This window comes from Carassius gibelio, chromosome A21, assembly GCF_023724105.1.
Source record: "Carassius gibelio isolate Cgi1373 ecotype wild population from Czech Republic chromosome A21, carGib1.2-hapl.c, whole genome shotgun sequence".
NCBI classification, from domain to species: domain Eukaryota; kingdom Metazoa; phylum Chordata; class Actinopteri; order Cypriniformes; family Cyprinidae; genus Carassius; species Carassius gibelio.
Genome location: NC_068391.1, coordinates 22,115,850 through 22,187,938, shown reverse-complemented (window position 1 = coordinate 22,187,938; position 72,089 = coordinate 22,115,850). Strand labels below are relative to the sequence as shown.

General features: G+C 35.3%; 4 protein-coding genes and 1 non-coding gene across 21 annotated transcripts in view; 1 reads left to right on the top strand and 4 right to left on the bottom strand.

Moving 5' to 3' along the window:
* LOC127941425 (drebrin) overlaps nt 1-19,958 on the bottom strand; it is a 76,303-nt gene extending 56,345 nt beyond the window's left edge. For all 8 annotated transcript variants that reach the window (XM_052536439.1, XM_052536442.1, XM_052536444.1 and 5 more), the window contains exon 1: nt 19,824-19,958. In XM_052536439.1, coding sequence (XP_052392399.1) covers nt 19,824-19,906 — 83 coding nt within the window. In that variant the 5' untranslated portion in view covers nt 19,907-19,958. The remainder of the gene's footprint in view (nt 1-19,823) is intronic.
* Nucleotides 19,959-25,422: 5,464 nt separating this feature from the next.
* LOC127941420 (AT-rich interactive domain-containing protein 5B-like) lies at nt 25,423-37,069 on the bottom strand. Its single transcript, XM_052536428.1, has 10 exons — nt 36,782-37,069; nt 34,373-34,633; nt 32,387-32,561; nt 31,012-31,242; nt 30,151-30,266; nt 29,147-29,294; nt 28,934-28,986; nt 28,707-28,804; nt 28,474-28,615; nt 25,423-27,249 (listed from the first exon to the last, which is right to left on the bottom strand). Exons 1-10 carry the CDS (start codon nt 36,800-36,802, stop codon nt 25,915-25,917), a joined length of 2,580 nt encoding a protein of 859 aa, XP_052392388.1. The 5' UTR covers nt 36,803-37,069; the 3' UTR covers nt 25,423-25,914.
* A 5,422-nt stretch (nt 37,070-42,491) lies between these two features.
* On the bottom strand, nt 42,492-60,565 carry LOC127941421 (BRCA1-A complex subunit RAP80). 5 transcript variants are annotated; one of them, XM_052536429.1, is made up of 19 exons: nt 60,417-60,565; nt 59,348-59,459; nt 58,876-58,951; nt 58,649-58,773; nt 58,084-58,275; nt 52,865-53,260; nt 50,543-50,609; nt 49,751-49,830; nt 48,902-49,285; nt 48,420-48,668; nt 45,830-45,891; nt 44,160-44,275; nt 44,004-44,062; nt 43,680-43,869; nt 43,447-43,510; nt 43,268-43,355; nt 43,135-43,183; nt 43,000-43,045; nt 42,492-42,903 (listed from the first exon to the last, which is right to left on the bottom strand). In XM_052536429.1, the coding sequence occupies exons 2-19, from the start codon at nt 59,456-59,458 to the stop codon at nt 42,735-42,737; spliced, it is 2,523 nt and encodes an 840-aa protein (XP_052392389.1). In that variant the 5' UTR covers nt 59,459; nt 60,417-60,565; the 3' UTR covers nt 42,492-42,734. The 5 variants fall into 5 exon arrangements, 4 of the variants coding, with proteins under 4 accessions (XP_052392389.1, XP_052392392.1, XP_052392390.1 ...); XM_052536432.1 differs by having other exon boundaries at nt 52,919-53,260; XM_052536430.1 differs by lacking the exon at nt 60,417-60,565 and having other exon boundaries at nt 59,348-59,469.
* LOC127942390 (small Cajal body-specific RNA 14) lies at nt 50,102-50,231 on the bottom strand. Its single transcript, XR_008149313.1, has one exon. It is a non-coding gene; the product is annotated as a small Cajal body-specific RNA 14 (non-coding RNA).
* On the top strand, nt 59,440-65,767 carry LOC127941432 (zinc finger protein 346). 6 transcript variants are annotated; one of them, XM_052536459.1, is made up of 8 exons: nt 59,440-59,587; nt 60,557-60,685; nt 61,059-61,162; nt 61,974-62,063; nt 62,163-62,310; nt 62,740-62,955; nt 64,163-64,262; nt 64,351-65,767. In XM_052536459.1, the coding sequence occupies exons 2-8, from the start codon at nt 60,565-60,567 to the stop codon at nt 64,484-64,486; spliced, it is 915 nt and encodes a 304-aa protein (XP_052392419.1). In that variant the 5' UTR covers nt 59,440-59,587; nt 60,557-60,564; the 3' UTR covers nt 64,487-65,767. The 6 variants fall into 6 exon arrangements, with proteins under 6 accessions (XP_052392419.1, XP_052392418.1, XP_052392420.1 ...); XM_052536458.1 differs by lacking the exon at nt 59,440-59,587 and adding an exon at nt 59,714-59,743; XM_052536460.1 differs by lacking the exon at nt 59,440-59,587 and adding an exon at nt 60,114-60,256.
* The last annotated feature ends 6,322 nt before the right edge of the window (nt 65,768-72,089 follow it).

Below are 72,089 nucleotides of genomic sequence, written 5' to 3'. Positions count from 1 at the left end.
AACATGGTGATGACATGAGGATGCGCAAATGAAGACAAAACTTCCTTATTAGGTTGAACTATCCCTTTAAGTCTTTATGACATTTTGTTCAAACTGTACTTTTGTCATTCACAGTCTAATTTTCATTCACGTCATGTATAGTCATTTGAAGTGTCTTACACTGCACCATATAGTGTCTACACTGACTAGGTCTGTTACGTTGCTTTCATGTGTTTGCATAACCCTTGGAAAACTGTCTGACCATGAACCCCCCAAAAAAAACAAACATGACATTGAGATACAGATGAGGTTAGGTTGAATTATGCAAGGATATTAGACAGTCTGAAACAACTAAAACTCAAATAAGCTATGGCACTGCCTTCAAGCTGAGTATTAGTGGGGATAGTCCATGAGTGACATTTCTTCTTGGCTTTACTCCTGTCTGGACTGACAGTAAAATGTATATTAAAAAAAAAAAAAAAAAAAAACATAGCTGTGAGCAAGTGCTGTGCCTGGGAAAGCACAGAAAGAAAGTGAAAAGTAAAATAAATGTGCCATATGTGTGAATGGAAACAGAAAGGGAGACAGGCTGAGTTGGTGAATGAGAGAGGTGGGAAAACTCTTTGTACAGTATGTCTGCCAACAAAGCTTTTTGGAAAACCCTCTCCTTATGTGTGCTGCCCTAACATTAATTTCAATTTCAATTCCTCAGAGCCAGATCAAAGTGATTTGTTTATTTTGAAGATCCATTGATTTGTACTTGATATTTATTTTCTCCAAAAAGGCTTAAATTCTTTTCAGGAATATATGTTTTCAGGATATATTTTAATATGATGTTTCTATTGCCACTTATATGTCATGTATTCAAATATTTGTATTCATAATACATGTATGTATTTGTAATTACACCTTTGTAATGATATAATGATGAAGCTGCAATTTTGTATATTTCAAAATATTTACTTTGCATGTAATGTCAATAGAACACTGAAGTTATAATTGCAAACAACTACTTTACATGTGCTTACAGTAGGTTTGCCATTCAACCTCAAAATAAAAGAACTTCAAAGCACACACACACACACACACACACACACACACAAAAAAAAACCTAAAACATTGATTTATTAATGTACTTTAAAGTAAAACTTTAGTTAGTGTGCTATGTACTTTAGGTAGACTAAAGTTGCCCTTTATTTTGGTAACATTACATTATCTAGAAGTAAAGTGTTTTTTTTTTTCATATACATTTTTTATCAAATTTAAAGATTTGAAGAACTGCTAGTTATTACAAAGAAAGGAAAAGCTGTTTAGGTTTTGATCTCAATCAATAATTTGCATTTTGATGCATTGGTATTAAAAATCCCAATAAAAGCCTTTGTTTATTTATTTATTTATTAATAAATACTTCAATTCTGATTTTAACCTAGCTGCATTACTATGATGTTCGTTTTTCTGGGAGACTAAAATCTCAGAAATATGTCACCAGTGGCATCAGTAGGAGTTGGAGAGATTCACACTTCATTCTGTCCAACTCTGCGAAGTGATCACAGGCCAGCACTGATGCCATTCTTGTGAAACTGCCTCCATCATCAGGGGCAAATCCTGTTATCTACGCAAAAAACCCACAGAAGCTTCCGGATCATTCCTAAGGGAAAATGGATCTGGATGGACTTCCAACTACAAATCTCAGCCCCTGTAGGTTTAAAAAAAGGGTTAAATGAAACATCCCTACTTTTCAGGACTGGATTATTCATGAGGTTTATGATCACAAGAGGGATTTGTTATGGGATCCACACATGGACACATAGGTTAGAGTATGTCAAACAGCAGTTTGTTTGGTTCTTTGTTGGTTTGCTGTGTGATTTTGACTTCAAGCTGAAAAAAGCTGATGAACAAAACATGCAACGTCAAAAATACAACCAAGATTATATTAAATTTGAGGCTGTAAAATTCAAAAAGGCATATCAAATTGGGAATAAAACCAGTTGAGAAGAACTGTTTTAAAGCTTTAAAGTGCCTGTCCAGGCCAGTCTTTGGCTATTTTTATTATTGGGTATGGTTTTAGAAAGGTGACCAGAGATTGAATCCAGATAATAAAAAAAAAAAAAAATGCAGCATCCCTCTTCCATTTTCAATTACTGTCCCAGTCATTGCAAGGCCAAATTTAGCAAGGACAGCTATCTAGACTCCTGTACTAACATCAATCACAGATCCTAACTCTCGGAATGAAGGCGAGATATCCAATGTGGCCTCTTTTATTCTCAGACAAGGAAAACCTTCAGCATTGGCAGACCTTTTCTTGTTCAAACAATTCCTAACAAAACACTGCTAGCTTTGATGGAGATGGGAAAATGTGAACAAAAGTATCAGTAATGTATCTATCGAGCCTTATGAAAAGGAAGAAGGAAGTCCTGGTTTATACGGTACAACCTCATGCTGTGACTAAATGTGTCAACAAAAGGAAGGTTAGCACTCTTATTTTAGAAAAAAATATCTCATTCTGTTATCCCATTGAAGACAGACAAAAAGTACCTAGTATCTATTGAGTGCAGATCTTACACTGACTAAGTTTCTGAAATGCTTGCTAACAGCTCTGCAGTCTAGATGAATAAATATAAAGGTCCATCATCAAATAATTGCTCCCTCACAAAGAAAGAGTCTAAAGCTTTTGATGTTCAATTCAGAATCTTTACAGGTATTCCACAACTAGGCAGTTGTATTTGTTTATGCTTGTCAAATTACATAATGTAAATTTTTTGTCCAAAATTATTAAATTATTCACAAATATAAATTAAGAATTAATGTACACATACAGTGATACACCTATTATAGAAAAGCATGTTCTTACATTTTTGTAGGCATATAGTAAAAATTGTGCTGCAACCAAAATTAAAAAATCTTTGATCTCTTTATGACAAGGAAATTTTATTTTAGGTTGTAAAAGTGTCATGTTGTGCGACCCCTCTTAATGAATAATATTTATGAATTATTAACTAAAGGTATTTTTTTTTTTAAAAAGGAAGAAAAAAAGGCTTTTTATAATTTATGTAAATAACTGGTGGTTACACCACATTAATTGTTTCTGGAGTCATTTGATTTAAAGATTTCTATGAAGGTTCTTTTTCATGGACACTTTTATTTCTCAGCACCCCTTATACTAATGCTGTGTAAGAGAATGCTAAAAATTAATTTGATTTTAATGATGAAGGTGCATCACAAGGATGTACAGAAAAAAAAAAAATGCAAGGGTTTGCAAAATGAAACTCTTGATATATGCAACCACAAATAATTTTACTTTGGCTACAATCTTGGGAAAAAAAAGACCACATTGTGTATATTTATGGCTCTGGTCAGCATCTGACATGTTCTTGGTAATTTTAAACACAAGTTTGAATAGCATTATTTGCCAAACACCAATTCATGACCAAGAAGGGAGACAAGAAACAGCAAAAACAGGTGGAATGTACCAAGCTCCATTCCGACTGATTGATGCCTGCAGGGTATTAAAATTCCACTGCGGCAATGTGGTTGCAGAAAAGCGATCCTTTGCCAGGAATGATGTGGCCTGTTGCAGTTTTGTCTCCCTGCTAAAGGCCTTTAATAGTTCCAGCAAAAGTCAGTGCAAAAGAATCAGCCATTCATTTATTGGACACTGGGTGGGTTATCTGCTGGACTTTAAGTTGAACCCGGTACAAGAGATAGAATAAACAGTGATGAATAAGGCAGGGAAAATTTGGATATACTGTCTGGGTGCAGTTGTTGTTTTTATATCCATCCAGAAAGAACATATAAGAGCAGTGATTCTGCAGCCCAGCATAAGCCTGTACCCATCAATTCCCCCATGCCCCCTCTGCCCAATCTGTTTAGGCAGTGTGCTTACCTCAGCAAAATGCAGCTTGAGCTAACATTCACAATCCTTCTTATATCTGCAGATCATACTCTCTCAGTCTCACTTTCCCCTGCTAAATCCCTATCTTAGCTTCCAAATCTCTTTGCTTAACTTTCCTATCATCCATTTTTTTCAAGCCTGATTTATCACTGCTTTGTTAAGTTCTCAAATAATAATAATAATAATATTAATAATAACATGTTTTATTTATATAGTGTACAAAAATAGTATACAACAAGAACAATAAGAAAACAGAAAAATACAGTGTACACAGATATTATACCACATGAAAAACCAAGCAGCAGACAGAGATGCCATAATATGTACTATACAAATGAGTTACAAAACAAACATAAAGCAGAAACTTAAGGCAAGCAATCAAGTAAGAAAACATATTGTAAATAAGTTTTGAGAGTAGTTTTAAAGGTCTGGAGTTAGGAGATAAATCAGTGTCCTTGAGGTAGTTCATTCCAGAATTTGACAGCAGAAACGCAGAAAGCCCTGCCACCCACACTAATCGGATGGAATTTGGGTACTGCAAGCACATTTTCAGAACTATATCTCAAAGTACGGGTAGGGACATAGTGGAGAGTTAATTCTGAAAGGTAGGAACGTGCTAATCAATGACTAGTAATGTGAAAAAAGTAATGTGAAAAAAAAAATGACAGAATGAGATTTGGATTTATCAGTGCTAATAAACTGCTGCCTATCTGAGAGATATGAACCTAGCCACTGTAAGATAGTGTCAGTAATGCCGATCTCTGACAAATGAGATAACAGTACAAAATGGCAAACTGTATCAAAAGCTGCACTTAGGTCTAATAGAACCAGAAGGATAGAGGCGCCTGAATCAAAGGCGAGGAGGATGTCATTCACTACTCTTAAGAGGTAAGTTTCCATACTATGGAGAGGACGAAATCTGGACTAAAATGTTTAATATATATTATTTATGTCTAGGTGAGTCTGTAATTGTTTCGACCACCTTTTCTAGGATTTTAGATAAAAAACTAAGATTAGAAATCAGAGATCAGAAATTGGTCTGTAGTTATTTAAAACTTTGTCATCGAGGCCAGGTCTTTTAAGTACAGGGGTGATAATCAAATGTAAAATATCTCCGTAATCAGCAGGAAAGGTAACAGCCAATGGAATAGAAACACGAAGACAATCAGTCTCCAGCTTCAGACTATTAGTATTGCCTCTGCTAAAAATCAATTGTGTTTACATTACTTCAGTTAAACTACATATATTGACCCTGCATATACCATAACTGCTATTGTATTGTCTTGCTTTTGCAGTAAATAGCTGAATAATACTCTTGGAATCCTTGTCGTGTTGTCTTTTGGGTTTTGTTTATTGTTTAGGGTTTCTTGTCTTTTCTTTTGTATTTTCTTGTTTTGGTTCTTTCCTTGTCATGTTTTTCCCTGTCCCTGTCACGTGTTCCTGCCATGTGGTCCTTATTTTCATGTGCCTTGTTCTCATTGGTTCCTTTGTTGTATGTGCCACTTTGTCATTGGTTGGACTACTGTATCATGTGAACCCTTTGCTTGATATATAGAGCATATAGAGCCTTCATGTTCCATTGTCTAGCTTTGTTGCCTGTAACTACAGTTGGTGAGTTATGTCCATGTCTATGTTCTTGTTTTGCCTAGTCAAGCCAAGCCAAGCCATCTCTGTGTTTATTGTTTATCTGCTCACTTTTGGCATATAATAAAACTGCACTTGGGTTCTCACAAGGCTTGCCTTCAGTGGAATCTTGTTACAGAGAGACAGACAATTACAAACATGAACCCAGCAGTTTGTCTCCTGCACATTTGTCAAGGCCACTGCTCTGTTGAGGACTAGGCTATATTAAGGACTTTTGTGAACTTTGTCACCTAGATGATTTTAATAATGTGGCACTTAAATACATTTTTTGGTTTGGTTTAAACGAACCAATCCATTCTAACTGACAGGTGGAAAAATCTGTTTCCCCTTTGCTAAATACATTGATTATGCCTTGTTATTAAGTGGTTATTTCTTTTACTGTGGGGATTGTCGAAAAGGAACCCTGCAATCCTCCAGTGTCCACCAAACCAAAGCACTTCCACGTCCCGACCGTCATGTCAGAATTTATTCATGCCACAACCACCACACCAGAGCCTGTTCAAGTCATGCCTGCCAAACCAAAGCCTTCTTACGTCAATGCCTGCCAAGCAGAAGCCTGCAAAAAAAAAAAAACTGGTCACATCATCATGCCTGCCAAGCCAGAGTCATTAGCCAAGAAGGCCATCATGCCAGAGTCATGTCCTCTCATGGTAGCCATGCCAGAGCTTCGTCACGTCATGCCCACTACACCAGACCCTTGAATCAACATGTCCACCACTCTAGAGTCTTGACCCATTATGTCCACCATGCAAGTTTCCCCTGAGGAGTTTTTTGGGAAAACTATAGATCAACAGTGCTTCAACTACTGTTAAATTCGTTAACGAAGATGATGACGAAAAATTTTCATTACAAGCTTTTATTCCCATGACTAAGCGTCCTACTTAAACTAGCAAACACACTTGCACTGCGCCTTGCTTCGCATTGCGCTGGGAGTATTATAGGGCCCTCAGACTAAATTTGAATTTAAGCTAAATTAATACTGCTGTATGGTTAATTAATAATAATCTTATTGCTAAAATGTCAAGTTTTCATTGACTAAAACTAGAGTAAAATACTTTAGGTTTTCTTTGACTAAAACTAAACTAAAATGTTGAGACTTTTAGTTAAATAAAACGTGACTAAAACTAAATAGGATAAAGTTGACTAAATATAATAAAAGCTAACAATGGCAATTAAACTTTGGACTAAGACTAAAATAGAAAATAGCTGACAAAATTAAGCTCATATATACACATATATAAGCTCAGTCTTCAAAACATTAAATGATCTCGTTTCTCCTCCTCTTTAACAGCAGATTACTGATTGTGCCATTTTCTTCACAGACAAAGCTAAAACCATCAACAGTCAGTTCTCCAGTCCACACATACAGAAAATCAAGCCAACCACATACACATACACATAAACTTCTCTCCAGCCATCCAAAATCCTGCCCTCTAGATCCAATCCCCTCAAACCTTCTCAAAGAAATCTCTTCTACACTTTTACCAGCACTCAGACATGTCATCAACACATCTCTTCTTACAGGCATTTGCCAGCATTAAACACTTAACTTGTAGATAGCTACAGACCTGTCTCTCTCCTTCCATTCATAGTGCAAACACTTGAACGAGAACGTTTTCAACTAGGTATCATTATTTATTTCAAAGAATGGCCAATCAGGTTTCAGAAGTGGCCATTCATCTGAGACTAAATTTCTGTCAGCCACTGAAGAATCAGTTATTCTGTCATTCTGCTGGATCTATCTCCCCCTTTTGACACTGTGAATCATCAGATCCTCCTGTCCACCATTTCATCACTGGGGATCACAGGGAGTACACTTTGCTGGTTTGAATCCTATCTCACAGGTTGGTCTTTCAGGGTGGCCTGGGGAGGGGAGGTATCCAAAGTAGATCAACTGGTCACTGGGGTTCCTCAGGGATCAGTGCTTGGACTCCTCCACTTCCTCTTATACACTACATCACTGGGATCCATTATACAGGCACATGGTTTTTACCACCATGCTGATGACACACAGCTCTATCTTTTATGTCAACCAAATGATCCAGTGGTAGCTACACAGATCACAGGCTGCCTGGTGGACATCTTGTCATGGATGAAAGAACATCACCTACGGCTCGACCTGGCCAAGTCTGAGCTTCTTGTATTCCCTTCCTATCCAACTCTACAGGATGATTTCACCATCCAGTTAGGTCATTAACAATTACCCCATCAAGTTCAGTCAGAAATCTTGGTGTAATTTTGATAACCAGCTGACTTACAAAAACCTATTAAAAAAACACTCTAACTTGCAGGTTGGCATTGAGTGCTATATTGTGACCATTTAAACATTCCTCACAACTGCAAACTTACTTGGCAAATATACTTCTTATTTTGACTGAGATTCTATGGGATAAGCTATGGATATTACTTATGGGGTAACTTATGGATGTGTCAGAGCAACTGTCAATAAGTTTCGGCTAAAGTATTTATTTGCAAATCTATACATTATTGTGCAAATACATCCTTCATTCCCACTGCTAGTTCTAACAACGTCTCATCTAAAAATGACATTATAATTGGTCTGTGTGAGACAAGCATTCAAAATCAGTTAACCGAAAACAAATGAAAACTAGACTAAATAGGTTATTTTATACATAAGGCCAACAAACACCACTTAACTGAAATTAATATTTTATAATACATATTTAAACATTAAAGAGGTTATGCCATTTCGAGAATTAATATATATAAAAAAAAAAAAAAGATTGGAAAATAAATTATTAGTTGATTGGAGGAAATACAAACTCAAAGTATTAAAGGCACAATATGTAAGATTTTTTATTAAAATATCCAAAAACCACTAGAACAATGTTATATATTTTGCTGACTTGTGTACTTACATTATCCCAAATGCTTCGAAGGATGTTTAAATCCAAAGAAATACTTTTTTTTGACTAGGGACACAGACTGTGTCCATAACGTAATTGTGTCGCCTGCCAATGATGTCCCACACCCTCGATTTTCCTGCTTTGTTTTGTAGAAAACATGGAAACACCAAAGACGCATTTAATATGTTTTGTTTTATTAGCCAGGTGATGACTGCACAGAGCAGCATTGTAACAAAACTTTCAAATGTATCTATTGTGATAAAACTGCACTACACTGCAGTATGTTAAAAAATCATTAGCTCATCCGACTGCGTCGGCTCTGGGTATGAAGACCCCATGTTTCCACACTCTTCATCTATTTTGCATGTGTGCCCTCTATCTTTAAAAATGACACTATTTATTTTGCCTTTAAATAGTTACGTTATTTTTCATTAAACTCTGAAAATATACATTTCCAAATTCCTATTTGTAAAACAGGGAAAACAAGGGAGGTATGAATAAATAATAATAATAATAATAATAAAAGCAACCATTTGAAGACACTGCAATGTAAAACACAGTTAACCTTCTTAGGTAATGATTGTACTGTACATCTTAAAATAAAAAAAATTTGAAATCCCATTTTGCTTATTTATACATTATTTACAAAACACTGGACAACAGAGTGCAATATATGGTTGCACATCAGTGATAAAAGTAGGAATATCCCACATCAAATGAGGCACTGATTTTTTATTTTATTTAACTTTTAGTACCTAAAGAACTACAAGCATTCAAATACTCATTTATGTATATTCATGTTTCTGTGATATTTAAATTCTGGCACAGTTAGAGTGCAGCTTTCTGGATCAATAGCTTCAGCTGAGGCTTTCTGAATGCAATTCAACATTTGCCCTGCTGCACTATGGATGTGGGGAAATAAATATGTCCCCAATTCCCTAATCCCCTGTCACAGAATATATCCTATTCCTCTTAAATTTAACGCCAAGAAGACCAAAACCAGTAGTACAAATCACTTGAGATATAGCCATATGGTTAAATGATCTATAAAAAAAAAAAGAAAAAAAAAGAAAAAAAACCTTTCCTGATCTGAACCCATTTCATTATGATTTGGATGAGATGACATAAAAACGGTTCTATCATCTCTGCATAAATGTTTTAATAAGGACTAAGCTAATTCTCCCGGAAGCTCCAAAGAACATGACCAAAATGGAAAAATTAATCAAATACATTTAGCATGTTTTTTTTTTTTTTTTTTTTTTTTTTTTTTTTACAGTGTCATTCCTGCAAATTTGGGGACTTGTGTAAATCTGTGTCCCTAATTCTCTGAGATTTATAGAGATTTCAGTGTTCAGCGACTTGGACTCCTTTCAATGGCAGGTACAGAGCCAACAGGTAGTGTCCAAAACCAACTGCAATTGGTCTAAATTTACTCATGGACTGGTTCCAAATGTTATGGTCGCTATCTTGTCCCTCCAGGCTGGGAGCCTGTCTGGCCTCCTGTTTGTTTGAATACATAGCCTGGAGCCTGCCTGCCAAAATGTGCCCTTTAGACAAACTGTGCCCTCTCAATATGGTGAGTGAGTCCAAGACCTTGATTTAATGAGTTGAATCATCAAGAGATAGACTGGAGCCATATGTCTTTGAATACTGTTAATGTTTTTTTTTTTTTTTTTTTCTGTACATTTTGTACAACACTATGCATTTCAATTTTCATGGTTGACATAAAAAAAATGTATAGTTAGTATGTGCAGACAAATAAACTATCAATGAGGGAATTACACTTCGAAATCCTATAAAATTTCTAAAAATTTGTAGCTATGCCTATTTGTCTACAACAACTATCACATAACTAACTTTAAAAAAAAAAGAACTAACAAAAAAAAAAGCCACTGTGGTGAGGTTGCCCCTATTTTATGCCATTTCGAATACTGCCTTTCATGCAGTGTGTAATTTAGCTGTATATGAATGTAAGGGATCTGCAAAGTTGTAAAGCCGAAAGTACACAAATAAAGTTATTGTCTCCCAAACTAAATAAATGACTCTGAACAACTTGAAACGAGTCATCAGTAATTCAAATCCCACTTCCTTGATGTCACAGGGTAACACATTTCCACAATGCCCCCTATATATTCTACAAACATAATGTCGAGAAGATGGTGTGAAAGTAAATTCATTTAATTTAACTTCCAAATGATGAGGCTGCAAAGAATCAATGGTTATTTTTTTTTTCAACTGTACCACAGCAGTACAACCTCAGTCCTTTTTATTGTTTGGATGTTACTCTCGGCTGCTTCTTTAATCTTGGGGAGTTCAATGCAGGATTCACAAAATGCTTGCCCTTGAAAGATGGCTCAGTACACTGTTTATTTGGACCAGCTGGCTTCACTGAATCACAACCTGTAAATATGATGAATAATAAATGTTTATTTTTTCAATCAAGCGTTCAAAGTAACCATGGCAATGGAGGCATCGTTTCCAACAAACGCTGTATACGGTAGACCGATCACAACAGACTGGGCCATCTGACCAATCAAAGCAGAGTAGGCTCACGGAAAGGAGGGGTTTAGAGAGACTGAATCCTAGAACTGCTTTAAATTGTTTGAGAATCATTGAAAAATGAAGTGATACTAAATGCATATTTTGAGAAAACAAAAGCGTTTTTGACCTTGCATGCATGTAAACCTATTGTAGGAAACTCTCCTAGAAGAACCTTAAAATGGCATAAAAGAGGCCATTTAAATAGCTAAAACTGCTAGTTTGTGTTTTTCAGAGCACATTTAGGAATTTGTGATCCTTAAACCCCCTATATCAGCTGACAAGTAAGCAAACTCTCATTGCAGGATAATAGAGAATGTCAGTGTGAACGAGAGCAAGGCTTAGCACACAGCCAGATGGACTTCACAGGGGCAATTGGAGCTGACTGCGATGCCTGCCTCTACTCACAACTGCACTAAACTACAACTAATCTGAAACCAAATATCAATATTCAGTGAAATTTCAAAACTGTATTATATTATAGGATGACCACCAGCATTAACATTTAAAATATTACTATTTAAAGATAACTTCAAAACTTTAAACATGCAACAACTTACTTAAATATCAGTTAATGTTTATAATAACAGGGCAAATAAGGCATTTAGCAAATTTGTCTCTCATTTGCTCCGCCATAGGAAACGTCTTCAAAGATAAAAGGCTCCTTACGATGGCATTCGGATTCAAAGCCCACCTCTCCTCCCCTGTCTCAGATAGTTCTGTGCTTTCAACTGACACCCACGCTAAGCAAATCATTTCCCATAAATCCCTGAGCCTCATCCACTAACATGAGCCTGGTCCCTGTCAGAGACATAAATAAACATTTTCAAAAAGGATTAGAGCACATTTTTCAGCACAGATTTCAACTGTTGCCATTACGACCAGCTCTCAGCTTAAAATAAAATATTCCAAAATAGAATTCAGGGCAGAAAACTGAAAATGTCCATGAAAAAAAATCTAACAAAATGAATACACTCAAAATAATTTTTCATATCTTCATCAGTGCTCACTGAGAACTGAGTGTATGATTTCTGAAAGAGATCTGCTCTACATGGAAGGACTAGAACTCAGTATGCATTTCATATCTCAAATTCAGACTACATAGACCACAAAAGTTCTCACTCAGTCAGATAATTTCCAGAAATGTCATAGACACTTGACATTTTAAGTGAGGAAAGACAATAATAGAGCTTCAACTGGTGCAGATGGTTATCGACTACCCATTGAGAGCCTATAGCAAGATGAATGACCTTGAATGAAGAACAACTCTAAAAATAGATCCAATCTCAGTAATGCAATGAAGTCCAACTAAAGGAGCAACAAGCACATTTATGGAGTCAATTTTGTAGCTCGCTTTCCTGACAATTTACTACAGCTTGTCTGATGCATGACAGTAATTAGTATTTTTTTAATGGAAAAAGTGACGCACAAGATGTATTTTTATCATTTGAGCTGAGAGTGTTAATTTTGTAGAGATCAAACACTAATCAACACCCTCAAGACATTCAGTAAGCATGTGATAATGTACAGTCATCCAGACACTACAGATACAAGGAGAACTTTTCCGTAGACTAAAAAAAATGATTATCTCTTCATTCGACCAAACTTCTGTTACATAATCTGGGCAAATTGTGCTCATGTCAATTTGAATAGAGACAAAGTTTATGCTATTTTGCTAGTCTATTTCTAAGAGCTGTTGCCAACGATGCACTTATATTGCTCTGAATAAAAGTATTTTTTAAATTTTTAAAGCATGTTTGGCTGTTTAATAATTGAAAATAAAAAATCTATATATAATGAAAAATACAAAAAACTAAAAAATTATATATTCACTTAGACCTACTTAGTAAAGTAAACTACTTTAAGGTAATGTTTTAACAGGGCTGAAGGAAATGTATGAACAATTAGTTACTTATTTCCAAGATCCATGTCCTGTCAACTGCTTTAGTTGAATAATTACAGAATAAACAGAGAATTAAACCATCACAAATATTCAGCAGGGTTTTTTTTTTCACGGCTAAAATTAGACCAACTATCAAAACTGAAAAGAATGGATAGACCAATTCCAAAAGACAAAGAACTTTTTGATGTGGGGAAGTCAGTAGCTGTTAACAAAGGGAAACTGGGTTTCCTGATGGGAAGTTTCATCTGGTCAGAACCCAGTGGGATCTCGCTCTCTGACAACTCATTTTTGTCCAATGAAATTCTGGATAAATCTTCCTTTGTCAATGTCAACTCACCATGTGATTAAACAGGTCTGGAGGCCTTTTTGGAGCTTTCAAGCATTTGGGGTTGAAGCTTTTCGGTAGTAAATTTATCACCAGTGGATATATTTCAAGCATTTAATTTATTGGTGCATGCAAAACACATTAGCGGAGTTGTTATCATCCAAGTATGATCTCATGGTACTGTCTATCGTCCTTGTCAAGATGTAAAAGTGCTGTATCAGCATAATCATCCTAATCACTGTTTACTGGTTTCTCAACTATGCAGTTAATCCAGTGAAATAGCACTTCCAAAGAAGGTACTGCTAGAAGTTCAGCCACATGGCAAACCGCAAGGAAGAACATTTGAAAAGAATCACTCACATCAGCTAATACCTTTCTTAAACATTGTATAAACAAAATTTGGTGATATGTCCATAAATAATAATTTTATGAAACTTTATGGCCATTAATGTTCTCCAGTGTAGAAGTTAAAACACCTGGAGAAACAATATGATAGTTCCACAAGACCATATGACATTATCTTTGTTCCACATTCTAGTGTGCAAGCCAAAGCACATTATTTTTGCCAAAACAATCATACGATTTGTCCATTGTTATCACCTCCATGTGGTGCTTCTGCCTGTTGAGGTTCCGACAACATAAACTAGTAAATCAACAGTTTACCACCATTAAAAGTCATTAGCTGAAATCACAATGAAACCACAACCAACACAGCCAGAGCAAAAACATTTTTCAGTCTTGTTTCATGTCCAGTAGTTTAAATATCGAATCACATTGGCTGAGGTTATGAAAACAAAGTTCTACTATTCTTAACAGCTCTTAAAAATGTGGACAGCCATACAACTTGAGAATTTGTCGAATGGATCTTATCACCGTTCTGATGTAGACATGTTTGCACTTCTGTAATGTCAAGGGTCAAGAGCCAGGCAAGGGGGCTGTCTTTGTTATTAATATATGCACTCTAAAGGTGAGTCCACGGAAAAATAGACAACCATGGTCTGAATCAGCTGCCTTTCACAAACAGCCCTAGAAGAGAGAAGCCAAGAGAGAAGCAAAAGTATCATCAACCCACACAGCACACCACTATGTCTGGAAACTGATAACACTGCATTTGTACTTTGAACTGTTATTCTTACTAGCCTTTCCAAAAAAAGAGCGTGGCTTCATTAAAGATCAGTTTTCAATCTAACCAAACATTTTTTAAGAGAACCACATGTGACTCATATCCTCCCCTTCCAATGGTTATTTGTCAAGCTTTTAAATAAAAAGACCCAAGTACTTGGAAATACAGTGAGATCACAGCTTTAGACCTGAAACATCCTATATGTAAATACTTATAAACTTATTTCATGCATCATTACATTCCAAAATGTTGTCAGTCTGCAATGCATAATGCTATTTATTATTTTATTTTTTTTTATGTTTTAGCATTCCCACAAGGGGTGTTGTAATGGCTTTTAGCGTAAATGTCTTGTACATTTAGAGTGTCAATGATCCATTTGAGAGATAGGTGGTGGTAATGCACTTATAAGTCTGCAATCCGCCATAAAGCAAGAAGAAGAAGATGTCACATGCAGGCTGTTGAGAATGTTCTCAGGACAGTTCGGACATTGTGGTGAATCAAAGGTAAAAAACACTATAAATACTGTACAGTTTCTTGCACAGACCAATCTTTTTGTGTCTTTGCACCTCAATGTATCTTCACGAGCTGCAGGGTTTAATTTGGTTTTGTTTGTGTGTTTTGTTTTGTTTTTTACCATCAAAGCTGTGATTCCCTTAAACTTCCATTATATGACTGACAGACTGAAAAACTACAGTTGTATTTTTCTACTGAAAATACAAAGTCACTTAAATCTTGCCCTAGGGGTAAGCAAATAAACATTTGGGGATGCCCTAGGGGTAAGCAAATAAACATCAAATTTTAATTTCGGGGTGAACTATCCCTTTAACATAGGTATTTGCTTCCACCAGACAAATGCAACCACGTACATTCAACTAGTCCAGAAGTCTCATGTGTAGCATTAAGAAGTTCAATTCATTTTAGTAAACCGTTTTATTTGCACATCTTTTGTGGGAAATATTTACTTAAAATGCCGCTGTTCGTCACTACGTTTTTGAAACATTTCCGTACTTTAGTGCAATTCATTCTTTATAAATATATTGTAAAATTAAGCTACATTTCTTGTTGTCAGCCAAATTTACATGTTGTTATGCAAAACATGAGATATTTACTCTGATTATGGAATTAAATAATAGCATCTTCAGTGTTCATCTTCAATTCTACAGTTATGTCTACGTCTACATTTTCAGTGTAGTTATCTACTTTTGGTTAGTAGCTTGCAGCTATTTTAATAAGGGCAACTCGACTGTAGTTGAACTACCATAAGTTTTTTATATATATATATATAAATATATATATATATATATATATATATATATATATATATATATATATATATATATATATATATATATATATATATATATATATATAAATGTTCAGTGATATCATCAAGCATCTAAAGGGCACACAAAAAAACACAACAGAACATATCATGAAACATATTTTTGCATTACTAACTTTGCCATGTTGAAATGGTGCAACTTATATTCATGTTCAACTTTGTTTTTGGTAAATATAAATACTTTAAATGTTGAGTAGCTTGTCTCTTGAAAAGATGCAGCTGTAATGTAGCTTCCCCAGCACTGGTTTGGAAACATAAATGACTTGATGATTAATATAGTGACTTGATGCAGAAGGAATTCAGGCATCAGACTGTGGGACTCTAGAGAGATAAAATCCCTCCAGGTGACGTTAAGGTCTGGACTTCACACCACACTTTTAGGGAAATTGTAACATTTTATAGAGTCTGGTAGAACTGTGAATTTCCCGTCCTCTCTGTGGTTTCACTGACATTTCTTGGCAGCCAAATGCAAACGGAAGAGTTGTCTCTGAGGCTCTCATGTGCTTTCTTTGTGCTCAGAAGACCTCAATAAAAACCAAAAAGACTTGAGCTCAGCTGAAAGAGCAGATTTCATCTAGCTTAAGAGGCAGTGGTTATATTTTGATGGAAAGAAATACAAGCTGCAGTGCTCTAGTTTGACACTAGAGACATCTGATATCTGTGGAATCAACTTTTTGAAAATCAAACCACAAGGAAGAAAATCTACAAGATGAGATCTCTTGAATCTCTCATTTAGAAGGCAATGAGAATTTCATTAAAATAAATATACTTTTTTTTCTCTCTCAAGAGAACCACTATGATAACATCACAAGTGTCACCTCAGAGTTTCAGAAGAGATATCAGCCTAAGAAACCATAGCTACAGAGAAAAAGTCAGCAAAAAAGGTCCCATCAGTTTTTTCCAGGTCTGAATCACAGAGACCAACATTAGATTTCCTGAGAAATTAACAAGCAATAAATTATTCTTCTGAGAAGAAACCAAGCTCTGGAGTTGCTAGGATGACACTTCTAAATGTTAAAGGGATAGTCATCATATATTCACCCTCATGTCATTAGAAACCTGTATAACTTACTTTCTTCTGTGAAAAATGTATCTGTACTAAAAGTTCTCTACTGGAATTTGCTGTAAACACTATAATGGATCTTTGCAATATTTAAAATTGAGTAACTTGCATAAAAACATCATTCAATAGATCTGTAAGAACTGTGTTCTTCCTGCCTTTTGCTACTGTAGTGTTTACACAAGACATCCTGTGCCGTGATGCCCTGCAATGCGATTTTGTCCCCACAAATCTCCAACAGCACTCAAGTAAAAGGAAACAGCATACACAGGACCATCACTGCTGCAACGCTGCAAAATAACTATCCACTGAAATCAACAAATCTAAACATTTTTCTAGAGGGGTGACGGATATGGTTTTTGACACTGGCCGATGCAGATATTTAGAAATCAGGGAAGCCGATGGCTGATGTTTGGCCAATTTTCTTTTTTTTTGCCCATTTACCTCATAAAAGCGAGTTCAAGCTAATTTATTCTTGCAGTGCAATAGTGAAAAAAAAGGAAAGATTTCACACATATCACACAGCCAGCTGCTACTAGCTGTTTAAGAGTGTACTGGCAATGAGTGATGACTTCGTAGTGGATATTGTCAAACCTACGCACACATTTCATGAAAAAAATGAAAAAAAAAAAAAACAACATTAATGTTATAATAATATATATGTAATAATATATAGTGTTTCTACTTTAACATGCAAATGACTTGTTGCACTTATGAATATGATAACTTTGCGGCATCAGTTCTTTTAGGGTAAAACTTAACGGGCTGTTTTGCCCCACCATAAGCTGAAGCTGTGTGTGAACCATAGACAGTAAAAGAAATGGGCACAGTGACCCCATTGGAATCAACGGAGACAAGTGAAGTCAATTAGAAGCACGCACTTCCTGGGGGTCGAGCGTACTGCGCAGACTCAAACTGAGCTTGATGACGTAGATATCACGTGAGCAACCTGTAAGTCTTCTAACCGCTGTGCCAAGAGAAATCTGAATCACCCACAGAATCTTGCAGAGAAGGCGAGCGTGAACAGGAGCAAATTTTGGTAAGTATTCTAATTAATTATCTCTCTTGACTTTATTTGACTTTAGGGAATTCCGCAACAACGCTTAGCTGCCCTGCCGGTGTGCCTGCCTATAAACCGGCCTAATTTGCAGCACAATCGGCCGATGCTGATTAATTTAAAAAATGCCAAAAATCGTCTGATTAATCAGTCGCACTCTAAACTGAACCCCTTTACAGAATCATGGACACATGAAAAATTGAAAGACCCAACAGGAGGTAAGGAATGGGGGAATCGAAAACCTTGTTAAAGCAAACCAGAATACCAAGCAGCACTTAAAGAGCTGACATACAGTGACCGGTGACCAGAAGATACTCCACTAGCTTCACTAGCTTGTACATTCTACATAATTATTCTTGAAGACATCATCAGGTCTGAAGATCACACATCCATATGCTTTCTTGAACAGGAGCATTGTTTGGGCCAAAGTTTAATGGTGAATATAGAGGAAGGCAGATGTTTACAGAGGCTGAAAGTCTTTGTCTTTATTGCCCTCATGTCAAACATGCATAAATTGGCAACTCTGGGACAGGATTAGTTTATTCAAAGCAATAATCATACAATAAAGCAAATTACAGTGTTGATGCAGAAAACAAACATCTCAGTTAAAATAAAAGAATCCAAATCCTTCTGAGAATTATATATATATATATATATATATATATATATATATATATATATATATATATATATATATATATATATATATAAAATTCTTTTATTTTATATATATATAAATATATTACTTTTTGCTAAATTAGGGGAGGAGAATTTGAGAATTATTCATATGGATCATTTGGTTTAATTCAATGGTTAATGGCAATAATGATATTTAGAAAGTAGGGTAGTCGATGATCAATATAATATTGAAATGAAATACATGAAATATTTTAATAAAGTTAAATATTGACAAATTTCAATTGATACAATTCACAATGCAATACATATGTCATTCGCTACTTTACGCTGCATCACAATATCGAAATTAGACAGTGATTCAAACTGCTTCTACAATAATTAAACTTTTTAAAATGCTATGAATGAACACATGAGATCCTGGAATAGTGATGTAATGGAAAATACTGTGAGGAAAAAAAATACTATGGTACAAAAATATAAAAATATTATTATTTTAGATGCATTTAAAAAGTGTCGAAATTATTCATTCAAATTATTCATAAGAAGGTTGTGAGTAGATTTTAAAACGGACATTGTTAACTTGCAAGCCGAGACTCAACTGGCCAATACTGATTATCTCGAAGAGTCCAAATATCAGCCAGTTGATCAATATATTGCTTTTTCTCATAGTCATAACACATCATACATTCAGGGTCAGAGTATCCTGCTTTGCATATATCGAGAGAGAAAAAAGCTAACAATTTCTGAAAATAATCCAAACCAAACTTCTAGGCTGGGCTGCTGAATCAACACTATATTACCACTGATCCATACTTTCATTTCAGCACAAAGGGATCAGATACCTCACTGTCCTGTAGAGGGTCCACTGCCACGAGGACAACACAAAAAGCATATACACAATACAAAGAGCTCAAATACTTTGAAGCAGTAGTTATTATAACAGAGGTACTATTCCTTTCTGGTACAAAAAAAAAGGGTGTTTATGGGAGTGCATAATAAAAGGTTGACAGATTGACAGAAAGCTCTTGCCTCGCCCAACTCTGTCCAGCCATGCAAATGGAAAGGAGCTCCATGAGCCATGATATACTTTAATGAATATTTAATTTTGAAAGGTGCAAATATTTGTGTTTGACAGAATCATCTGGTCATGCTTTCCAACTGGCAAATCACAAGTGCTATAGAGAAGACTCTCTTGAACTGAGCAAAGGTACAAAATTCCTTGCACAACTCTCTCGAGGTCAAAGCATGAACTGCAACCTACATTCAAAAAATGTATGAAAGTATTATGCACTATAAAAATGCCATTACCCCAAAACCATCAAATATTCAGACGCATGCATCCCATTCTGTGCACCAATCCGCATACAGGTATAATGCTAGTTGAATTATATTCTGTTAAATAACACCATACTAAATTAAAGGCGTTTGATTGAGTCTAATTTTATTTATCTTACCAGTCGGTAGCCGACGTCTCGTTAATAACGTCCTGGTAGGCTGTTATGAGGGCCAGTCTGTTCTTGCTGAGATTCACAGCCATGTTGCTGCCACTGCAATCATCCAGACCAGTGTAGCAGTGATGATGAGCGAAGCGCGAGAAGAGGAGGAGAGATGTTGCACGCTGAACAAAGAGACGCTGCTGCGCTGAGCGGTCCTAGTGTCCCTGCGTTCCTCGCGTTCTTGGGTTCAAAACAGCTATAATTGAGTGCAAGCCAAAATGGTTTAACAGGCCACATATATATATATATATATATATATATATATATATATATATAGACAAATTAATACTTCTATTCAGAAAGGACAGACCAAAGAGTTCTATTCATCAAAGTGGCTAAAAGCATTTATAATATAATAAAACATTTTTATTTCAAATAAATGCTGCATCAAGCGTTCTGATCAGAATCTGATCAGAATTGTTATACATATCTTTATCTAAGTGAGTCAAAATTATTTGAATATCAAAAGAGTGACATTGCACTAGAGAAATGCAATAGAGCACAGGTAATACAATATAGATGTACAGTCAAATAATTCAGTGGACCCAAGAAGATGCTGCACACTGGTGAGGAGATGAGGAGATCCCCCCTCACAATGTAAAGTGCTTTGAGTGCTTAAATATCACTATATAAATGAAATGAAATATTATTATTATCCCTCTTATCCCAGATGTCTCTGACATAAGTCTCTTATACGATTTTGCAATTCATATTTTCGTTGTATGTATGTGCACAAGAGTTGTCTGTAGGTGATGTACAGAATATGACTTTACCCCAAAACATGGTTAGCTGCCTACTTTTGATCCCTAAATGTTCCTAATGTGTCATTTAGAGATGTCATAGTAGAAATCATTGTAATTATTTGTGATTAAATGTGTGTTCAAATATACCAAGTGGAACCCACAAATATTTTAAGATATGTCAGATGCAGCATTGGGATGGCATTTGGCAATGTCTTGTTCTTCCTGCGAGTGAGTTGTAGGGCAAAGTCAAAAGTGAAAGATATCCTGTGGTGAGTAGTACATCTCCATCTCTTAAATAGTAAACATAGGTACACCTTATCCTATAGTATCCTGTACTTAACAACCTCTTAACAGCAGTGTCTTAGAGCTCCATGGATTTTGTCCAATCCCTTATCATGGCACAAGGCCAAGGTCTGCAAGTCACAGCATGGGTCAGTGTGTATTCAACTAGAGCACAGATTTCATCCATGATAAACAGACTTCCCGTAGGGTTCTTTATTTCTGGCTGAAAACAATGGCAGCATATCTAATCCCACGACCCACAAACATTAATTTTCAATTACGCGAAATGTTCACAGAGAGAGAGAGAGAGAGAGAGAGAGAGAGAGAGCAAGAAATAAGCTATAGAGCTTAGTCCTTCACCCTCCTTAAAGCCCAGCCTCCACATTAATACCCCACTGCACAAACACACGCACACACATTCACCTTCCTCTGCAGTCTCATCCAATCAGGATCTCTGTGTGCCCCAGAGCTTCCCCTCCCCTTGGCTGCCTACTAAATGGGTTACCATTAATTAATTCTTCTCACTCATCTGGTCCTTGGCGTCTCCTGCTGCCTACAAAGGTAGCAATTATATTCCGTGATGATGAGGATTGTTCTTAGGAAAGACATCTGTCCAGCAGAGCCTCAGCAGGCATCCAAAAGGAGGCATGTGAGGAGAGCTTTGCCATTTAGAAATACAACTGTGAACACAACACAAGACTCTGATTTAACCGCTACAGCGAGTTTAACAACTCCAATGATTTTAGTACCAAAGCAGATTTTTTTCACCCAAACACTTTCTCTTCCAAATAGACTAAAAAGTAGCAATGATGCTAATTGGATTTGGTGTTAAAGGTGCCCTGTGCTGTGACTTTTTAAACTATTTTGCTCCAAAGGAAGACAATAAAAAAAAAAAAAAAAAAAAAAAAACTTGTGTTGTAAATTTTAAAACTTACTACTAAAATCAGGCAACACAAAATAAGACCTCAATGCAACATTTCATAAGACCTCAATATATCATCAGGAGCCAGGGGTATTTGTGTTGCCTGTATATGCTTCCCTTTTTTTTTTTTTTTTTTTTTTGGACTCTGAAAGTAATGGATGACTTTTCTTTTATAAATCACTAAGGTCTGCGGTTTCAGCTAAAAAAAATATTTACTGTTCTGCTGAAGAAAAGTCACCTATATTTTGAATGGTCTAACAGTGAACTATCCCTTTAATTTAATTTAGTTTGATTAATGTTTGGACTTTTTACTACCTCTCTTATTCAGTCATTTCATCCAGTAATTTGAATGTAAATAAAATATTGTTTTCAATAGCTAACTTCACCTGACACATTCACATACACGCTTTGATTATATTTCCAAATTAGAAAATCATTATAACGTAAAAATAGAATATTAGAAACACAGCTTCCCCATTCATGAAATGACAAATACAATGTACAAATCGTTTATGAATGACCATTTCTAAATTAATTTGTGCAGCAGTGGCAATAGAGTGCTGATATACAATTCAATTAGAATTATTTAAAAGTTTTCATCAACCATATCTGCAAGTTATATTGATAACACAGTAAGTGACTGTCTGAGTGAGTCATTATATGCAATATTCAATTCAAGTTTATATGTATAGTGCTTTTTATTATACAAATCATTGCAAAACAAATTTACAGAAAATTAAGTTTCTATAATATTTAGTACTAGCTTATAGACTGTCAGTTTATGTGCATATGACAGGAATTTTCAGAAAAATTAATACAAGACGTAGTCAGCCAGACGGTGAACATTATTAATAGCAATTATTATATAATGCACTCACACTTTTAGCAATATTTGTTAGTTCTGTTTGTTGATTCAGGGTTAGCATCATCTGGGGTCCTCTGAGGGGTTTGCATCATCTCTTCTCAGGTGTTCTGGATCCAAACTGGAGATTGTGTAAATCCTAGTTACCACGGGATGTAAATCTCGTGGCAAAACATAGAAACAAATAGAGAAATAATTAGCTTAGCTGCTGTTCCAATAAAGTAAAATTAATTAGTTTAACCCAAGCTACAGAATAATAATGCGCATTTGATTAGATACAACTGCAGTGACAAACTATGAGATGCTTTATTCGAATGCTTGGCAAAGAGTTGTGTTTTTAATCTAAATTTAAACAGAGATAGTGTGTCTGCAAAAGGCTTGCAACACCTTTAAAGTTTAAAAATTATTTGTATATATAATATACAGAATATATTTAACAGAACAATACATTTTACTGTAAAACATTTTTACAGTAAAATGTATTGTTCTGTTAAATATATTCTGTATATTATATATACAAATAATTTATAAAATATATTATAATATATAAAATAAATCCACAGTCAAAGATATTAAGAAGAATTCGTCCATGCACTTTTATTAATACATTGTGCATTCTGACATGGTCTGATGTCACAAGATGAGTGATAGTAGGAGTAAGAGAACAGTCATGGTTCCAGGAAATCAGATTAGTGCTACTGACACTGGTCTCCAGTGACCACCACAACACTTGCATGCTCCACACAAACAAGCACACACTCCTGTCTCCTAACAAGGGGTAAAACAGATGTCTAGAAAATAGATTTTTGTAAAATACAACATCAAAATAATTGTTTAATTAAATTTAGCAATAAAAACATTGAGCACTTGAAGTAGCCTTCAAGTCTTTGTGCAGTACTTCCGTGTTCGCAGTAAAGTTTGGATTTCATATATTTGAAAATAATTAGTAAGATGAAAGATGGCTTTAAAGGGTTAAAGAATCATAGCAGTTCTGTGAAAATACAATCCACATACCAGACATATGAATATGAGACCCATGGTGAGCCTTTTAAGTTAAAACAAAGAATCTGACCAGTGAAAAGACCCGTGATTCGGGTCCAAAAAAAGAAAAAAAGAAGTAGTAGAGGAACTGTCTGATTTATTCAGCTGTACAACAAAAATCCTCTTATGAAAGACTTTGTTCAGTTTTGTCTTGTCTGAAGCATTTACTGGAAACTGCTGACCTAACTTTTTCACAAGTAGAGATCTATGAGCAATATTGCTATCTTCTCTGCTTTGTTTGGACTGATGATCAATTTTGACTAGTTTGTTTGGTCTAGGAATGTATATTAACTTCTTTGTTGTGAATGTTGGTAAGAAAATGTTAATGTTTAAGCCTGTTTTGAAGTTAGTAAGAGGTTGTTGAATGACCTTGTAAACATAAGATGATATCGCTCCCTGGTGGCCACAGACTGCTGAAACAACAGCCAGTGTGGCTAAGAGCGCCTTCTTCCTTTACGAAAATAACCATGACAGCCACAGTTACAGCAGTTTGTTACTACCATAAAAACTTCTGGTTTATTACATTAAATAACATAGCTTCAAACCCTGTTTTTATACAGTCTACGCTTCAAACACTAAAGATAACAATTTATGATTTTACAGTAGCTATTGTGGTCACTCTTTAGTTTGGTGACCAATTCTCACTATTAAAAAAAAATCACTTTTTCCTCAAACTCCTAATTTGATCAGGTACGGGGTAGGAATAAGGGATCTATAATGCAGAATAATTTGTGCTTTAGAAGTACTAATAAACAGTCAATATATTGATAATTTGTATGCTAACAAGCAAACTTATTAGTATAGTGAGAATTTGTCCCTAAAGTATTCCTGCTATTTTTCAACAGTGTGATAAGTGTAAGAAGCTTTGAGGTATTTTAACATTTACTTCAGCAAAATATAACAATGTAAGTATATATATTTTATTATAAATATTCAGTGTTTAAACATGTCTGCAATGACGCTCTGTCACAGAGTCCATGCCCCATTAGCAAAAGCATGCAAAATAAGGGAAAAATATTTTGGTGGTATTACAACAGTTTATACATTGATATTAAATAGAGATTATCATTCTGTTTGGCTGACTTTCAAGTAAATTAAATGAAAATAATAATAATAATAATAATAATAATAATTAAATACGACCAATAGATTAATAAAGAATGATCATACAAATGTTTTACACAAGAAATTAATTACTGTTCATTATAGCAAACTGAGTATAAATTATGAAAATATAATTTGTCTTCTGTAAACCTGTGAAATACATTGCATTTAAGAGAAGTCAGTCTAAAAGAAGGAGTGAAAAGCAATTTAAGTTATCCATTTTCTAACAGGCGGCTCTAAATCAGTTTCTTTGTAAACACACATCGATGACACGTCTATAAATGGTCACAAATAGTAATTACCTACAATATTTTTGCATTGGGTCCCAAAATATGCATACTATTTGCACAATACAGTACATTTGTTTTCAAATGAGTAGCTATTTAAAACATGATAAAATCCAGCACAGAGGTCTTATGGTGTTTTTTTCTTAAATAGCGGAGTTCAACAAATACACACAAAGCGGAGAGAAAAAAAAAGAAAAGAAAAAAAAATTCACACTGCCAAAGTCCAATAAAGTAGAACTGAGATAAAGGAGTAAAAAAGATAGATAAGAAAAAAAAAAAAAAAGAGTATGACCTACACCCACAAAAAAGACACTGCTTTCATCAAAGTATCATTTATAAACAAAGCATAGAAAAAATACAGTAGCAGACCAAATTTTCTGCAATGATGTTACAAAACATTTTTTATATCTGGATCCAACAGTAACCAGACTCAGAATCTGTGTCCTTGTTTTTCTTAAATACATATATTTAAAAAGAAGAAAAGAAATCAAATGCTCCATGAGTCATTTGAGTCATGTGTCCTTTATTGGCTGGCCATTTGATGATCCACTAACTACAGCACGTTTCAACTTAAAAGTACTAAAATATAGACTAATCAAGTTCAAGGCACCTTATCTTTGGTAGAACCATGGCCACCTGTATCAGTTCAAAGTTGAGTAGTGTTTTAAAAGCAGGTATTTAGCAGATAGCAATGCATCTGCAAAACTGTCTCTTTGATCATTCATAATACAAACTTGTCCACAGGGAAGGCAGAGCAGAAAGGAGTGATAAAGTACGCAAGCGTTAGTAATGTTCTCATGTCTGCATGCTAACAGCTTGATGGCTTTGAAAGGAGGGAACTAGAGAGTACTCTGAGAGAGGAAACTGTGCCCGACTCTTTGATGTCATCAGTAGGTACACGCTGTGAGTAGAGGTCACTGTTTGGTTGAGGTTCTAGATCTGGATCTAGAGATCCACTCTCTGATTCTTTTTTAACTGTCACTTCGATTGCACTGGTCTTCTCTTCCCCTTGTTTCAGGTGATAAATACTAGGTAAAGTGTCTGGGGAAGCAGCAATACTGGAGGGCTTTTCAGGGGGGACATCCAATTTGGGCACTAAGGTGAAACAAGTTGCCTCAGGAAGAGTCAAAGCCACATTGGTCCTGTCCTGAACTAAAGCTCTGGCCCTGCTGGGCGAGCTAAGATCAGCTGGCTCATCTTGGTTCAAAGGCACCAGAAGGGACGTGCCATTCCACTTCAGAGATACTCCGAGATCCTCAGCTTCCATCTTTGGCCATTTGGTCATTAACTGGTCACCCCGACTCTGCAGTTCCGTGAGCTCCATGTCTCCAACAGACCTCTTGGTAATGGCTCGCTTGCTCAGGTTCAGTGGGAGGGATTGGTCTTGAGGAATAATGCCATTGGGTTGGGAGGTCTTGTTGAGATCCTGAGCCAGAACTTCAGAAAGACGCTTGGTGAAGGTGTTCATGTGTGCTGAGCCAAGACGGGAGCGCATCAGTTGACGCAGCTGCAGACTACAGCCAATGTCCAGTGGGAGGATCCTAAGAGGGGGCAGGGGAGCTCTAGTCATGGCGAGTCCTCCGTTCTGGGATGAGGGATCCAAACTACACCCTGAACACTGGTGCTGGGGACTCTCAGGAGTCTCAGGCGTACTGACTTTGGGCTGATGCACCATAATTGTCTGGTGAGGTGTGGAAGAATCTTGAGGAGTAACCTCATGAGTACTCACTCCATTAAGACCCAGACGGGCTCGGAAGAGGTCCAAAGGACACAGTCCTTTAGTAGGACTGAATCCTTCCAAGGAACCACCTGCCAGCAATTTGCAAGGAACTGACAGAAAGGAAGGAGCTTGAGGTTGTATAGTCTCCACCTTCACATCTCGCCCCAACATAGATGGATGGGGCACCGGTGTAGAGGATACGAGAGACAGACCTTGGCCATGAGGATGGTTGGTGAGCTTTAGCTCTTGAAAAATATTCAATGGCTGGACAATCTCTTGATGGGGTCTAGCTCGTTTCTCTAAGGGAGGTTTGGGGTGCAAGGGTGGTCTTCCAACTCTGCCTTTGGACAGAACTTTGGCATTGCGTTTTCCAGGTGGTCTTCCTCTTTTACGTACAACAACAGCACCATCTTGTGGTGAAGCCTGAAAAAGTAGCACAGAAAAAAATAAAATAAACTTAATTTTCAATGTATTTTAACACAATAATATTGGCAATGCTTTCCATATATAGTAAAATCTAATATGATAGGTTGCATTGGTGGGCCTTGAGGGCCAGCAAGATCTTATCTGCCAGACAAAACACTATCAGAATCACTGACTTTAAATATATTAAAACTTTCCATGAATGTTAATTAAATTATTCCAAATCGTCTATTCTCTTAATTTCATAGCTTTTCTCTTAGTTGCACTGCTTCCAATAGTTTATCTTTGTATTACAACTTTTATCCAATCATATTTCAGCAATCATGTGTTGCCATGGTCAAAGAAATCTGCCTTGAGGCCTCCAGAGTCAATAGTGCAGCTGCCTGTAGCTTTAATTAAATGGCAATTAAATCGTAGCTTTAACCAAATCAGATTTTGTGTTGGCGAAACCGGGGCCATCCAGGCATCCAGTAACATCGTCATTTTAACATCCTTTGGATGTTCAGAGTGCGTACTAGTAGTCAGAGCTAGCAAGCAGCACACTGTAAATAATTGTGGTTGTTTTCATTGTATTAATACTGAATTAACTAGATCAACTTTAAAACACGTTATCACCCTGTTTGATTTATAACAATGTTATTTGCAAGGTATAAATACGATTGAGTTGATAAATGTTTTTTTTTTGTCATTTTATTAGGTTAATGTGATGCTTCAGCTTAGAAATTATGTATGTGGTGTGGACATGACTGCAGTGTAAGTAGATTTGTTGAATGATGTTAACTGGGTTTCTTGCTTTAGTAATGCCATTCAATCTCGTTACATGGGATACCTATCTGTGATGGAATGCCAGGTTCTACTGCATTTTTGTATAATACTGATGGTTTCTATAGCCGTGGTGTCATGATGGTATTGAAAAGTCGATTCATTCAGGTAGGACACCAGTGATGGCCTAGACTGATTCCACTAAATCTGAGTAATAGTGTGCGGCTATTTTTATCAGTCCTGACATCAAACCTTTCTTAAAGTTTTGTTTGAGATTGCTGCACAAATATTTAAATATTTTTTCTACAGCAGTGTGGCATAATGTATATCAGATAAATGACACATATGAACAAAGCAAACTGTGATTTGTCACATCACATGTCAGTCAGAGTACTTGCATGCAATGAACCAAAAGGATCAGTATTTCTCTTTTCTTGTGCTACAGACAAGTAAAATCCTTACCTGGGTGGTAATTGCATTCTTTTGGGGGCTGTTTGACACCCCTCTGCCCCGCACAGTCTTTGTGATGATAGTCGGTGAGATAAATGGCTTGGCAAGTTCTGTGTTTTCTCCCCTTATATGCAGTTCATAAGGGAGCATCAGCCTAGAATTGATTGACAGAGAAAATGATAAATCAGTTAGCCCTTTGATATAGCAGGAAAGAACGGTTGCTGTAATCAGAGCCTCAAAGTCACCTTTCATAATGCCGCCTGGTGCAGGTGGCAGCGCTGGTGCTGCCTGGGCTTCCACCCAACTCATTGTACACAGTCTTCCACAAACGACGCGATGTCACCTGCAGGTGATGGGGAAGACAATTATTCCCACTTACACTGCTGAGATCACCACTCTCACTTTCATTCTGTTATGATGGATTACAGCTAACTCAGCAGGGCCAAGTAATGAAACGACATGATAAACTTACCCTCTCATAGCCCCCCAGCCTTTTTACAACTGAATACATGAGGAAGAGGTCAACTGTAGACAAATAGTAAGACAGCTTGGTTATTTAGTTAAGTTAGAAATTTTTACAACCTAGTTAAGTAAAAAAAAAAAAAATCCATAGAAGTGATTCTAGTAAGTGATTGGTGCTCAGTTTCAGCTAAATTTCCACATACAAAAGGAGTCATATACATACTCTTTTTGAAACCCAGGTTGGGAACTTTGCTTATAGGGGAACCCTTGCGCTCCATAAAGAAAAACAGCTGATCCAGGAAGAGCTGCTCCTCTGGATGTGGGAGCCAGTTCCCATCCCAATGGAACTCCACACTGCCCATCACGTTCTCCTACGGGAATAAGTTAAAACACATTAGAAGGTCTTTCTTTTAATAACTGCTAAATAGGAACATTAAGGTACAGTCACGTTAGAAAAAAAGTCCATTGTATATTGTCAGTATTGTAGCGATATATGAAGCACAATTCCTTCCATTCAAACCAAGCAGCTTTCTGTTGGTCAATGCAGTGAATTAATGTGTCCAACTTGAAGCCATTGGGAAATATTTTACTTTAATGCAAAATTCCAAACAGAATGGATTTCTATTGAAATTAGTCAAAATCACATCAAAGATTTAGAAAATTTGCTGAACAACGGCAATCCCATTGAACACTTTAATAGACAATGCATAAACTTTTCAATAGATAGACTTACCATAAGCATGAATTTTGTTAAGCTATGGTATATACTTGTGTAGAGGCCACAGGCAATTGTAATTTTAACTTTTAAAATGATACTACCAAGCAAGCAGGGTTGTTTTGGCAATGTTAGTTATTTTAATGGTATATGCTTGTATTTATACATTTAAATATATATTATATATTTTAAAACGGAAAAAAAATAGAAATTTGTTTTCATGGAAGTAGCTGTTTTACTGGAACTAGTTAGCCTTGTTCCTTTTCTGTTTTTCTGGTCCCTTCAATATAATATAATGTGCATGATTATGACAAAAGAAAGTGGCAGTAAAGACACAAATGGTGTGAAAGGAAGTCAAGACATCTAAGTTAAACAAAACAGGAAGCACACAGTGACGTCACAGTACACTTTTCCCCATTTGATCAAAATCTTAAAACATCCTGTTTAGACATCAGAATTGTATTCCATAAAGATGCCTGTAGATCTAATTGTGTTGTAAATCCACAGCATACCTTCATCCTTTCCATCCATGACTCTGATAAATGGTTATTGTTTTGCTGATCACCACCTTTGCAATCACTGCCCTTTCTTTTACGAGGTCGCCCCTTCAGACTGAGAGAGGAGCATCCTGGGACAGAAACGTATAGCATCCTTAGGGCAACAGTACTCCACTTTTTACTCATGCCTTTTGTAATATAATTTTACAAATAGTCTAAGGTCTCATAGTGTGGTGATTATTTAAGTACAATGAATGCAACCAAAAAAGCAACCATTTCGAGCATTTAGTTGAGTTAAAATTAAATTCAAAGAATATACACTACATATGGGAGTTGTCACAATACCAACATTTTTAAATAAATACAACCAAAAGTAAAATTACACTTTTCTCAATGCCAGAAACAAGGTATTAAACACACTATTGAAAACACTTATTTTTAGTCAAATATTAATATAAATGAATTCTAATAAAAATATCACCTAGCCTTTAAGTATTTCTCAATTAAGTAAATACTCCTTCAATTATTTTATGCAATTATTCAACTTAAGGTAAATAAAATAAATAAAAATCAAGTAATGAACAGCTAAAAACAACACAGGTCTTTAACAAATAAAATAGTCTACTAAAGAAAACTTCTATCACGACTTTAAGGTTTTCTATCAACATAAGTTGAGTGATATTACTTAAGGTAACATGAAGTGACATTACTTGCCTAAATTCTGGACCCTGTGTACACTGTATTGTAACACTCAAATTATATATATTAGTCATTTTGAATGTCTTTTATATAATTAATACATGTTTGCCAACTGAATTAGCCTGCCAAATCACAAAAAAGTTTATAGTCACAATCCAGCAAGAGTGTAGTACTCACCAAGCTGTGTCAGAATGCTAGCATTGCTCTCTAGAGTAGGGTGGTTGAAAGTATCCCGGCAGTAAAGGACTCGTGTGTTGTGAAGGGACACTTTTATCCCTCCTAGAGCCAGCAGGTGAGGGTCTTGCAGACTAGGGGAGCTAGCCTGATCTGGGACACGTCTTTGAAGGGAACGAAAGCGGCAGTACTGGGGATAACTGAGAACCTTCACCTTCTGCTGTAATGTATCCTCTGCAAGAGAAAACAAAACAAAACAAAAGTGTCAGTATATAAATTTAGGAACAATTTATTAACTGTAAAATAATGATCATCGGCATCAGATCAGCTGTCATGCACTAGTGCAGATTAAATGAATAATGACTATATATTGAAATACCCTGAAAATATAGCCGTTACAATCTCCGGGCTCAGACTTTAGGGTTGTTACATTTGCTAAATACTTTTAACTATAAACAAGGAAATGTAATGTAAGCTGGACCGCATGGAATGTCAAGTAGTGCTCTGGCCTTGCAATAAAATCCTTTCCTTTTTAAAATTTATTAAAAAAAATTATAAAACATATTTCTCTCTCTGGATATCTCACAAAACCTCTGCAGTTCCATCATGAACCGCTAGGGGCACGGAGATATCAGGACAGGAAAACTGATCAAATACTGCTTTCAAGCTTGATTTACACCTTTGGTTCCTAGATGCTTCTTACTCCAATGTGATGTGTTTAGTTGAGTTCAATAGACACAATAGGCATTTTTTATTCACACTATTCACACCTAACAAAAGCCCTTAAACAGTATAGTTTATAAGAAGATAAGGCAAGATGTTCTTTGTCTGAATCAGTAAGTACTTTTACATGGAGCACTTTATTTTTATTATAATCAGTTTTAAAGTCCAGTCTGAATGAAAATGCTCAATGTTAACACCTCATTCAGAATAAAAATGCCTAAACCATTTGAAATTTCAATCGGGATGAGTAGAGTGGGATAAACCTTCGGATTCATCAGTCGGAATCATTTTAATCATTAATTGAAATAAAGCTGAAATAGAACTTTTTTTTTTTAATTATAACAAAATGTTGTAACTAACTGACACAGGTTTAAGCCGAAGTACTAAAATGACTAAAAATTTAAACAAGTCAAGTAACCTTTATTTGTACAGTGCTTTATACAATATTGGTTGTGTCGAAACAGCTTTACAGTGTTAAACAGAAAAAATAGTTTGTAAATAATGCAAGACATCAACAGTCATTTTTCCAGCTAAAGTAAAAATAATTCAATATATAAAGCTAAAGAAAAATACTAGATTAAAAACTATTATAGTAGTATGTAAATAATTTGAATAATTCACACACACATTTCAGGATTTTTCATCAATTTCTCACCCTCCCTATTCGTTTTTCCTTCCTGTGGATAAGTAGCATCTTGTGACCCATCAGACTTCACAGAGCCATGAATGTTTTGACTGCTATTCTTCCACTGTGGCGGTTCCTGACAAGTCCACTTCACCAGATCCTCCACTCTGACCACAATCTTTTTTGATACAGCGAGGACTTCATCCTGCATGCAGAAACACATATAAACACCAAGCAAATGTCTATAAAACCAAACTACAAATCTAACACATCCATTAGCTTACAGACAGGACCAGGTTTAGCTTAATGGCCTGATATATTTTAACAACTTAAGTGAATACTAGAGAGAAGCCTCTCCCCTTTTCCCATGTTATACTAGATAACAATAGGACACTGGTCACCTCAGGCAAAAACAACCAACTCAAACGTTTTTGCTTTCTTAAAAAAAGGGGGTAAAAGCCCAGCTGACATTTAGATGCTTATCTTTGCAACATTGTCACATTCAACCATTTACAATTGTAACTGAAAAGCTTTAGGTTATCTCTTAGTCATTTATTTTGCTATAAAAAGGGATATTGTTCTAAACCGATTATTAATAAGTACGTTGAGGTTTTGTTTAAAATGCTTTTCTAGTTTAGGCATGGCTACTTCATACTGCAAAAGGATTTCAATTTCAAATTATAGTATCTGAAGGGAGTCTTTATACTTTTGGTCAGCATATGGCTAACAAACTATAAAAGTGCTAGTTTCATTACTAATTCAAGCAATCTTCAACATTCTACAGTATGACTGAAGTAACAAATCCTTTTACTAGTTAACAGTACATTTAACAGCAGTTTTTAATTTGAAAACAGAAAAAGGGATGGGGTTTTACATTCTCCCTTTTGTGTGTCATGCTCAGGCCATGTTCAAGAGACAATACACAGTGTGTATGTAAAACATAAGAAATGCAGTGCTGTGCATGTGTCCTGACATTGTTATTACATTATTACATAAATTAAATATATTACAGATAAATAAAAACTTTTCTGTATGTATTTTGCATTATTTATTAATTATTATTATTACTTATTTATATTTTAGCATGTCTAAAATAACACTAAACTATTATGTTCTTGCCAAGAAAATAGCCTTTGGTAATAACTATTATAACAATAACAACATCAATGTTGAAAACAGTTTTTGCTGCTTAATATTTTTTTATTATGAATAAAAAGTTTAAAATGGCAAAATGTATTTCAAATGTAAATCTTTTGGGACATTAAAGAGGCCTTCACCGTCATTTTTTGACCAATGTAATGTGCGCATATCATAGTTTTCACAGAAAAATATTAAGCAGAAAAACATTTAACATTAATAATAATTAATGAAATTAAAAGAAATTATCCTTGAAGCATCATGTGACACTAAATGAAGACTCAAGTAATGGCTGCTGAAACTCCAGCATTGCCACAACAGGAATAAATAATATTTATTTGTCTACTAAAACAGAAAACAGTTTTATAAGTTGTAAAAATGTGTCACAATAATAGTTTTTACTCTTATTTTTCATCAAATCAATGCAGCCTTAATGAGCATTTGAGACTCATTTTAAAAACATTCAAAATTGTTAATTATTCCAAACTTTTTTGTATTCCAAACTCTATTGTGGTACTGACCTTACATACACTGCCCTCATAAAATAACTAATCAAATTAATTGAGTTTCTTTAAGATTATTTGAATCTCCATAAACATTTTTCTTTATTTATGAATTTGTGTTACTATTTGTTTTTAATTCTTTTATTTATTTATTTTATTAACACACAACTGAAAAATTGGTTAAACTATTAATATATATATTTATTTATCTATAAGCAACAATGGCTATATTCATGACAATATTAACTGTTATATAAAATGGTGTGTATATCTACATTCAAGATGGTAACATACAGTAATCTGGTGCTCAAGGATGGATCTATGCACTATTTTCCTTTAATCAAAGATTATTTATGTTGCTTTTCCCATCTCTCACCTCTCCGTGCTCTACTGCTCTGCCCTTCGGGGTGTCCTCAGGTAAGAAGTAGAGTCTAGAACTGGCCAGCAGGCAGTGTTGTGTCTGATCTTCCCAAAGCAATGTGACCTCTGCTATACACACTGGCTCCTGAGGGCCACAGCGCATGAAGTAGAACTCACCAAGCTTCCAAACCTGCGTTGGACCCCCAGATGCTTGCTTGCAACCCACTGACTTATAAAAGGCAAAAGACCCTCGAAGGCAGCTGGGTGCACCTAACCACTGTTTAAGACAAGAGCAAATATGTTAGAAAATGAACGTTTGTATGCACATATGAAAACACCCACATGTGGCTTTTTTTTACAGCTGTGTGAGAAAATGACACATTTGCTTAGAATATCTTCAACAATACTGAGCCAGAGCACAATAATTACAGGTTACACAAGTTCACAAGCATTAAAACCAGTCCATGATTAAAAAACAACTTATCAATTCATATAGTTGACTTGGAATTTGCTCCTGTGCAGGTATTGTAAGCAAATAGAAATTCTGTCATTACACAAACACTTAATAACAGTCAAAGCTCTAGAAAAAAAAACGTATGCATACGAACTATGAAGAACAAATACACACATGCAAACACTCTTCACATGATTCAAATTATCTGTCTAAGCACTAAGCATTGCAGTCTTCTCAAACCAGCTGAGTAGGAAAATAATATGTCTTTTATCAGTGGTTTTGCTCAAATCTAAGGCAAAAATTTCCCAAAACATAATATACAGTAGGGGCAAATTACACAGGAACCAATCATTCACATAACCTACTCAGAATTGCTTGGTCTTCATTGGTTTCCATGGTTGAAAACACATTCCAACGTATTAATCTACTTGGGAATGGCCTAATAGCAGTGGAAAAAAAGCATAAAGATTTTTTGTTTGTTTTTGGAGTTATGGAAATTAAACAAAGGTTCTACAGTGATGGTGACAAAATGTGGTTTGCTGTTATCAAACATAAAAACTAATTATAACCAGCTAAAATGGACAATAAATAAAGCCTTCACTGAATATTACACCCAAAATAATTTCTATAATTTTAAATTATAATTATGTACATAAATATTTAATAAAGATATTTAAAGAAACATGTATATACAGATGAAGACTGACTTATTTCAAACATACCATAGATAATTCAGTTTATACAAATAAATATTTTGCTTAAAAGCATGAATGTATAATACTGTGGTTTAATATATTATTTTACATTATTTTAATAACAAACATTCTTAAAACTAGTAGTATTATTGTTGTTTTAATGTCTTATTAAAATATAATGATACTGTAGTAGCATACTAAAATAGCTCAAAGTAAACAATACATCTCAAAACAAAAAAATAATATTTATTAGTATGCAAAAGAAAATACGTCATTTTAAACTTACTGACGACAGAAATTGTTTATATTTAATAAACAATCATTCATATTACACTGAAAAACAACATCCTCAATCCGGGTGCTTTGTAAGGCTTAATAATACTGGTATTCATTCAATACGCGCAATAACATTTTAGGTAACTTCCTACTGCCACATACATAAAAGTCTCATAGGCTATCATTTCAAAAATGTACAACAATAGCCTAGCATTTCTAGCCAACACAAAAAATTTCATATTTATTTTAAAAGCCACCAAACAACTAAACAATATCACGTTATACTGACTCAACACAACATTTTAAATATAATATTACAGCTTATATTAAGACAAAATAACTTGAGCATGATTAAAAAACTTCGTAGTCTCAAAGAAAATCAGCAGCCAGCTGCACAAAGTTTACCTCTTCCTACAAGTTTCATTACCACGTCATTTTAAAATCATGCTTAATATTCGCGAGATTTTATCGGAAAATGTGTCGACATAAAAATAAGTTTAGAAAAAAATACAGCTTTCCCTTTAAAATCGCGAACTAGATTCATATAGTTTTTAATAAAAAAATAAATAAAACAAAATCAGTCTGGCAAATGTGAAATGTGGGGGTGGGGGGCAAGAGGGAGAATCTAGGTAGTCAACACGACACACAAAGAAATTAATCATTAACGAAAAAATCGAAATATCAAAAACACACGTTCTTAATATAACAATGCATTTTTATACAAAAGCAATACAGCATCGAGGGAATTTCTAATACATTTATAAACAAATAAAAGTTTCTCATCTAAATACGAGACAACATTTTCAAATCTTCGTTGGCTTGATTGGATAGGAATCAATTCGGTATTTTACCGAACTTCAAATATTACGACGTGTCGAGGGCGCATCGATTAACAAATAAGGATTTTAATTTAAAAAAACAAAGAAGCATATTTCAAGCTCGCTCGGCGACCGCCTCGAGCTGCAACAAAGTAACAATTTAAAGTTGTAATTCAGTTTACCTGTATCGTACTCAGCTCCATTGCAACTCAGCATTCCCCTATCCCTCTCGATGCCCCCTATCAAGTTACACAGCCGGGTACTAACAGCAGCACCGGCACACACATAAATGTGGCTGAAGAAAAGCTTGTGCTTTTTTGTGAAAATAGGGCAGGATCTAGGTGTGGCTTAACTCCATTTGCCAAAAGAACTTTAATATATGTTGTACATTGTACATACAATTTCTTGTGGAAACACGCTCGCTGTTTAATTTAACCCAATGTCTAACAACGATCATTAAATACAACACAATTTCAACATGGAGCCCTGGAATCAGCATTTCAAGACAAAATCTAGATCTACAGTACAGAGCATGCGTGTTGATTTTTAATGAAATAGCTCATTAGTGAATGCATAAAACAAATAGTGAATACCTAAAGATTTACATTACTAGTGTGACGTGAAATATTTATATTTTTTAGAGTTATTTGTTGATTTATTTTACAATATGTTTGATCTATTATATACATGCAGGAGATTTCCTCTAAAATATACATGTTCCCAATGTAAACACTCGTCTTGTTGGCCTGCACAGTCGTTTCCTGGATCAATAAGATGAGTCCGTTTTTAAAAGTCAAAATATATATTAAAATATTTATTTAATAAGCAATATACAATTCATATATTTAGTTCTCCAGCAGGGGGAGTGTGCACGTGATCACTTCCACGAGACAATGGCTGTGACATTTTATTTTTCCTGCTCTTGCTGACATTAACCTGAATTGCATGCAAACATGGTTGACTCGTAGTTGTCTGTATATGGAATATGTTTTTGAAGAGAGCTGAACTGGATGATGACATCACTAAATCATCAATGAACTGACTTTAGCTGGAATAAATACTCTTTGTTATTGTCTTGCATTATTGACAAAATGTTTTCCTGTTTGACACTGTAAAGCTGCTTTGACATAATCGGTAGCCTATTGTATAAAGCGCTATACAAATAAATTTGACTTGAGGCTATAAGACAAAAAATCCTCATATTAGTCATTTACTTAAATATATTTAACAATTTGACATTAAACATAACATTAGTGGCAGGAAACCCAGCTGGGAGGGCAACAAATACAATCTTTATAATATTGACTGCAAATACTACTGAGAATTTGATTCTTTCCCATAGTTGGAGGCATGTGTCCTCCCCCCATGATCTACACCCCTGCAACAGAACAAATGTCCCCCATCAGTCCTGAGAGGATATGTGACAGCAGGAGTTCACACCACCATTGCAAAAAGTCTCTTGCATTTGCATTTGCACTTGTGTGTTTATTCTGTCATCGTAGAATGCCTGGTGAATGTGAAGCAACTGGATATTTTTTATATAGGATAGTTTTTCGATTTAGCAAACATTAATTTTCCCCCTAATTATCTTAACAGTATTTTTAAATATAGTCTGAAGATATAGATGGCTTTAAAAATTAGAAAATAAATTTGAAAATTAAATATAGAATATTGTGTAGGATTATAGACTTGTTGAAATTGATCTGTTGTTAATGTAAGATCAATAATTAATTACTACTACTACTACTACTACTACTAATAATAATAATTATTATTATTATTATTATATCATCATTCTATTTTTTTATTTAATCCACAACAAACTTTATTTAAAAAAAAAGAACAAATCTGTCTTAAAACAACAATAACAAAAATGAAAGTGGCATAAATGTATATGTGTATAAAATGAGGAATTGTATTTTTGATTCAAATAATGGATCACACGTTATAAAAAAAATATAATTGCATAAATACATTTCATGAATTATGAATTGTACCATTAATAGCAGTCAAGGTCAATTGTTTCTAATGGCTCTGCATATCAGCACTGATGGTCAAACTACATTAAGGTCATACAATTATCTCTTTATTAAACATTATTAAAAAATTAGTAATTTTAGAGGAGTTTGCAAATTCATGTTAAAAGTAAAATGCCTTTTAAGAAAACAGGAAGCTGGAGCACTCGTCTTCACACTGTGATCAAAATACCTCAAAGGGGTGCTGTTGCTCTTTTTTATTTTTTATTTTTTATTTTTTTTTGTGAGAGAGAGTTAAACTGCATGTGTGGATTTGAATCTCATTCTTGTCAGTCGATTTATTCCTAAATGTCTATGAGATAAGACAGTTGAGAAGTGCCTGACACTGCACTAAAATTTATTTGTAAAGTGCTCTAAAACTGATTTGAAAATTTAACTGATTTGGAACTGGTACTAACCATTTCTAGAAGTGAAATATTCCTACCTTAAGAAAAAAAAAACATGCTTAATTGTTTTGAATATGCACTTCAAATGCACTGTACTTACAGATTAAATAATATTAATGAAATAAAATGCCACTTAATGCAACACTATGTAAATGTTGACGCTCTAGCGGTTAATAACAGAACTGCACGCATCCCGCGGAGGAACATTCTAAAGGGAGCTACTCTTCCAAATTTATGTCTATGGCGATTCACGCAGATATGTGTTAATCCGCAGGGGTGACGACCCGAACAGGCTACAATAGCCCAAAAATTATAACTTAAATAATACATTTTACTGTTAGTCCACTGTATGAAGATTTTTTAGAATATTTAGCAGTTCACATTATTTTGCTATCCTCACTTAACGTTACATGAATGAACTATAGTTCATATACAAAAAAAAAAAAAAAAAAAAAAAATACATCTGGTGTCTGAATAATTTTTGGTTAGACTCTGACACTCTCTCTCTCTCTCTCTCTCGCTCTCTCTCTCTCTCTCTCTCTCTCTCTCTCTCTATATATATATATATATGGGGTCAGTAAAAAAAATAAAGACACAGACTCACACACACCACACACAACATGCAAACAGCATTGGGTGGGATGGTAAAGTATTTAAACTAATTTAGGAAGACAAAATGATATCATACCAAAAATAAACAAAACCCTAGGCAGCAATGCCAGAGAGAGGAAACATTCTACAGGAAGTGGCTGAAATTAGTCTGTTTCTCTCTTATTCTGAGGTCACCGTAGCCCCCAGATCCGGTCTGTATCCAAGTCAGAGGGTCACTGCAGTCACCCGGATCCAGTACGTATCCAGACCAGATGGTGGATCAGCACTTAGAAAGGACCTCCCCAGCCCTGAAAGACAGCGGAGACCAGGACAAGAGCCCCAGATACAGATCCCCTATAAAGACCTTGTCTCAGATGACCACCGGGACAAGACCACAGGAAACAGATGATTCTTCTGCACAATCTGACTTTGCTGCAGCCTGGAATTGAACTACTGGTTTTTGTCTGGTCAGAGGAGAACTGGCCCCCCAACTGAGCCTGGTTTCTCCCAAGGTTTTTTTCTCCATTCTGTCTCTGATGGAGTTTTGGTTCCTTGCCACTGTCGCCTCTGGCATGCTTAGTTGGTGTCACTTCATTTACAGTGATATCATTGACTTGATTGCAGATGAGTGCACAGATAATATTCAAACTGAACTGAGATGATGACAGCACTGAATTTAATGATGAACTGCCTTTAACTGTCATTTTGCATTATTGACACACTGTTTGCCTAATTAATGTTGTTCAGGTGCTTTAATTTTTTTTGTTTGTTTAAAGCTCTATATAAATAAAGGTGACTCGACTTGACTTGAAATGGCTGGAACGCTTGCTGGACAAAACAATATAGCAAAGGAACTTTTGAGTTAAAGTTACTTTAATTTCTTTTTAATCTGACCTTGAACTGCATGGTGAAAAATCAAGCTTCTCAGGAAGTCTGTGGCATCCTGAAATCATATAGCTTAAATATCAACACGTTTGCATCAGTTTTCCTTTCAACACTCTATTAGCAATGAAATATGTAATATGACACTTTGTGTTTTATTTTGCAATCTTGCAAGAAATACTGCTCAGTATTAACTCATGAGCTTCCTTATTTTTATCAGTATTATTATCAGTTCCCACAAGTCAGAGGAAGAAACCCTAGAGGCTGTAGGCCAAAGGGATTCTGGGTTACTGCCAAACATTATGCAGAAGTGGGCTGCAGTCTAGTTTGTCAATGAAACAAAACTGGACCGGTTTCACTTTGAATTTCTCTTATTGCTTAAACATTAAATCCTTTAAGCTAAAACTAAAATCCATTCCAAATTTAACAACACAAAAGCCGTTGTTTCCACATTTTTTCAGAATAAAATGTAACACACGTAACAACACGACCTTAAGTTTATAATCACATAAAGATCCTCTAGATACTATTTTAGCATATTTCAACATCAAATCATATGGGAACTAGTTTTGAAGACTTTGCAAGTAATACCTGCAAACATTAGAGTTATTACTTTAATAATTACATTTATCAGCTCTTTAGGTCTGTTTATTAAACCTTTAAGTATATTAATAATATATTAAAGTAACATTAAAATGTTTTTTTTTATATCAAAAATTAAACAAACAGTAGGCTACCACTTTACAATAAATTTCAATTATTATTATTTATTTTTTTTTAGTTTATTAATCTTGGCAAATGTTGATTTCTACATATACTAACATGATTTCAACACTAAAGTGGTGTACATTAAAGTGCAAATCAATTTTTTATGAATGAACATTAACAATGAACATTTTTAGATTTTACCTTGACTTTTTGTGTCAGTTTGTGATAACTAATGCATCAACTATTAAAAAACTTAAAATAAATGGGACCTTTAAATGGTTTCACATTTAGCCCAAACATTTCATTGTCATTTACAGATATTGGGTCCACAAAACTTTTGTCCATGCTTAGGCCATTCTCATGAATCCCTTCATAACTGGGTCACAGTTTCAATGAAAACTGTCCCACAGAGAGATGTCACCCCACCCCCTCACTCTGTAACATGCATTCCTCATGTTTCCCTCCATATTCTTTCTTTTCTTCGAGCACATTTGCACATGTGCAGGGGCAAAGCAGCAAGAAACAGACCAATTCAGTCATCTTTGTTCTTGTAAAAGTAAAAAAAAAAAAAAAAAAAAAGTTTAAAAAAAAAAATAAATAAATTCTTTAAAAAATGCTGTTCTTTAGAAATTTTACATTCATCAAAGAATCATGAAAAAATGTGTTTCCAGAAAAATTTCAAGCAGACTTTTTTCTTTTAACCCCCAACACTGATAATAAAGAAATGTTTCTTTGAGCAAAAAATCAACATATTAGAATGATTTCTGAAGGTTCATCACACTGAAGTAATAGCTGCTGAAACTATTAGCTTTTCCATCATAGGAATATATTACATTATAAAATATTTTCAAATATAAAAGTTATTTTAATTAGTTATCTAATAACAGTTTACTGTTTTATTAATTAAGTGCAGCCTTAGTGATTATAACAGAAATAACATTGAAATTCTGTTTTTGCTAAGTTCGTAAGAATGATAAGTGAGCTAGAATGATGTTATAATGCTCACAACACTCTTGGGTACAAAAACAGCACAGAACGTGAACCATAACTCTTTATGAGTCAAATGAGGTAAAAACAATAAGTATTCAATAATCAAGCTGGCCGCTGGTTGGCCTCTCTTCTTCCAAATAAATATAATAGAAGGCAAATAATTACAACAAAGAGCTGCAATATACAACTTCCATATGGTGGTGCTATCACCACACAAATTACTACATACAAATCTGCCATGGCTGCTCCCAAACCTCTGATCCTGAAACTTGCCTACTAAAAGAAACCAGATCAGCATATAAAGATGGCATTACTTTATTCCATGTAAAGCGATAGAAATGATCGCTAGATAGAAATATTAAATTAGATATTTAACAGAAACGTCATGGGGTGGCAGTAGCATTTAACAGCCTTTTAGAAGACAACAAAGATTTAATTCAAGACTAAAGATCAATTTGTGCATTTTTCTTTGCATACAAAGCCATACAAATGGGGAGGCACTGAAAAGCACAGACACAAGTGTTACTAAATGCATGTTGACACTATCTTTTGAATTTTCTCTTTCTTGAGAGTCGTTGGCTGTTCTTAGAGGAGTCAATAAGGCAGTCAGTGTTCTCTGATTGAGGAATGAAGGCGGTACTGGTACAGGAAGTCATCGCTGAGCAGACTACACTTTCAGAAGTCCCCATCACGACAGGATCGGCAAGGCCACTGGAGAACCATTTATGTAATAATTAATGCTGATTTCTATAAATGTGAAGGCATATGCACATTCAACGTCTTTAGCAAACAATATTGGTATTGTACCAGTTGCTTGTTGTAGAAACTTCAGATGGTCCAGGTTCATCAGTGCCTGTGAGTAAAGAAATTAATGTAATAAAAAGGTATTATCTGTCAAGCTTAATCGGCATAATCACCAGAAATGAGAAACAGATTACATACCAGACTGTCTCTGTTCTGTCTGGTCCAGAGCAGAAAGCAGGCCGTTTTCCTACAAAAGCACAATGTTGACACTTGATACAAACACAATACAAACCCTCTCAGTGAAAGTTTTGACACTTAAAAATGATGTTGCCTGATTAGCTCTTAAGTCTTTCTTTTCAATGCAAAAATTGTCATGTTCTGGATACTCCGGGAAACTCCACTTCTCCATTTGTGTTGATCTGCAAAGAAAATTCAATCAAAGCATGTCACTTTTTTTCTTAATTTATCCTCAACATGATTTTTCAATGTTTGAATGTTTGTTGTACCTACTTGCCAGATCGTGGAGTTTCCTCTGTCAAATTTATTTTGGTCCTTTTCCTTCGGGCAACAACTTCTATAACCCAAAATATTTCACTTGACTAATTTCTTGACGTATTCACAAATATCTCAGAGGCAATTAACAACCACGTTGGCAACACAATATTTATATACTGAATTTGACAGATTTTTATTACATCTATTTGCATAGTGAAAAGTTAAAAAAGAGCTATTAGAGAGCTAACCTTGCAATTGCTCCTCCTGGTGGTATATTTCGCCATTACATAAAGCTGCATGCACCTCGATCTTATCGAGAGGGAAGAGTTTGGAGCACATGGGGCATTCCAGTCCCTCAGTCTCCATCATCTCTTCTACGACAGGAGCACATCCTCCCTCCTCTACCTCAATCACCTCACTGCCAGTATGAGACTGGGGCTGTGAAGAATGGAAGCACACTTAAAATTATGAGGTCTTGAGACCTTGAAATTCAGTCTATATGGTCTATTGTTTGAGGGTCCTTGTAGGACGCTGCCTCTTGATTGGAGCAGAGTCATACGGTGTTACTGTACCTGAGCAGGACTGGTCACCATTAGTTCTTCTGGTGTGCTGTTTTGAGTCAACTGAGTCTCTGTATCAAGAACAATTAACTAAATTACATTTAAACCAGAGGAAAATGTTCCATCATCAACTGAAGGGCACTTTAGTCATAAACTTTGGTCATATACCTGGACAAACAATATCATCCTCTTCACAATGCACATGATTCTGGGCCTCCTCTTTCTCCTGCTCAGCTGAACACTGTATTTGAGTTTCATCTGGAGTTTCACATGGAGCACTTCCTCTGTTAATGAGATGTGTTAGGACAGCTTTATAATACTGTTGAGGTGCTGTGCATCCTTTCTAAAGCTTTGACACCATCCACTTTATGGAGTAAACCCGTCCATTTTCACTGTTTGGAAAATTAAGCACAGTAAATTAAGTAATTGTATTCCGCACATTATAAAACCTTACATGAGATATTTGAAAAGGAACTCTAATTAGAGAACAGTTACAGATACATCTTATTTATTGGTGTTAATCTGGCACCTGGTGCTAATTTCCTTAATTATATGACATACCCTATTTAAAAGGCAACATTTCTCTAATTTTCATTGAGATTGCAAGATGGCAGGCCACTCTAAGGTGAATGAAAGCCTGTGACAGGAAGTTGTCCAGATGAAAGTTAAAGGGATGCCCTTTCAGCCATTGGTCATTTCAAATCTGTGATTTCTCAAATACAGCTTTACAATGACACCAATTCAGGTCAACCAAAAAGGCTGGTCATCCATGTAAAACAAATGCATGAGAAGACAGAATAATGTGGAGACTTTCAATGGGCAACTGGTTAAAAACTGCAGCTTGAATTGCATGCCAGTTTAACCCTGAATAGGGTAAGGATCTGTCACTTTTAAGAGAAATCTGACTGAAAGCTCATTCTGCAGTGATGAAGCCTCTCATCGGCAGAAAGAATCAAAAGGATAGACCAAACTTTGATTTTTTATTTATTTGGGTCTGATGGGAAACGTTTGGTTTGGCCACAAAATGGGGAAAGATTGAAGCCCAAGTGCATAAAGAAGTCAGGGAAAAATGGAGGAAATGTCTTTTTTTGATTGTTGAATGTTTTGTGTAGCAAAAGTTGGGCCTCTTATATAGATACATGGCATGCTTATCAGAACCTCCTTCAGCAACATGCGGTACCTTCCCTACGAGCATCTCCAAATCAGCCTGCACTTTTCATGCAAGACAATGACCTTGTCACACTGCAAAATGAGTAAACCAATTCCTTGAAGTCAAGAACATGAAAATAATGAGAGAAAGAGATGGCTAAGAAACCCACTACAGTTACCAAACTATGGAAAAGAGTGGAAGAAGAGAGGACCAAGATCACACCAGCGCAGTGATAATAGTGTAATCTGTGGCCACAGACGTGCTGAAGTCATTCAAAGCAGGGGCTTCTACACTGCCTACGAATTTCTGAAAGTGATAACCCTAGAAAATGTTAGTTGTAATCTTCCTTTGTGCTGCAGTGGTCTCTGTTCTCTAATTGTGATCACTGTGTTTACCACAAAATAAAGGTTTTTGTTGCAATGCCTTGGTTATTTTGTGAAACATGTTAGTGGAACAGTGATATACCAACAACAGCTATTTTGAATTTCCTTCAAGTGAATTTCCTTGAGTGAAGATTAACAATATTTCAGAAATATTCTAGAATTTATAGATTGTTCTCTTATATATATATATATATATATACACACACACACACACACTTTGGTGGAAATCTAAACACTCAACACTCAACTCAAAAAATGTAAACGTTACTACATCTAAGAGTTAAGGGAACAAGACACTATTTTACCTAAAATGTTTATTTAAAGCGGCAGTTACAGGCTCCTCCTGGCTGAAGAAAGGTTTTTTTTCCTGTTGAGAAAGCAAACAAGATATCAGCAACAGGGGCAGCAACATTCTTAACAACACTGTCTTTGTTCCAGTATATCTAGTTAATGAAGCGTCATCTTGCGGTTGATGATGATATTACACCCAAAAAACACAAGTCAAAAACCCCATATTCTACAGAGAGAACCAGCCATAGACTTTGTCCTCTTTGCTCATAAATTAATGTCTCGGGTAAACTTTAGGCATTCAAAACAGAATGACTTTCTTTTGCAAAACAGGACATACATTTCATACATGTCATCTGTAGAGTACACTAGGAAACACAGCATGTTTTTAGACATTTTTTGGTCAACACAAGTGAATAAGGAAATAAATTGTCTCTCTCTTTCTCTCTATACATATTCATATATGTATGTATGTACAGTGGGTATATAAAAGAATCACCCCCTTTAAAATAGGGGCTGTGTATTGCCACGATACAGTGGTTGTGATATGATATGTTGCGATACTGTAAGCAAGGCGATATACCAGAACACAGTGGGATCTGCATCTGCAATAATCAGTCCCTGTAACATTCAACGTTACTGAACCACTTTTTGTGCAGTACGAGTATAGGGGGATAAATTTAAGTGCTTGCAGGATCCTTTAGTTAAATGTATAATACACATAAAATGTATTTTATATTTTGTATTTTACCTTCTAACATGACAATGACCAAAAGCACACAGCAAAACTGAGCATGCAGTGGTTGAAGGAGAAAAAGGTGAATGACATTGCATGGCCTAGTCAGAGACCAGACTTAACCCTCACTGAAAATCTGTGTAAAGACTTACAGACTGCAGTGAAGTCCATAAACGGTCACCATCAAATTTAACTGAACTTCAGCAGCAGTTCTGCATAGAAGAGTGAGCAAATATTGCAGTAGATGTGCAAAGTTAGTAGAGACATGAAGGCTGTAATTAAAGTAAAGTTGGTTCAACTAAACACTGACACAAGGTGGCGATCCTTTTTTCCAACTCAGTGATTCGGTTTTGTTTTATTTTATTTTTCTGACGTGTTGGTGTTATATCTTTCACTTTGATTTTATAAGTTGCTCGGAGTAAATACAGCTGAATAAACAAAAACTGAGTCCGCCTTCATTTCATGCTGCAAAGCAACAAAATGTGATTATTTTAAGGAGGTGATTCTTTTGTATGTGCGTGTGTATATATATATATATATATGTATATATGTACAGTATGTGTGTGTGTGTGTGTATTCCTATGAAATATGAGATTCTACTAGAAATGCTGCAAGTTGTTACTCTCAATGTGTAGAAAAGTAATAATTAATGTGGCCATGTTTTAACATTTTGAATAAAGTAAAATATTACCGGTATATTAAATCATTCTGTAATATCTTTCATAACAATAAGTTGATAATCATCTTTGTACAGGGTTTTGTTTAAAACTTTTGTTTGCCTTCAACCTAAAAATTGATTTGACGAATTAAAAATAATATAATAATTGGTTTTGCCTAAAGTGCTTTTTTTCTTAATAACTCTCTTATATTAATAGTCTGTCTCGTACTGGCCTACCTGTGATATGTTGCTGTTTCACTAAAAAGCTGCACTATACATTTAAAATAAATGTATTGTAATTTTATAGAATATAGGCGCATTTACAATAAATATACAATACATACAACATTTCCTTCTTTATCAGTTTTTTGACATTACACATTTTAGCACAGAAGCCTAAAATACTTTGTTGACTTGTCATGTCATAAGCTGATATTAGATTACTGTGTGAATTTTGTGGATGTTCCAATCAGGGGTCAGTTAGTTTATATAAACACTTATTATAGGTGCACCCTAGTGATTCAGGACAAGTTAAAAATACGGTTTGGAAAATGGATTCATGGTGTACTCGCTTATTATATACATTTTTCTACATTTTGAACACAATCAAAGTTACGGACGGCAGCTCTGATTGGTTGTTTCTTACCGGGAGCAATGTATTCCTGCAATGGGAGGAGCCAGAGGAGCTTGATTTTTTCACAGATTATCTGTCTCATATTCTACTGTCAGGACATAATGACAGGTTTAACAAATATGTACAAAATATATTTTTACAAAAGTTACCTACTGCAGCTTTAAACGCACATGAATGGCACCACAAAGTCATAATAACCAGTGGGAAACACTGAACTGTCTTTTAGCTCCGAGTTTGGGGCGTGTCAATGAAAAACAGGACAGAACCGATGGATCGACAGATGCAATATGTCCTCTGTATAATAATTATACAAAGGACATATAATATCTTTCAAAACAAATCAAAAATGTTTTGTTTTTGCTTCGAACAATGTAATGACATAAAAAATTAATAAATAAATAAAAGATCACCAAACCCTTTTTTTCTGGGTCTCAGGAGGATAAAGCTACCCGGAGCCATGAATTCAAACAGACATGATGGAACTATTACTACATATTAATTTCACATGCTGACATCCCTAGATCTTAACAACCAACCTAAAGACAGAGATTAGATTGATATAAAAAAAAGTATACTAACCTCTTGCTCATCTTTTGTCTCTGGAGAAGACACCACTACATATGTTTCACACTGTCTGCCCTCAGCATCCTCTTGTGACCCCACCACAGACTCCTCCTTAGCCTCTTCCCTCTCTTCTTCTACATCTATTCTGTTATTTTCTTTCTCTCCATCTTTGTCATTCTCCTCTTCATCCTCGGACAACTGAGGAGCTCTGTGGCGCTTCCATCTCCTTGCACCAAATGGCCTCTCTGATGAGCCAGGAATCACCTGAAGAGAAAAATAAAAAATCTATAATTTGGCAATCTACATTACTTAATATTCTATAAAAAAATATATATATTGTTACAGTGGTTTTGGCAGCCATTAAACAATTGTAAATATATCACATTATTAATCTTAATCTTCATGAGGAAAACTGGTAGGTTTCAGTTCCTACGCCCCTGAATATAACTGTTGTAATATGATGTTTTGACTGAATGAATGCAGCTGATGTCACTTACTGGCTCTCCCCAGTCTGCTTTGCGTAGCAGCTCTCGCTGGGCCTCCTTCAGACTCTTCTCATACACCTCCATTTGACACAAAATCACACGCGTGTACTCATCCGGGTTTTGCCCCATGGGACAGAAAGGCACACCCCAGAAGTAAGAAATAGTGCATTCTCCTTTTTCCAATGAAGTATGTGGAGGTTTACAGTCGGAGGGTTTGAATTCCACACCTTTTAATGCTCCCGAGCCCTCCTCCAGGACAGACCGGGACATCTGTGTGTCTTGTGTATAAGGATTGGGTGTGAAGACAGCTGGAGAGATGCAGGACTGGGTAGGGGAAAGCTCAGTCTTGACTGGTTGAAAAATGTTCTTGTGCAAGACTGGGCTGGGGGAAATAAACTGGAAAAAGACAACATTTTCCAATTAAGAATCACATTCTAATTAAACCTTGCTGTTTACATGTTCTATAGCTTTTAGAATATTCCTGTATACATGTAACAAGCATATTGCCAATAAACTTTGAAATGCATATACATTTTTGTACATGTTTGTATTTAATATCACACCCAAAAAATGTGTTTGTACATAGATATTTATAAATGAATGTTAGTAAATAGAGGCAGATGCCAGATGTTGTATACAAATTTCTAAAAACCATAACATTATCTGGTTAACAACTATGTGGTTTTGGCAATGAAGGGCTTACATGAGGCTTTGAATAGTTGAAATATAACCAAATGTTGAACAAGATCAGAATATTCTTGTGCATGTTAATGTCTAATACCCCTCTGTTCAAATGACAGGATATTAAACATGCAGTTACTTTTAATATACAAACTACTAACTATAAAATACAGTACCTACCTCTTCGCTGCCATCATCTTCATCTGTTAAATGTAAGTCCATGTGACTAGCAAATTCATTCCAGGTGTTCGGAGCAGTTTCTGGAGTTTAAAACATGTTAACAGTTAACCCAAACATTCTGTACAAAATCACATACAGAACTACCATAAACTACCGTTCAAAAGTTTCTTTTTTTTTTTTTAAGAAGTCTCATTAAGCAGTCTTTGACTTTAAAATTTTTGTAGGATTCTTTAATGAATAGAAAGAACAGCTTTTATTTGAAGCAAAGCACGTTTGTAATCTATCTTTACTGTCACTTTTGATCAATTTAATGCATCCTTACTAAACAATTGTGTATTTAAAAAGAAAAAAATTGTATGGATCCATCGCACAGAAAACCCAATGACTTCAAAGGCCCTGTCGGCAGGAACCAAACTTACTCTGTGTGGTACCAAATACTGCAAAACACTGCTTAGTCTTGCAACTACAGTGGGTCAACCACACATGCAACTTCAAGCATAAAGACTGTTTTTCTGTTGCCAGAGCTAAAACTCAAATTGCCTTGAATCTTTACTAAACACTAAAGTATTTTGTTTGGCACGACTATATAGCCTTATGTACATATGCATCCACATACCACTTGGAAATAAAGTATGCAAGTTATTTTGTATTTGTGCTGAAAATTGATAATTGTAGATAAAATGATAATAATTTGAAAACTACAAACTCTTGGTTCTAGGCCATATGGCTCTGAGTAAAGTGCAAACTTTGCCAGTATGGCCACAGTGTAGAGTAGTGCAAGAAATGGCATACCATTGTCAGATTTTACATTCTCTTCCAGAGTGGTCTGATCCTCCGCTTGCTTTAGGTTAGGGCTTTTCTGTTAAAATTATCAGACAAAGTTAGAACACAAACAGAGTTGAAAATGTGCATATTATGCATACTTTACAATATGTGAGAAAATGGGCAACATATTATGTCAAACATTTACAGATGCTATACTATTTCTGCTGATTTTTACCTTCTTGGGTAGATCTCAGGGAGCAGGATTGTGCAACGTTAAGTAAAAGTCATTAAAAAAATTATGAAAACATTAGAGAGGATTAATTCATTCCAAACTTAAGGTAAAACCAGACTTCTATAAATACAAGTGACTTATAGTAAAGTTCTCTCTGCAACACACACTACCATTCAAATGTGAAAAGGTAAGATTTTTTTTTAATGCTTTTTTTCAAAAGTCTTGTGCTAACCAAGGGTGTATACATTTGATCAAAAAGTGCAGTAAATCTGTAATATTCTGAAATATTTTTTTTATGATTTATACATCATGTATACATCCTATATACATATGAAAGTGGAATAAATAAGCTTTCCATTGATGTATGGTTTGTTAGAATAGGATATTATTTGGATGAGATACAACCATTTGAAAATTTGGAATCTGACGGTGCAAAAAAATCAAAATACTGAGAAAATCGCCTAAATCATTGAAGTTCTCAGCCGTGCATATTACTAATCCAAAATTAAGTTTTGATATATTTACAGTAGGAAATGTACAAAATATCTTCATGGAACATGATCTTTACTCAACGTACTAATGATTTTTGGAATAAAAGAAAAATCAATAATTTTCACCCATATAATATATTTTTGGCTATTGCTACAGGTGTATCTCAATAAATTAGAATGTCATGGAAAAGTTAATTTATTTCTGTAATTCAACTTAAATTGTAAAACTTGTGTATTAAATAAATTCAATGCACACAGACTGAAGTAGTTTAAGTCTTTTGTTATTTTAACTGTGATGATTTGGGCTCACATAAAAAACCTTTTTAGAGAATTTAATTGCATGTACTCATTACTTGGCAGGGGTTCCTTTTGCTTTAATTACTCTCAGTTCGGCGTGGCATGGAGGTGATCAGTTTTTGGCACTGCTGAGGTGGTCTGGAAGCCCAGGTTTCTTTGTCAGTGGCCTTCAGCTCATTTGCATTTTTTGGTTCTTGTTTCTCATTTTCCTCTTGACAATAACCCATGGATTCTCTCTGGGGTTCAGGTCTGGTGAGTTTTCTGGCCAGTCAAGCACACCAACACCATGGTCATTTAACCAACTTTTGGTGTTTTTGGCAGTGTGGGCATAATATCAGCATCTTCAAAAGGTAGAAGGAATCATGAAGTGCTCCAAAATTTCTTGGTAAATGGGTGCAGTGACATTCGTTTTCAAAAAACACAATGGACCAACACCAGCAGATGACATTGCACCCCAAATCATCACAGACTGTGGAAACTTAACACTGGACTTCAATCAACTTGGGCTATGAGCTTCTCCACCCTTCCTCCAGACTCTAGGACCTTGGTTTCTAAATGAAATACAAAACCTGCTCTCATCTGAAAAGAGGACTTGGGACCACTGGGCAACAGTCCAGTTCTTCTCCTTAGCCCAGGTAAGATGCCTCTGACTTTGTCTGTGGTTCAGAAGTGGCTTAACAAGAGAAATACGACAACTGTAGCCAAATTCCTTGACACATCTGTGTGTGGTGGCTGTTGATGCCTTGACCCCAGCCATCCTCAGTCAATTCCTTGTGAAGTTCACTCAAAAACTTGACAATCCTCATAATGCTGTGGTTCTCTTGGCTGGTTGTGCATCTTTTTCTTCCACACTTTTTCCTTCCACTCAACTTTCTGTTAACATGCTTGGATACAGCACTCTGTGAACAGCCAGCTTCTTTGGCAATGAATGTTTGTGGCTTACCCTCCTTGTAAAGGGTGTTGATGATTCCCCATGATTGTGCAGCCTAGTGAACCAAACTGAGAGACCATTTTGAAGGCTCAGGAAACCTTTGCAAGAGTTTTTGAATTTATGCACGTGTTTTACAATTTGAGTTGAATTACTGAAATAAATAAACTTTTCCATGACATCCTAATTCATTGAGATGCACCTGTATACCCCAGTGACTTATATATAAATTTATGAACAATAGTGTAACTGCTAAACCTGTCATTTTAAGATGTCCTACTTAAGCTTGCTACAGTGACATCTTCATTGCTGGTTTTAGGCACACATTCGGAGCTTGATAGCTTGGATCTCGCAGAAGGTGAAAGGCACATATCTGGATCTGTGCTCAAACCTTGGCTTACTTGTGTTGGTAAATGAATATCTTCATTAGATATATGAGTATCGTCTTCACTTGCATTGGTATTTTTACGACCATCTTTGTCCTCTGGCAAATACATTTTTCGTTTGAAGTCTTTCTGAGTGAAGACTGGGCATTTGGAAAAGGGTGAATCTTCCTGCTTTGGGGACGGAGATCCGTAAGTGCAAATGGAAGCGGCAGCGCCATCTTGCATGTGAAAGTTTGAGTCTATGCTTGCCGGGATGAGGTCCTGACTCAGTTTCTCAACACATACTACAGGCTGGTGAATTAAGCAGCCATGCCTGGTGAAGACAGGGGACGTCTGAGACTGGGACTCAGAGACAGATCTGAAGAGCTCAGGAGTGTTGCTGATGACTGTCTGTTCATCTGAGGTCGTGTCCTAGGAAGATGCATGAGCATAAGGAAAACAAAGGGGAAAGATTAATACTTTTGCAATTAATCCTGTAAAGCCTGAAGAAAAAATATCCATGTTCAATTTTTTTATATATATATATATATAGATAGATGGATGGATAGATAGATAGATAGATAGATAGATAGATAGATAGATAGAGAGAGAGAGAGAGAGAGAGATGGAAGTTTACTGAAACAAAATCTTAAAAACATTTGCATGTGTTTTTTGAGTATCATATTTGATACATCAGACTTTTACATCTCTTATAGTATAATAAAATGAAAATATGGAGCTCATTCCAGAGAAGAAAACAAAAACACCTTTATTTTATTCAGAGGCCCAAAGTGAAAAAAAATGTATACAATTTGGAGATGATTCTGATATAGCCAAAATGTGTAAATAATTGACAGATACAGCAGATTACTTGCATAAAAAGCATATAAACACCAGCTGTTCTCTATATCTCCCAATAATATGTCTAAGTAAGATGATAAATGCTTAGCTTTATGATCAAATATCTTTTTATTATGGGAGGGAAAAACAGGGCTCTGAACTGGTTCAAGCAACAAAAACGAAAACCAGAAACAAATGAAACTTTTACAGAAACACAAGCAGCAACAGAAACTAAACCAAATGTAATAGTTCTGAACAGAACAACTATCTGAAATCTCTATTAATCAGTTAATAATGGAACACAAATAACAAATGACTTTGCAAAAGCTTTACAGTTTTGAATGATGTCTTACTTCAAGCTGTATGACTATAAATTATTGAGTAACAGTTTCATCTCTTAAAAGGGAAAACAATGCAGTGATCACGCCAGCACCACACACTCATACACAACATATATTTGCTAACTTGACATCGTAGCCTGTTCATTACCAAAATAAATTACAGTTAATGAAACAGATAAAATTACACTGCTTAATCAAAATAGTCCATAGTACAATTGGGGCCGTTGAGAGTGAGCACCGCCTCACTGTGCTGTTATAGCTTATGAGAAGGATGATGATGCTTTAGCATCTAGAAAAGTCACGAATACGTAAACATTTGGATTCGTGCCAAATGAGAGAGGTAGGCTTCCGTTTCGCTTTAAATTAATTTGTTTTGGCTTGACATTTATTTAGCCATAATACTGTTAACTTTAAAGGATTTGTAGTGAAGAGAAGGAAACTAAAATAACCTATAGTTGTGTTTATAATGTTTGTAAACATTTTGCTTTATTTACCAGTATTTTAGCCTACATTCTGAATGTAATAATAAAAGGAGACATGCTTAATTATTTATTTTCCTCTCAAAAACAAAATTTTATACGATTAGCTTTTTCTTTTCTTTCTTTTTTTTTTTAAACCATGCAGAAAACATATACTTTAATTTCTTTAAAACAGGGTTGGGGAACATTGACTACGTTTACATGCTGTAAAAATTCGGGTTATGGTCGGGTTAAGGTCACTATTTGGGTTACTGAAACATTCGGGATAACCCGTTTACATGCGTGAGCAGAGAGAGTTACTCCTGTATACATGGAATGTGTAATCAGTCGCCAATATCCCGATGTAAACAGCGACGCACGGTTAGCGTCAGGACTTAATACGCAATATGCGTCATTTCCGATTCTTCTTCCTGTATCCAAAGACTCAAAAGACCAAGATTCCTTGCGAAAAGAACATGCGCAGAACACACATTTTGATGGGGATATGCCGAAACGCGTTTACAAGACCAAATATTCAGGTTAGAAAAGGGGTACCCCAGATATAATATCCCGGTTTTTAAAAACCGGGATATGAGCATATCCGGGTTTTTGCCGGTGTTTACATGGCAGTGCGCGACCGGGTTATTGCTAATATCCCGGTTTTGAACGGGTTATTGGCTGCATGTAAACGTAGTCAGAGATCCTGGAGTGCTGGTGTCCCTGCAGAGTTTAGTTCCAACCCTAATCATACACACCTGAACAAGCTAATCAAGGTCTTCAGGACACAGGTAGGTATTTCTTTTTTCAGGGATTGCCAAACTATGCAGTGACACTCCAGGATTAAGAGTCCACATGCCTGCTTTAAAATATTGAAAGTTTTTCATTTTTTTTAATACAGAAAAGATGGTGCTGTATTGGCTGACTAGACACAATATACCAGAATAAGGTATATCTTTTTTTGTGTGTGTGTCTGTAAAGAAAACACTGTACTTATTATTATCATACTATAGGCAAATAAATGAATAAACAAATAATGTCATTAAATGTTTGTTTGTTTTCGGAATGGTAATTATACAGAAGGAACACATGAACAGAAACATTAACCCTTTAAGTACCACATCCATTTTTGAATATAAAGGTGAAAGTGCACTATTCAAACTTAAATAGTTATAATTCATAGATGCTTTGGAATACAGACTTATGGTTGGACTCTTTTTTTTTTTAAGAGGAAAATCTGCGAATTATTGCAGGTGGAATAATTTCAAAATATCAAAGTATCAAAAAGTTAAAGAAGTTTAAATTAACTGTTAAAAAAAAACGCCCTGTGCCATTTTTATTTTATACAAAATAAATAATTTTCCAAATATTTTTGAATCATAAATTGATATAAAATGAAAGCTGAATTTCTAAATAAGTTTTGTTCCAAATTTGAAGTTGATATAAAAACATTGAGGTTCCTGAAAAATTTTATTAGGGTGTTATACAACAAACAGCCACCGGGTGCCATCAAAACTTTTAAATGCATTTTTCTTACACAAATGTCTAAATATCTCTGTCAATATTAGATATATCACAGAATAACCACCAAACATGGAATCTTGAGATTCAGACCTTTCCGACAATATGTACTTTTCTCAAGAAAGGTTTTGTTTCTAAAAGACCATAATACATTTTGTAATATGACATTTGACTCCACCCTCTAAGGGGAAGGAGACTGCCAAAAGATATTAAAGTACCATTTCCATTGTAACGCAATGTCCGATTTCACAATGGTTTTCACAGGATGAATTTTGAGGTTTTATGTTTTCAAATTATATCTAAGTTATGAGTATTACTAAGATATGTGACAGACAAAAAAAGACAACAACAAAAAAGAGTGTCAACAGACCCACCAGTGGGCCGGTGGTACTTAAGAGTTAAAATTCTGATTCTGCTTGGAGTGAACAAATTAAATTTTTATTTTTTTTACACCCTGGGCTAGGGCTGGGATAAACTATTATTTTTTAAATGGTTAATCTAGCAATTATTTTTTCGATGCATCGATTAAACTAACGATTAATTTTTTCAGACAGATTCGATTTCAATTATCTCCCCCATTAATTGACTACTAACAATTTATACATGTTTATTTACATATCTGAATGAAAAAAAACATGAATTCCTTAACATTGCAATATATGTTTATTGCACTTAAAATTACAAAATAAAAGACTGACTAAGAATGCATTACTTTGCACTTGTATAGAGATAGCATTCAATAAAACCTTGAAGCCTTGAAAACACATAGCTTACTGAAACAAGCTTACTGAACACATAGGGCCTAGCTTACTGAAAAAAAGTTCTTCTTTCAGATGAAAATAACAACAACTTAATGTCTAGCATTCAATAAAAAAGGTCACCCAAAATACTTGTTTAGAGCAATTGAAAGAATACAGTAACCAATGTAAACTTGAGGGCTTTAAGCTAATACAGAGAGTGCTTTTAAAATAAATAAATAAATAAAAATTAATAGTGGGAGCCAGCGGCCTGTCATGGAGAAGAAAAAAAATCTCAGAATGCTCCACGTGAAACTTTGGCGTCCGCCCTTTTTCTATCGTGTCTAATGATTTTGGTAACTATGCACGAGGGAGAGAGAGAGATAGAGAGAGAGCAAGACAGCGGTCGTGTAGTTTGAAGACTGTGAGTGCGCGAGCGCGCGTGAAACTTTGGTGTTTCGCCCTTTTTCTATCGTGTTTAATGATTTTGGTTAATATGCACGAGAGGGAGAGATAGAGAGAGAGCAAGACAGCGGTTGTGTAGTTTGAAGAATGTGAGTGAGCGAGCGCGTGCGAAACTTTGGTGCTTCGCCCTTTTTCTATCATGTTTAATGATTTTGATTAATATGCACAAGGGAGAGAGAGAGAGCAAGAAGCGCTCATGTTGTTTGAAGACTGTGAGTGTGCACGCGCAGCCGGGGCTCTCTCTCGTACACGCCCTGTCAGGCGCAGCAGTCATTCTATTCTACATCACTCACCAATCAAATAAGGCTTTGACAGCCACCAAAAAAAAAGATCAATGCAGAAAAACCCCTGGATTGGTTGTATAACATTGGACTGAATGTTGATCCGGCCATCGCATATACTCAGCGCACATAAGGTAAACGTTTGCAAACGTTTTTAGATAAATAAAAACAGGTCGACGAATCGACGCGTTGTCCCAGCCATACCCTGGGCAAAACATTGCAACATTGCATCATATAATGCAATAAATTACAATGATGACAGAGATGTACAAATCCTCAAAAGCCTTATGTATCATATCATGTATTAACATTGCTATATGATTTTTCTAAAAACTTATATATGGATAAAAATTCCACATCAAAAAAGAGGTGTACCACAACCTGAAGGGGACAGATTTAGAATTATAATTGTAATATAGGACCTAATAAAAAAATGTAACTCTTAATCAGACAACAAGGGGCATATAGAAGATTCTGTACAACAGATCAACCAAGTTTTGATAATGTTGATCATTTAGAAGCCTTAGAAATGTGCATATAAAATATGATAAGGTTTAGTTTATACAGAGAAAACAATAATTCGATAACAAAATGTGAAGGCCTTTCATAACTAACCTGAGTGGAAGCAGGAGGACTGGAGACCTGAGCTGGGGAACTCCTTATTGAAAGATGTATGGAGGTCTTCTGTGATGGATCAGACATTTCCGGCAGCGGACTAGTTGATATCTCACTTGTTACATTCTGCTGTGGTTGATCTGTAGAGCTGGCTGCTTCATCGTGACCCTCCAAAGCTTTTAAAGAGCTTTCCTGCAGAAATACAATCAGCATTTTTTATTAATACCTTACTTCTCTTTGACTGGTCATACTTATAAAAGAGATTTTGTAATACACTACACAAGTTTTGCACAATTTTATGCAGTCTAGATAAGTCAATGATTCTCAATTTAAGTCAGAGCCAGTGTGAAGATTTTGGGCTGTCGGAGTTGACAGATTTCGCTGAAAATCATGTAGTCCATAATGGGCAAAGATTCATGTTTGATATTTTGAGATTATATTACAATTTATATTGTATTTATTTCTACTGCATCTCGTAGCAAAGAGGAACAAGTTTCTGTGTGAATTTGTTTGTTGTTTGCTGAAAGCCTTGAAGAGGCTTTTTGAGAAGAAATGTTTCACCAACATTAAGACTTTCTTCTATGGCTTTTTGTATGTCGTTGTCTTCCAGCTCTTGTCTCTGGGCAGCACGGTTTGCTTCCTGAGTGCTCAGTCTCATGGCCAGGTTCAGCATATCTTCTTCTGTCATCTCTGAAATCACGAGTAGAACACCACAAACAGGTCTGAATGAAAAGCACCCCTACATTTTCAGGCACTATTAATCATCTGTCATTAAATCTTGAGTTTCAGTACTTTGTAGATGAGACTGATTCTCCCTTCTTTCCAACCGGGTTGTCCAAGAGGACCGTTTAAATGAGCAATCTTCCTCCTGAGGATAAAAAGTTCAAATTTAAAGATGGTTTATTATTTCATTTTTTTATTATTATTATTAATCATTATAATTTACCATAAAATTATTATTTATTAAATTACTCTCACAGAAACACTGGCTCAACCAGTGGCCTGAGTTTGGGGCAAACCAATGGAAGACAGGGAATTTTTTGAAAATATAATATTTTTTTTTTCTCCAATTCTGTTTGGTGAAGTTACTGGAACCAAAATTAGCACAACATACCCAATACTGAATATCTGTTACTAACTGTGAATTTGTTAGAGACAATTATTACCATTGTAATTCTTTAAGAAAAGTTGTTGCTATTTAGACAACTCTTACGAAGCCAAACACACAGGATGTGGTTACCTACTGCATACACAGTAACGTTACCTCTTCATGTTCAGAATCAGATATGACCAGGGTCTCTTCATCATTGTGCTCCACACTGCTGACTTTCACTCTTCTTCCGCCTTCATCTGCGGCTCGCTTCCGGCGGGGCATGCTGCGACCTCAACAACATTAATTCTCTCTCTGTGTACACCTTTATACACACTTTCTGAGACTGTTCCTCAGCTAACTGCACATACACTTTTACTGAACGCGTTCAGTGTTCATATTCGACCATACGAGGTTAGATCGTTTAACCAAATGCTCGAAAAACAAGGATTTCGATTCCAAGATATTTTCACAAACGGTTGTCATGTCACGTGACACAAGGGTCAAGAAAAAACGTTACGTCACAGCAGACAGCGCGCGAGCTGGGACGATTTTTTGATTTGATGGGAAGTTAGAGTGATATGTGTAAATCCGTTTGCCTCGAAGAACTGGTTCAAAAGCGATTCAATGGTTCTTTAACGTCTTTACATCTATTTTTTTGATTTACAACGTTTGTTAGGTTTTTTAAGACAACGTAAATCCAAATAAGGATGCGATTTTAACTACATAAAAATAAATTACAGTAAAATGCAATTGCATTACAGAAATTACATTCATTTAACAGAAACACCATAGTGTTTTAATAACAAAATAGACTTAACTAAATTTAATGGTTATACAATGTATTAAGTCATATGGTCACTAAGGATGTTGCAACTTCATGTGTACCAATTCAATTTGAAGCCAAAATTCAGCTCAAAACCCTTAATTTCGAAATAACGTTAAATAAAAAAAAAGTCACTTCGAAAGTAAATTGAATTTGAACTCAGAACAAAAAAGGAAAGATTCGGATCCAGAAACGATTAATTCAACCAACCACGTTGCTTTTGTTTTCACACCCTGGGGAGCAGTAAAATATTTGAGGTGCAATATTTACATATTCTTGTTAAATTTAGGGTCGTAAGCGAAATTTTGAGTGTGCATTAATAACACCAGATAACACTTAAAACTGGTAAAATGCTAGAAAGTAATGATTCCTTTAGCAAAGTAAATCAAGTCGCTCAGCAACAAGACACATATTTACCCCGTGTCGATTCTCTTAAGGATCCTTAGGTCATCTGCATTGCTTAGTGGATGCGTAGACGAGTATAGAAATCATTCTGTGAAGCATGCAGGATAAATTGTTCACATATTTGTTTGTAAATAGATTGAAAATCGTTACAGGAAACACTATGAAGAGACTTGTACAGCGCATGTATCGTCTGCGCATGCGCGATCCGCCTCCTGCAAACACCATGGCGCAGCAAGAGCCGAATGGAGATTTTCCATACTTACCTTCAGGGGCGGCCGAGGGTAAGAGATCGGCGACATTCATTTAGTAATAAATTACGTTACATTCGATGCATTGTTTAGAAGTAAAACATGACATTTATTACGAGAACGTACAGTGCTTGAGAGTCTGTAGGAGTGTAAAGCATGGTAGCATAGCTCAAGCTCTTCAGTGCTCTGAGGACTGCTTCTTTAGTGTCTACTTGGAAAAACAGTGTATTCAAGGTCGATGTAAGACAAAGCCTAATTTTTGGCAACTGAATGCAAAGGAAGTCTATTTTAGGTTTGATTTGAGGATTGCATACTTTACCTCAAAGCTGTTTTGTATTCATGTCTTTTATATAACAATGAAATACCCCTTTGTAGTAACTGTATCTGATGCTGACCTGTCTTTCAGTGAACCGAATGATAAAGGAGCACAGTGACTTGTTCTCTGATTCACAATGTAAAGTGTGTAGCGCTGTCTTAATCTCAGAATCCCAGAAACTTGCACATTACCAGGTATGAATTCACACTCGCATGGACAAAGTTTAAATGATCAAATCATTTACGCCGTTCCTCAGCTAAACAGTACAAAACGTGGTTTTGAGAACTAAATACTGATTTCAAGCATTTCGAGATGTTTTCACAATGGCATACTAGCATACTACTCATACTATTTCTGTAGTATTCTCTGTATTTTATGTATGTATACAGTATAAATGCTTGGAATACTCAGACTGCCTGTTGAGTTTGAGAAAATCTGCAGTATACAACAGAGATCAAATTAGATGGTTGTATCCGAGACAGAATATAGCAGAGGCTGGCCACTTGAATCACAATGAATGAGAGAAATTAGTTAATTTCACAATATGACAGTTCTAGTAAACAAGCTCCCACCTTACAAAAAATAATAATGCCATTCATGACAGATTGATTTGCATATTTGAATAATACTTTTGAAATAAATACAATTCCCCGAGATTGTTGCATTTTATGCTTGCCTGCCTTAAAAGGGACAGTATTGGTTATTGTGGGTATTGGGATAGGCCCAAAGTATCTTTAGGAATGGTGCGCTGTATCCCACAATGAAGTATTCTCAACGTGACTTCCCAGTTCTAGCATTTTGTGACATCACCCATGATTTTTAACATCTATTGCTCATATTTGATCAGATTGTCAAAATGCGTTTTAACCCAAACTTGGATGAAACATGCTGCATATATTTGTGATAAAACTGACTATTACCTGTTAAATAAAGCTGACATGACAACTATCCCAGGTAAAATTAGTATCTTGTAAATGTTTTTTTTTTTTTTTTGGTCTCCTGTAGAGCAAAAAACATGCGAGCAAAGTACGCCGGTACATGAGCATTCATGGTAATGAGGAGCCCGTTGCAAAACGGTTCAAGCCTTCAGGTGATGTAAGTCATATAAATGGCCAGATGTGATGGAGACTTATTGTATATTGGATCCCAGATGTGTTTGTGTCCTGCATTAATGGCTAGTGTTATGTTTTGCAGATAAGTAATGTTGAGGAAGGGGAAAAATACAAAGCCTGCGATGTGTGCAACATGACATTCTCTTCCCCGGTAGTGGCACAGTCACATTACCAGGGCAAAGTTCACTCCAAGAACCTTCGCTTGAAGACCTTCGGTCAGCAGACTCCTGGTAAAAGACTTGATTATCTTGATATTTAGTTCTTAATCCTGGAATTACCAGAAAAAAATGTACACTCATTTTTTTTACAAGTTGATGGTTCTTTCGTACCGGGTATGTTTGTTATTGCATGTTGTTGCAATGCCTTTGACTTGACCTTCCATTTCCAGTGTGATGAATGAACTAATATCAGTATTGATCGTAATTTCTGATTCCTGTTTTGTTTAAACAGCCAAAAGTTGAGATATTTTTATACAAACTAGGGTAAAAATTGCTAAATGACCATGGTACATAAGCATTTCATTATGCTTCACATACTAATTGTTGGCAATATTGAGGATACAGTACACAGCATGTTAATATAATATTATATATTCCGAACATGGTCTGAAGTGCTAATCTCAGTTGAAAAGCTGACCTGTGTTTTGGTTTATCTTCCAGCATTACCTCAGCCCAAAGTACAGGTGAAGAAGGATGAAGTACTACCTGAAAGTGCACAGGGGCCAGCAAAACAGGACCCCAACCGCTTCTGCTCCATCTGTCAAGCTTCCTTCAACAATCCCCTCATGGCTCAGCAGCACTACAGTGGCAAGAAACATAAAAAACACCTGACTAAACAGAAGCTGATGGAGACATATGGGCCGTCCTCTGCACCAGGTCAGAACATAGAAGGGGGTCCCACATCCAGTATGTAAAACTTGGTGTGGAATTTAAGTGGGAATTACATCAGTAACACACAGCCAGAAGTATCCCATTTATAAAATAGTTAATGTTATATTTCATAATTAAACTGTCAAATCAATTAATCACGATTTAATCTCTTCCAAAACAAAAGGTGTGTTAACATATGTATGTGTACTGTGTTTATTTATATGTGTATAGAAGTACACACAAAAGCATGATTTTTTCATGTTTTCTCATTTTTTACATGTATATATTCTTTTTTATATATGATTTATATATAAATATAACATATACTTCTTAAATATATACATGTACGTATGTGTGTGTATTTATATATACATATAAATATACACAGTACTCACACACATGTTATGTAGACACAAACCTTTGTTTTGGATGCGATTAAACACGATTAATCAGTTTGATAGCCCTAATAGATGTGCAAATTATTAAAGAAATCAAGTGCTTTAATAAATTCTGTAAACGTTCAGCTGCATAACTGTCTACTGACTACAGTCAATTTCAAATAACCTGTAACATTCCTATCTCGCCTTAAATTGTAAATTATTTTAAACTTTTATTTTTTATTTTTTATTTATTTTTTATTTTTTTGTGTTTAATTTAACTGTTTATATGCACCTTAAATTATGTTTAAGATCTATATTCAGGTTGCAGATGTATTTAAAATACAATTTATTTATGCATACAGTTAGGGATTCCTGCAATGTGGAAAATCCAGATGAAATCACAGAATCCAGTCATAAATATCGAACTTACAGTAAAATGCCGGATGCCATGGAATTTGGCAAATTTTGGGTAAATAAAATACAAGTAGGCTGTACAGTCATTTACAACATAATATGGAGTAGTGTCTGTGAATATTAAAGTACAAAAAGTGTTTGAACTGAAGTGGCTACAGCAATCTGTCATGTAAACTGTATACACTCATACCAAAAGTAACAAAAGCTTATTGTACATAATCAGAAAACAGACTTAAAGATTCATCTTGGGATTTAAGAATCAGTGTTGGATTCTGTTAAAATCACTTAATCACTATAGTCAACCTAGTCCTAGTTGATACACTTATTTGTAACACTTAATCCATTTTAACCTTGAAAATGAGGACTTGTGGTCTCTTTGTTGATTTTGTCAAACCAGTAAATGTAACAAACATTTTCAGCCTCCACACTGAAGGGCTACCCATGTACCGTGTGCAACATTGAGCTGAACTCTGTGGAGCAGTACCAGGCCCACATCAGCGGGTCCAAACACAAGAACCAGTGAGTATCTCATGCTGCTTTTAACAGCCGTCTTAAAAAGATTTCCTCATCTTATTGGTTGAAAAAAACATATTTCCCCATTTAACAGTGGCAAACTCAAGAAGGGGCCAAATGCATTGGCTGACCCCCCTGAGAACTACCAGCCCGATTTCCAGTTACCACCCAACCAGGAAGGACCAGAGGACACATGGGACTTGGACAACTTCAACGAGGGCTATGAGTGAGAAGATGCAGTCAACCGTCACTGTCCTCTGCTCATATGTGACAAGCTTCCTCTGTTTAGGCACAGGTCAATGTGTGTCTGCACTGTGCATCTCCTAATGCCAGCTTTTCACCACACTACATCTCTTCCTGTCTATTCTTGTCACTCTCACAAATGGTTGAGGGACCACAATAAACTTCCACAGCAACCCCCCCATAAATGAAGGCAAGGAGACAAAACTTAAGAGTGCAGCTTTTTCCAGTGTTAGGATTGTTAATTAGTGTTATGTTACTTGTTTGTTTGGTTTACAAAAAAAAATATTTTCACAATTTTCACATACAAATGCAGGTCCTGAAGGTTGTTTAAGGAGATGTTTTGTTTATTATATGTTTGATATCTTGTTGCTTATTATTTTAACTGCTCAAGCTCCTTATTTTGTTAAATGAATGTCTGATTTCAGAGCTGTTGAATTTGATGGTGTGCAATGTTTGAACAGTTTCTTTTTTTGGGAGCTCAGAGTTCTTTATCTTTTAATTTCTAATTTTCTATGTCAATTTAGAGAAAAAAAGAAAGAGAAATCTATGAATTTTAAGCAATTTTATTGATTTACTCTGTTCTAGGCTGGACAGTAGCTGTCTTTCATTTCTCATGGCTCCTTTCCATTTCCATGTAAACATAAATCTTAAAGTAGGAATTATTTTGTAATTATATACGCTTACTAGAGATTTCAGTTAAATTGGTGCTTCACTTCTAACATACAAAACGAACTTGTCCTAGTGTTTAAAGATGTCCAATCATAGGAAATTAGTGCCCAGGTCATAAAGGTGATTTATTTATTTAGTTTATATTTAGGTACAAACACATAAGTTCATCTTAACATAGACTATAACATAGAGATTTTGCATTATATTCTTGTGTAATTGTTTTACAAAGTCAAACACGTACTACAAGCTGATTAGTTATAACTGTACTTTTAATTCTGTTCAGGATTTAGGTGAAACCTCTCTAATTATAAAGCGGAAATGCAAAGTATGAAGCGAAAACGCAACAAGTTTTCAATGACTGTTGAGCAAATGTGTAATGTATGGCTTGCATTGTTTATTTTTGCAGTGTACATTGCAGATTGTTCTTGGTACAAGAAACTGATGCTAATGCTAAGATTTAAAGTCAGCGATAGTTCAATTATTGTTTAGAACCACCATAATTAAGCTTCTGATTTCAAATTTAGATTTAGTTTAAGGGTCTGTTTATTAGGGGCAATTATTTAAGTCATTGTGAAAGTCCAAAGTGCAACCATTAATATTTGTGTGTTCTCAAACTCAAACTTTCACTCTCCCAAGTTTATGTTAGACATATGTTGGGTATTAATACAGACTCATCAAGAACTGTAAGTGAACCCAATAGCAGTCAGCAGAAGAACTACTGTAAGTACAGTGTTGCTTAGTTTGGGAGCCTGATATGTTACATTGACAAATGTTCTTGCAATGTTAAAGGCTTTTGAGCAGCACAACAGCAATTATGTGCTGGATTAAGGCCTTCTAACTTGGTAGCAAATATGTCTTTGTTGTTTTGATTATTTCGTCAAATTTATTTTCAACAGAAAGTGTGAGCCTAAAGAGATGTACTTTACTTTTCATCCAGTAAAATGTTTTGAGAAAAAAAAACTTAAAAAAAAAAAAAAACTTAGTAGTTCAGACTTGTTCAATTACGTTATCTGCACTCACACAAATCAAATTGCTCTCAAATCCATCTTATTTTTCAGTGATAAAATAAGCTATTTATTAAGCATAATGGATTGTTTTTGAACAGCTAAAAAAAAAATAGCAACGGGAAAAAAAATGTCCGACGCCGATTGCCTTACACATTTCTCATAGTGCAGCTTTTATTCTACATTTCTTTTCAATATACAAGTCCACATATAGGTGCTGGTCATATAATTAGAATATCATCAAAAAGTTGATTTATTTCACTAATTCCATTCAAAAAAGTAAAACTTGTATATTATTTCATTCATTTCACCCAGACTGATATATTTCAAATGTTTATTTCTTTTTATTTTGATGATTATGACTGATAACTAAGGAAAATCTCAAATTCATTATTTCAGAAAATTAGAATATTACTTTCTAGTACCAAAACAAAGAAAGTATTTTTGGAAATCTTGGCCAACTAAAAAGTATGAGCACGTACAGCACTCAATACTTTGTTAGGACTCCTTTTGCCTGAATTACTACAGCAATGCGGCATGACATGGAGTGGATCAGTCTGTGGCACTGCTCAGGTGTTATGAGAGCCCAGGTTGCTCTGATAGTGGCCTTCAGCTCTTCTGCATTCTTGGGTCTGGCATTTCGCATCTTCCTCTTCACAATACCCCATAGATTTTCTAAGGGGTTAATGTCAGGCGAGTTTGCTGGCCAATTAACAACAGGGATACCATGATCCTTAAACCAAGTACTGGAAGCTTTGGCACTGTGTGCAGGTGCCAAGTCCTGTTGGAAAATGAAATCTGCATCTCCATAAAGTTGGTCAGCAGCAGGAAGCATGAAGTGCTCTAAAACTTCCTGGTATACTGCTGTGTTGACTTTGTACCTCAGACAACACAGTGGACCAACACCAGCAGATAACATGGCACCCCAAACCATCACAGACTGTGGAAACTTTATACACTGGACCTCAAGCAACATGAATTGTGTGCCTCTCCTCTCTTCCTCTAGACTCTGGGACCCTAATTTCCAAAGGAAATGAAAAATTTACTTTCATCAGAGAACATAACTTTGGACCACTCAGCAGCAGTCCAGTCCTTTTTGCCTTTAGTGCAGGCGAGACGCTTCTGACGCTGTCTGTTGTTCAAGAGTGGCTTGACACAAGGAATGTGACAGCTGAAACCCATGTCTTGCATACATCTGTGTGTAGTGGTTCTTGAAGCACTGACTCCAGCTGCAGTCCACTCTTTAATAATAATAATAATAATAATAATGCATTTTATTTCATGGCACATTTCAGGACACCCAAGATCACCTTACAAGCAATATACAGGTCACTGCATAAGCAAAAATTTACATCAAACAGCAAATACATATAAAGTGCATTTAAGTCTCAATAAAACGTTATAAAAAAAACCTCTCTAGGGTGCGGTTATCCCTATTGCTTATACAATTTTTTCCTTCCCTTCGCCTCTTTATTGATGTGCTTGGACACAGCTCTGTGAACAGCCAGTCTCTTTTGTAATGACCTTTTGTGTATTGCCTTCCTCGTGCAAGGTGTCAATGGTCGTCTTTTGGACAACTGTCAAGTCAATTCAATTCAAGTTTATTTGTATAGCGCTTTTTACAATACAAATCATTACAAAGCAACTTTACAGAAAAATAAGTTTCTACAATATTTAGTAGTAGCTTATAAGTGGTGACTGTCAGTTTGTGCGCATATGACAGGATTTTTCAGAAAAATTAATACAAGACATAGTCAGCCAGACGATGTACATTATTAACAGCAGTTATTATATGATGCAGTTACACTTGTAGCAATATTTGTCAGCAGTAGTCTTCTCCATAATTGTGTAGCCTACAGAACTAGACAGAGACCATTTAAAGGCCTTTGCAGGTGTTTTGACTTAATTAGCTGATTAGAGTGTGGCACCAGGTGTCTTCAATAATAAACCTTTTCACAATATTCAAATTTTCTGAGATACTGAATTTGGGATTTTTCTTAGCTGTCAGTTATAATAATCAAAATTAAAAGAAATAAACATTTGAAATATATCAGTCTGTGTGTAATGAATTAATGTAATATACAAGTTTCACTTTTTGAATGGAATTGGTGAAATAAACTTTTTGATGATATTCTAATTATAAGACCAGCACCGGTATGTTTACCGTTTTCCATCTGCTTATTGAACTTTTCAAAAAAAGCTGCCATAAGAAATGTTAGCTGCCTTGCTAACTTCTGCTAGAGCCCGCTGGAAGATTTACATTACCCCACCTCATCCAGTTTTTGGTGTTTGCTACTGCACCTTTAAGAGATATATATGTAAATTAACTCGCTTATGATTGGCCAAGTATAGTCATAACTTCTGAATGACTTGTTTCAACATTTTTTTATTTCAATTTTTTCAACCAAGTTTATATTTAAGCAAATAATGAAGAGTCTAGGATTGGATCATTATTGCAGTGATTAATATGTTTCTGGCATGTATATATTTTGAAACAATTCTTTTAACTTGAACTAATGCAATGTAGCTTTTCATTTCTTAAACAACCATGCTGGAAGATAGTTATTTGAGAAATGAAAAGCTACACACTGCATCAGTAAGGATGTTAAAACAATTGTTCCCAAAAATACAATGTCATAAACATAATCACTGCAATAATGATTCATTCTTAAATTTTATGTGTTTGCTTATTGAAACAAAATCTATAAATTATTATTATTATTATTATTATTATTATTATTATTATTTGGCCAGGCAGTTTATGATGTATAAAATATAGTATTCTGAGTGGTCTTCAAAAAAAGGATGCGTAGATTCAGATCTTGTCCTCTAGGTGGCGTACTTTACAGCTTTACTAAACCTTAGTGCATGAAGGACAGAATATCTCGAATATATCTTTTAATGTATCTTCTATGACAGTGCTTCTCAAACCTGCACTGGAGGCCCGCCTTCTCTGCGCCTTTTGTATGTCTGCCTTATCTAACACACCTGATTCCACTCATCAGCTGGTTAGTAGAGACTACAAGAGTTTAATAGAGTGTGTCTGGTTAGGGAGACATACAAAATGTACCGGGCACGGGGTCCTCCAGGACAGGTTTGGGAAGCACTGTTCTATTAAATACATTTGTATTGATGTAGACTTGTCTATTACATATCATTTTATTTCATTTATTAATTTTTTGTTTCATAATGTAGAACGATACAACATCTGTAAATCAAGTATGGATTGTTAGTTTCATAGAATTCCCTGTCTTTTGGCACTTTTATTGTCAACCCTTTTTTATGTATTTTGGCTACTGAAACATATAAATGAATTCCACTGAGAACAAAAAAGTGTAGCCTAAACGTTTACAGCTGCTGGAAGCACTATATCCAGTTTCTATATCCCTTATGTGCTGTAAAAATAAATGTGGCTAGTTTTTGCCAGGTATTTCCATTCATAAAAAAGTAGTGGGGAGGAGAGCTGACTATTTGCATTGATAAGATCTATTTACTTGAAGGGGTTGGTAGTGCTTTTCCATTGACTGAGAGAGAGGGGTACTGCTTCTCCAATGAGGCGCCATGGAGCATAAACAAATAAGTTCTATGTATTACCAGCACGCTGAAACATAGGCTCCCCTGAGCCAAACAAACTCCACCCACCATCATTTAAAGCTTTTCTGTATGTATATTCACTGCAGAGATATTAGCACCATGGGTTTAGCTCTCCTGTGAATTGCTGCTATTTATGAGGATGAAAGATTAATCTCTACAAATTTGCCCCGAAAAAGACGTTTAGAATTACCTGGACCTCAGTGTCATGAAAAGAGGATTGTTTCGAGCTGGCTGTAGTGCAATGGTTATAGTCAGTAGTTTTATGGTTTGACCCCCACATTTCATCCAAAATGAGGCCCAGGGAGTTTTGGGTCATGTTGAGTGTAACTTGATGAATGAGAGCTGGACTTTGGCAGACCCATTCAAGTTTACACTCGCATTTTCAAACTGTTTGCTGAACCCCTCTTTGAGCTGTGCAGTCATATATATATATAAAACTTTTTCTAAAATGTGCAAATGGTGCACAATCTAACTGAATATGAAATAACTTGCACACATTTCCAGAAAATAAATCTGAACACTGGATAAAGCCAGGTTTAAAATTCTTGTGACAGGATGTTGGCAGTTTCTCTCCATTAATCGGCAAATATGCCACTAGGAATTAAGTGTTATATAACTCAGGACATATGATCAGAGTAAAGACATGAAAAAACTGTAAGGTTTGGTGTAAGTGCTAATGAAGAGGCAATTTCTGGCTCAGTGCATGAGAAAAACTTTTTTTTAGAAAAAAAAAAAACTAAACAGAAAACAAATAGACTTAAAAAATATGTATTGTTATTTAAATCTATCTTTATCAAATAGATAAAGTTCAATAAAATAAATAAACATTTGTTGTTGTTGTTGTCTTTCCACCAGTCTGAAAAAAAACCATGTTATAATATGTGTTTAATAAAATAGCCCAAGATTTTAAATTGACCGTTGCAAGAAAACAAAAAACAAAACATTAATTAAAATGTTTTTTTTTTGTTGTTGTTGTTTTTTTTTAAATTAGTTTATGACTTTAATTTTATTTATTTATTTTTGTTTGGGGGGTTGTCAGGTCACTTTGCCCGTGTGTGTTCCACAGTATTTATTTATTTTTTTGAGTAAAAGATGTATTTATTTATTCGTTTATTTATAAGAAGAGTCCCTTTAGGAGAATACCTATGAGAGTCATTTATTAAGAATATATTTCTGATTCATTATACATACAAGCTTAATAGAAAAACATGCTTATTTTCTAGAGTGTTAATGCAAAGGAAAAGTCATAATTGTTTTGAATATTTAAACTCTCTACGATGGTGTGTTTGGGTGTGTGGACAGTCATGATTCAAGAAATAGGGGTTGAGAGTATGCTCAACGGGGAAAGAGAGAAAGTGTTATGGAGGGGTATGTGGGCGGCAGGAGGCTGTATCCTCTGTTTTGCCTGTCACAGTTTCAAGGGGTTATTGTTTAGGATGGAGACATCCGGAGGTCAATGCCTCAAACCCTGTGTGAGGCAGGGAACAAAACATCCCTGTATAAGAACAGACCAAATGGTAATCGCAGGTGGCAGGAATGAGCTACATCTACATGAAAATGAGCTCACTGTTGTCAGCATCCCTCTGCAGCCACTGCTAATTTGCTTGATGCACTGTTTGCCTCTTATTTTCACAAAGGAGGTAAGTTATAGGGTAGATCTCAAAATGTGAAAAAAGTGAGAATATCCAGGTCCAGCTGAACCAAAATAAATAAATGTATGAATAAAGGTTGCTTAAAGAAAAACTGTATATTTAAGATGTTTTTGTTGCTGTTTTGTAGATGCTATGACAGTTGAACATTTAAGCAAATTTTCTTTTTGTAATGTATCCAGAGGTTTATTTGTTTGGTCTTTTTCTTTATTCTTTTTCTTCTTTTTTTTTTTTTTTTTTTTTGGTAATCCCAATTTTTTCATAATTTCAGTTTACTTATTTACAGTATTGTTCAAAATAATAGCAGTACAATGTGACTAACCACAATAATCAAGGTTTTTCGTATATTTTTTTATTGCTACGTGGCAAACAAGTTACCAGTAGGTTCAGTAGATTCTCAGAAAACAAATGAGACCCAGCATTCATGATATGCACGCTCTTAAGGCTGTGCAATTGGGCAATTAGTTGAATTAGTTGAAAGGGGTGTGTTCAAAAAAATAGCAGTGTGGCATTCAATCACTGAGGTCATCAATTTTGTGAAGAAACAGGTGTGAATCAGGTGGCCCTTATTTAAGGATGAAGCCAACACTTGTTGAACATGCATTTGAAAGCTGAGGAAAATGGGTCGTTCAAGACATTGTTCAGAAGAACAGCGTACTTTGATTAAAAAGTTG

What these genes read in the sequence shown, in the direction of transcription:
- LOC127941420 (XM_052536428.1), bottom strand. Translation starts at nt 36,802, where the DNA reads ATGGAGCTGAGTACGATACAG. An exon ending in GAGCAGTAGAGCACGGAGAG is followed by an intron (nt 32,562 to 34,372) that starts GTGAGAGATGGG and finishes TTCTGCATGCAG; the next exon opens with GATGAAGTCCTCGCTGTATC. An exon ending in GGCTGGGGGGCTATGAGAGG is followed by an intron (nt 28,805 to 28,933) that starts GTAAGTTTATCA and finishes CATCACCTGCAG; the next exon opens with GTGACATCGCGTCGTTTGTG.
- LOC127941421 (XM_052536429.1), bottom strand. Translation starts at nt 59,458, where the DNA reads ATGCCCCGCCGGAAGCGAGCCGCAGATGAAGGCGGAAGAAGAGTGAAA. An exon ending in GAATCAGTCTCATCTACAAA is followed by an intron (nt 58,774 to 58,875) that starts GTACTGAAACTC and finishes TCGTGATTTCAG; the next exon opens with AGATGACAGAAGAAGATATG. An exon ending in AAGCAGACTGGGGAGAGCCA is followed by an intron (nt 48,669 to 48,901) that starts GTAAGTGACATC and finishes TTTTCTCTTCAG; the next exon opens with GTGATTCCTGGCTCATCAGA.
- LOC127941432 (XM_052536456.1), top strand. Translation starts at nt 60,502, where the DNA reads ATGCAGGATAAATTGTTCACATATTTGTTTGTAAATAGATTGAAAATC. An exon ending in ACCTTCAGGGGCGGCCGAGG is followed by an intron (nt 60,686 to 61,058) that starts GTAAGAGATCGG and finishes CCTGTCTTTCAG; the next exon opens with TGAACCGAATGATAAAGGAG. An exon ending in AGAAACTTGCACATTACCAG is followed by an intron (nt 61,163 to 61,973) that starts GTATGAATTCAC and finishes GGTCTCCTGTAG; the next exon opens with AGCAAAAAACATGCGAGCAA.